The sequence below is a fragment of the Neopsephotus bourkii genome, unplaced genomic scaffold, assembly GCF_033783945.1.
Source record: "Neopsephotus bourkii isolate Nb327-2 ecotype Australia unplaced genomic scaffold, CSIRO-AGI_Nbou_v1 NB_1303, whole genome shotgun sequence".
Lineage (NCBI taxonomy): Eukaryota > Metazoa > Chordata > Aves > Psittaciformes > Psittacidae > Neopsephotus > Neopsephotus bourkii.
In genome coordinates, this window is record NW_026901785.1 from 1 (window position 1) to 72,089 (window position 72,089).

Consider the following 72,089-nt stretch of genomic DNA (forward strand, 5'->3'; position numbering starts at 1 on the left):
ATAACACAAACCACTGCTGCTACCACCTTATCCAATTCACCCTTTCAGATCTGGAGACTGGGTTTATGTTAAGAATTTTTCAGGAGATCCTCTACAGGAGAAGTGGAGCGGACCGTGCCAGATATTATTGACCACCTTTACAGCAGTGAAGATGAAAGAACAACCTGCTTGGATACATTATTCAAGAATTAAGAAAGCACCAGAGCCAGAGAAGACATGGCGGATCGAACCTTCAGGACCCTTACGTATGAAATTGCGTTGGTCATAATTTGGACTCATACGATAACTGGCGCACAAGCTCGGGACCAGAATTTATACCTGAAATTAGTGCAGAATGTTACTAATGTTTTTAATCGTAGTGACTGTTGGCTGTGTGCACAGCTGCCTAAATCAGGAGAAAGCCTGAATCTCCCATTAATTGGAGTTCCAATTCCTAACACTGTCTCATGGACAAATTTGTGGGTGAAAAGTAGTAATCTGTATTTAAAAGAAAGTTTAAAATTTGGAATAGTTAATCCTAATGTAGATAATAAATATTATACCTGTGCACAAAGATGTATTACACCAGAAACCAGGGTAAGAAATTTTGCTTGTTTAAATGCCACAGATGTAGGTCACCATTCAAATTGCAATCATACTATTACTATAGATGGTATCGTAGTTCAATGGTGGCCCGTTCCAAAAGGGAAAGGATGGTATTGGCTATGTGGAAAAAATGCTTATAAGACTCTACCCCCCAACTGGAAGGGGGCATGCACCTTAGGTGCTGTAATACCCAATTTTACTATTATTGACAAGTACCCTTCTGGGACCTGGGTTAGAAGTTTTGCTAAACGGATTAAACGGGGGTTTAACGCTATTATTGAACGGCACACCGCATCTCATGGTTTTGTAAGAGGGCTAATTCCATCTTTGGGAGTAAATGAATTAGAGAAGGCAATTGTAAATATCTCTGCAACCACAGAGGAAATGGAAAGCAAAAATATTGATATAATCCAGGCAGAACAACAAGAGATAACCAGCCTGTCGAATAGCATTACAAAACCGAATGGCTCTAGACATGTTATTGGCATCACAAGGAGGGGTTTGTTTCATAATCAATGAAAGCTGTTGTTCCTATATAGACCCAAGCGGCGGAATTGAAACAGATCTGAAGGAAATTTGGAAACAAACTAAGATATTTCATGAAATGGCCATGGATGACACCTCCTGGGGTTTTGAAGAAATATGGAAAAAGTTCACTTCATGGTTACCCAATCTCTCCTGGTTGAGGCAACTAGTTGTAGGAATATTGGTGTTAATTGCTTTTATATTGATTACTTGTGGTATGATACAGTGTTCCCTCTGGTGTTGTAAACGGTCTATGATAAATTATGAAGAGTGGAAAAGGAATGAAATTAAGCACCAAGTAGAAACGGGAAACTATTTCAAAAAGACTTTTGATGGTAATTGTAATATACAGAAAAGAAAAGAGAGTTGCAAAAGAATTTGCAAAAGGATAGAAAAAGGGGGGAAGTTGAGACAAGGGGGGGCACGAAATTACAAAATGGTATATAGAAATCTTTAGAAGTAGCTTTAAGTAGTGTTAAGTTTGATGGCTTTGTAACAGTAGCAATGGAAAATTACTGAGGTGCAGGGTACATAGAGAAAAATATATAAAGAGAGTGCAGCTAGAGAACATACTGAGAATTCTCACAAGATAAATCGTTATAGTTGACATAGCTTTAAGAAAAAACAGCCTAGAAAAACAGGACACAGGGATAAGGGGTATCTGGGAACTGCAGGTGTCCAGGATGGGCTACAGTTGAACTAACAGATAAGTAGGAGGATGGGAGGATTATTATGTCTCTGGTGCTAACGAACCAATTAAACTGGTATGAGCATCTACTGCGCGTGCTTCAAAGGCTGCCAGAAGTGATGAAGATCGTTGGAAGAAGTAAACGACCCTCAGAGACCACCACCACAATTCTGTACGCATGCGGGGAACTCTCTGGAAAATGATGTAATCCATATGTAGCCTCATGAATATGTATGTATGCCCAGGGGCTATAAAAGGACGGCTTGTGGGGCAATTAGAGAGATACACGCTAGGTGGAGTTATCCCCCGTGTCTCCCGGCGCCGTAATAAAGAATACCTGCTTGTCAGCTTGAAAACTTTGTTGGCAAGTTTGTTCCTGGAGTTTTCTCCGAATCACTATCGTAGCCTGAATGAAGTCACACCACCGAGTGATGCCGTACCGGACATGGTAGAACTTCAGTATGAATTAGAGTCAAAGGCAGCCAAGTGGTATGCCACGATTGATATTGCCAATGCATTTTTCTCAATGCCTTTGGCAGCAGAGTGCAGGCCACAGTTTGCTTTTACTTGGAGGGGTGTCCAGTTCACTTGGAACCAACTGTCCCAGGGCTGGAAACATAGCCCTACCATTTGCCATGGACTCATCCAGACTTCACTGGAACAGGGGCAAGCTCCAGTACACCTGCAGTACATTTGCCATGCTTTAAGCCCAGCTGGTAACTCAGAACCACACAGAACTCCAGTGGGTTGAGATAAGAAAAGTTCAGTAACTAAAATATAATACAAAACTACTACTGCCACCCCCAATAATAATAATGATAAGGGGAATAACAAGAAGAGAGAATACAACCTCTCACCCCCCACCAACCAATACCCAGCCCAACCCAGCCCTTCCAGGTAACTCAGTTACATCCTGGGCATGACGTGCTGTGGTATGGAATACCTCTTTGGTCAGTTTGGGTCAGGTGTCCTCTCTCTGATTCCTCCCAGCTTCCCTCCTCCCTGGCAGAGCCTGAGGCTCACAAAGTCCTTAGCCAGACTAAACGTTACTGACCAGTAACTAAAACCATCAGTGTTATCAGCACTGTTCCCAGGCTGAAAGTCAAAAGCACAGCACTGCACCAGCTACTAAGGAGAAAAAATGACTGCTACTGCTGAACCCAGGACACAGCATTAAACATTTATGTAAAAAAGCTGAAGTACTCTCATTCCAGGCAACTTCCTGAAGAGACAGGAAACAGAAAGTTGGGGGAGGAAACAAAAGGTTACTGATTTTGTTTCAGTGAGGGTACAGGCTTTTGGGTGCACTGTAGCAGATTGGTCTTGCTATTTGTTTTGAGGTGGGGAAGGGGCAAAGAGGGGGAGGAGCAATTCTTTAGGAGTTCAATACTGTTAGGTTGTTCTTTCATACCAGAAAGACAAAACTGTATGTACACAACAGTAGCATGTACAGAAAGCTGACCTTAATCAATTGTGAACTACAGATCAAAACACTTTTTAAGTCACTGTTCTGCAACTTAAAGTTTTCTCTACATACTACATGTGGCAAGATTGAGCAGCAGCTTACTACTGAATCTCCAATACACAGCATTTGGGAATCCCTGTTTGTAAAACAGGCTCAAACTGTAAGGTCAAGGTCTACTTTGTACTCATTACCATTCTGAATCTTAAGTAAGCTATCAAAACCAAGTAAGCTAATGCAAAACCACAGCAATATGGTTTCACACAGGATCATGTTCTGCTAACAACCGTGTTCATATATTTCCATACATGAAATCAAGTAGAGTTAATTTATTGGTGCACCTTTCAATTATTTTGATCACTTAAGAGGAAATTACCATCTTTGTTCCAGTGGCACAATGTTAAATGCACTGTTTACAGTGGGAATTAAGAAAGTACCTGGTATGTAATTGCTCTGTGGTTCAATTCCAGCTGGAAAGTTAGTGTTTTCAGGAATGGAATGGGTGTAGTCATCCAGAGGTGGAAGTTCTGTTAGAATCTCAGTGTGCCGCGGCACTAGTACGGGAGGCAAGACTGGAAAAGCAAAATCAAAGCCTTAGTGAGTCCCTTAAAATACACACTTTGTGAGCTAAAATGAAAAAAAACAACCTAAAACTCCTAACAATTTCTTCAGATGTTTTGAAATTTTCCGAATCTCAATAGCGCTAATACTACAGTTGTATTGCTAGTTACTGGAAAAGATTCATGAGGTCTCTCCTGAGTAAAACTATTCCCACATTATCAAAGGTAAGTCACCTCTATTCTCCTTTTCAGTCCTGATTGTATTTAGCTAGCTGGAAACTGCTAGCAGTAATGAAATTGTTTATCAGAGGTATGCAAAACATTTGCAAAGATTTTTCACTAAATTTACTATTACAAACTTTCAGGGGATGGTATTCTCGAAACCTGCATCTCTAAGAACCTTGTACTTCTGGCAAGAAAAAGCATCATCTTTCCCTATTTTTCATTTAAAACACGCTGAACAAGTATGTACAGATGCTGCTAGCAGAAGCAGCCTTCCTACCTGGTGTCTCCACTCTCTGATAGTGATAAGGGTTTACACATACTTCATCCTTCTTAAGATTAAAAGCATATTCACAGTTTTCAATTGCTTTAAGTTCATGGTGGCTGTGAAGATCTGGCCAGCGCCACAAGCGACAGTAAATAACATGCGGTAATCCTTTACGATGAGATACCTGCAGACGGCCATCAAGGGATCTATAGGGCAAAAATGTTGAGAAGTATTTAGAAACCACATACTGTCTCTTAATCGCTCGAAGCAACAGTGTACACACAAGATGGGCAGTTGCTTTATTCACAGAATTCAGTAGGTTGACATTGCTAGTGACATTTATACTTTTGTTAAAAGACTTCAAATGTGATAAAAATGATGGTATTGAGTGGAGTCCTAAGTTATTTTTGAGGTGCTCAAATTATTGCCAATGAGTTCATTAAAAGCCACTTGCTTTACCTCCAACCAAGTATTTAGTATAATTTCATTCTGTATTTTTTTTATTAAATGCAGAAGACTGTTGATTAAATAAATAAATAAATAAATAGATCACACACTTAACAGTCCCTTCCAGTGCTAAACCTCAAGGCTTTGATGTGGCATGGATGCTTTATAGCTATATATATATAGGTGTAAGAATTCTTACAGGACTGCAAATAAGCCTATAAGCTGTTAGCTGCCCAAGTGATCCACATGACAGTACAACACAAAAAGCATGAAAGCACATCTTGTAAGGGCTATGCAGTTTATCTTCTTGACTTCATCTGCCTTGCTACCAGCTGAAAGCGTTTTGCTAGTTTTAAGACAGACTGCATATGCTTACACAAATGCAGGTGTTTATGATTGTTATGGGATGGGAGACAAATCTCAATACACAAATCAAGTAATGTGACATGAAAAAAATAAAGACCCTGTTTAGAATTTTCCCACCATTAACTACTGAAGAACTTGCAAACAATTCTTTAGTAGCTCATATCTGAGCCAAAGAGCAAGATTTAACTGAAAGCTTTTGACATACAAAGGTGTTTAAAGACTTTGCAAGATTAGGTCTAAAGAACTAAGTTTCATGACTTTGTTGATATAAATACCAAATCACATTAAAGCTTACATTCAACAAATCTTTCCATTCTTCCAATAGCACTGGTGTGAAAAAGGAATACTGAGGAATTAGTTTCATTGGTCAAAACATCAGCTGAAAACATAGGGATTTCTACACTAGCAAGCAAATATGTTCAAATGCTGTACCACAAGATGCTTAAGAAGCATTTTAGTCTATTTTACAACTAAATCATCCCATTACAGACCCTCCAAAGTGAATCCCTCCCACAAGATCTCTATGATGCGAGAGAGGGCAGAATATTCACCTGGTTTGTTCACAGAAGCTGTAAAGGCCTGCTGTATCCCACTGATCTATCGTGTTTGGTGTACTCAGTCCCCAAATTTCAGGGCAAGTGCTGTGCATAAATTGAAAACAAAAAAAACTGATATGAATATGGAACATGGTTATTCAAAACACCATGATGTCAAACATGGAAAAATGTACAGAACACTTCCTTTCACATAGAAGACAGAGCATTGTTAGGCTTGCATTTAAGCTGACATCTCATGCTATATTTTCTACATGAAGGAAATGGAACATGTGATTCAAGGTAAATGATAATACTTTTAAAAGATGAACAAGTTATTTGGTTTAAAAGTAGTTGATACAGTTGTAATGTTCCTTAAAACAGGCAAAACTTCCTCAGCCTAACTCTTAACAAAATTCAATTTTAAAGGGTAGTTTTGTTTTTTGTTGTTTGGGTGTGCTTTGTTTTTTTTAAATAAGCTTCCCTAGATCTTCAAATAAAGGCCATGTATATCTGAAATTGAACATCATAATCTAACTTCCACGTACCACCAACTTAAGCATTAATCTCATTCTCTGCACACATACTAACTTGCTGCTCTTCCCAAAACAGAAAAATTTGGACTCCGAAGAAAAACCACATTGTAGCTGATACTTCTATTTTCTGTACTCCTCTTGATTAAAGAACTAAATATTCTTTTCCACAGTATACAAAACATATAATGTTTAACACTGTTCTACAGCACAGTGTTTTGAGACTTAACTATAGAATAATAATACTTCAGTTCCTAAATAAACTCAGAGGGAAGGACAACCAATTCTTTTCCAAACTGTTTGAATGACAAGATCACAGCAGGAAAGACAAAGGAGCCTTCAGCCATAGACACAAACTAAAATCAACAGGAGATTTAAGCAAAACAAGAAATCAATACGGACTTATAAATGGGCAGCAGACTTTGAGAAGCATAAATCAAGCTCATAAATTTGCTCTGTGACCACTAAAAATTGATAGTTTATTTTAAGTAACACACAACTAGACTTTGCACCTCAGAAAGAATTTGGTTCACAAGTAACTTATGTCTGTACTTTGTAATTACAATGCCTGAAGTTGGGCTGGCTGCTACATTACCTTTAAAATTAATACCCTCTGAAAAGCTGCAACAGAAAGAATCCAAGTTTGAAAAACTCCTGGTTTTAAATATAGGTGTTGTGATTTAAATTTCAACTACTAAACTTTGTTGATATGCACACAAATTTGTATTGAGTGCTTAAGGGAAAAGACATGAAGTAGGTCTTATTTCACCTCCCTACACAGGGGAAATGCCTTAGTGCTATGAAAGAAAAGACCAGACAGCACAGCACTGTACTTAAAACCACATTCAGAGCTGACAACCACCTCAATTCCACAGTGACTTTAATGAAACATAAGTGTGGGCCACTAAAGGGAACAAATGGTTATTGTCCCCTTCTTGCCTGTCCCACATGCCTCATTTCCTATGCCATCTGTGTCAGTGACAATAGATAATGGTTCATGGTGAAACACAAAAAATAGAAAAGTACTGTTTGGCACGGGTTGTGGAAGCATAACCTTGAAAATAGGGGAGTTAACACTGCTGTTATCAAAAGAGAATCTTATACCAGTTGCAAGACAGATGCTGTACGTCTATGATGGTAACTCTGTGTCCTGGGTTTAGCACTGGCGGTCATTTTTCTCCTTCTTGGTAGCTGGTGCAGTGCTGTGTTTTGACTTTCGGGCTGGGAACAAAGCTGATAAAAATGATGTTTTGGTTTGGCCAAGGACTTTGTGAGCCTCATGCTCTGCCAGGGAGGAGGGGAAGCCGGGAGGAAGCAGAGACAGGACACCTGACCCAAACTGACCAAAGAGGTATTCCATACCACAGCACGTCATGCCCAGGGGGGAACTGGGAGTGACCCAGAAGGACAGGGGGTCTGCCGGGTCAGACTCGTTGTTCGGTGGGTGGTATTGTACTCTTTTCCCTTGCTATTATCTCTTATCATTGTTGTTAGTGGTGGTAGCGGTGGTGATTTGTATTGTACATTGGTTACTAGACTGTTCTTATCTCAGCCCGTGGGAGTTGCATTCTTTCGATTCTCCTCCCCATCCCTCTGGGAGCAGGGAAGAGGTGGCAGCCCCGGGGGGGGGGGGTGTGTGTGTGTGAATGTGGGCCTCGATTGCTTCCAGCCTGGCACCACTCACTGGGAGTGAGTGCACGAGCTGTCTGGCTGGGGTTAAACCACAACAAATGTAAAGAAGCTCTTCCTCATGTTGAGGTGAAACATCTTGTGCTTCAGTTTATGGCCACTGCTCCTTGTCCTGTCACTGGGCACCACTAGAAAGAGCCTGGCACCATCCTCTTAGCACCTACCTTTGAGATATTTATATGCATTAATCAGATCCCCTCTCAGTCTGCTCTTCTCTGGACTAAACAGGCCCAGCTCCCGCAATCTCTCCTCATAAGAGAGATGCTCCAGAGCCCTGATAATTTTTGCAGTCCTCCACTGGAAACTCTCCAGTAGCTCCTTGTCTCTCTTGTACTGAGGAGCCCAGAACTGGACACAGTACTCCAGATGTGGCCTCACCAGGGTTGAGTAAAGGGGGAGGATCACCTCCCTCAACCTGCTGGCCACACTCCTCCCAATGCACCCCAGGATACAACTGGCCTTCCTGGCTGCAAATGCACACTGCTGGCTCATTCACCTTATTTACCAGTACTCCCAGGTCCTTGTCAGCTGAACTGCTGTCTAGTAAGTCACCCCTCAACCCGTACTGGTAATTGGGGTTCTTCCTCACCAAGTGGAGTACCCTAATACTAGCCCTTCTTGAACCTCATCAGGTTTCTCTCTTCCCAGTTCTACAGCCTATCAAGGTACTGCTGAATGGGAACACAGCCTTCAGGTGGATCAGCCACTGCCCCCAGCTTCATATCATCAGCAAATGTGCTGAAGGTGCACTCTAGCCCTTCATCCAGGTCACTGATAAACAAGTTCAATAAGACTGTAACCAGTACTGATCCCTGGGGAACACCACTGACTACAGGCCTCCAACTGGATGCTACTCCACTTATCACAGCCCTCCAAACTCTTCCATTCAGCCAGTTTTTGATTTATCTCACTGTCCATTCACCTAACCCACATTTCCTTAGCTTACCTATGAGGATGATAAGGCAGACATTGCCAAAAGCCTTGCTGAATAAAGGCAGATAACATCCATTGCTCTCCCCGCTTTGACTCATCTTGCCATATTATCATAGGAGACTATTAGATTGGTCAATGAGACAAGGGGGCACAAAGTCACAAAATAGAATATAGAAACCTGGCAAATTAGTTTTAAGTAACTGTCCTGGGTTCAGCAGTGGCAGCCATTTTTTCTCCTTCTTGGGAGCTGGTGCAGTGCTGTGTTTTAACTTTCGGGCTGAGAACAAAGTTGATAAAAATGATGTTTTGGTTTGGCCAGGGACTTTGTGAGCCTCATGCTCTGCCAGGGAGGAGGGGAAGCCGGGAGGAGGAAGAGACAGGACACCTGACCCAAACTGACCAAGGAGGTATTCCATACCACAGCACGTCATGCCCAGGGGGGAACTGGGAGTGGCCGGAAGGACGGGGGGTCTGTCGGGTCAGACTCGTGGTTTGGTGTGGGGTATTGTACTCCTTTCCCTTGCTATTTTCTCTTATCATTGTTGTCGTTGGTGGTAGCGGTGGTGATTTGTATTGTACATTAGTTGCTAGACTGTTCTTATCTCAGCCCATGGGAGTTGCATTCTTTCGATTCTCCTCCCCATCCCTCTGGAAGTGGGGAAGGGGGGGCAGCCCCTGGGGAAGGGGGTGGACTAATGTTGGCCTCGATTGCTTCCAGCCCGGCACCACTCACTGGGAGTAAGTGCGCAAGTTGTCTGGCTGGAGTTAAACCACGACAGTAATGTTAAGTTTGATGGCTTGGTAACAGTAGCAATGGAAAATTGCTGAGGTGCTGTCGTGGTTTAAACCCAGCCAGACAGCTTGTTACCCACTCCCCCCCCTTTCTTGCCCTCCCCCTACTCCTGGAGGGACGGAGAGGAGAATCAGAAAAAAATGCAACTCCCACGGGTTGAGATAAGAACAGTTTAGTAACTAAGGTATAACACAAATCACTAATGCTACCACCAATGATAGTAATGATAAAGGAAATAACAAGGGAAGAGAATACAACACCTCATCACCAGCCGACCGATAACTCGCCCCCTCAGCCCGACCAAGCACTGACCGATACCTCCTCCAACCCTCCAGTCCACCTAGCCCTTCCCAGTAACTCCCAGTTATCTCCTGGGCATGACGTGCTGTGGTATGGAATACCTCTTTGGTCAGTTTGGGTCAGGTGTCCTGTCTCTGCTTCCTCCTGGCTTCCCCTCCTCCCTGGCAGAGCAGGAGGCCCACAAAGTCCTTGGCCAAACCAAAACATCATTTTTATCAGCTATGTTCCCAGCCCAAAAGTCAAAACGCAGCACTGCAGCAGCTACCAAGAAAGAGAAAAATGACTGCTACTGCTAAACCCAGGACAGGTGCATGATACATAGAGGAAAAAAAAAAAAAAGAGTACAGCTAGAGAACGTACTGAGAATTCTCACAAGATAAATCATTATTGTTGACATAGCTTTAAGAAAAAACAGTCTAGAAGAACAGGACACAGGGATAAGGGGTATCTGGGAACTGCAGGTGTCCAGGATGGGCAACAGTTAAACTAACTGATAAGTAGGAGGATGGGAGGATTATTATGTCTCTGGTGCTAAGGAACCAATTAAACTGGTATGAGCATCTACTGCGTGTGCTTCAAAGGCTGCCAGAAGTGATGAAGATTGTTGGAAGAAGTAAACAACCCTCAGAGACCACCACCACAATTCTGTATACATGAGGGGAATGTGCAAGCGTGGTTAGCAGGCAAGGGTTACGTTCCCATGGCTGAACTTGGCCGGGGACCAGTTTTGTAAAAGTCAGTAAGAAACCCAGGTTGGTAAAACACCAGCTGTGCAAAAGGATAAACTGACCTTGTAGTTAACGAGTATCCTGAAGGGAGGAACAAGGATGTTAGAAAAAGGGATGTAACCACAGGAGTTTCCCAAGAATGTGTGTAGCAATCTAGCTCTATATATACCCTAGGCTTAAGCAGAATAAACGGATCACTTTTATCAATCATATTGGTTGTGCTGTGCTCCCTCTGCATCGCGACGACATAGAGTCTCCGACAGGGGAACTCTCTGGAAAATGATGTAATCCATACGTAGCCTCATGAATATGTATGTATGCCCAGGGACTATATAAGGATGGCTTGTATAGCAATACGGGGACACACGTTAGAAGGAGTTATCCCCTGTGTCTCCTGGCGCCGCAATAAAGAATACCTGCTTGTCAGCTTGAAAACTTTGTTGGCACGTTTGTTCCTGGAGTTTTCTCCAAATCATCAAGCAAGATTTACCCTTGGTGAACCCATGCTGACTACTCCTGATTAGATTTTTTTCCCTCTATATGCTTGGTGACAACCTCCAGAATGACCTGTTCCATCACCCTTCCAGGGGTGGAGGTGAGGCTGACTGGCCAGTAATTTCCTGGGTCCTCCTTGTTGGACTTTTTGAACATGGAAGCAACATTGGTCTTCTTCCAGTCATCGGGCACTTCTCCTGTTTTCCATGATTTTTCAAAGATGATGGAGAGCAGCAGAGCAGCAACATCTGCCAGCTCCCCCAGCACCGATGGGGGTGCATCCCATCAGGGCCCATGGATTTATGGGTGTTAAGCCCATCTAGCCTATCCCTAAACCAACCCCCTACCAACAGGAGAAGACTTCCTTTCTCTGGACTTCTCTTCCAAGGTCTGAGACTCATGAGAGTGATTCGGAGAAAACTCCCCGAACACTTGCCAACAAAGTTTAAGTTAACAAGCAGGTATTCTTTATTGTGGCACCGGGAGACACAGGGGATAGCTCCTCCAAGGGTGTTTCTCCCAGGTATCAACCAGGCTGTGATTATATTGTCCTTAAACGAACTATCATGGTTTAACCCCAGCCAGACAACTTGTGCACTCACTCCCAGTGAATGGTGCTGGGCTGGAAGCAATCGAGGCCCACGCCCCCCCCCCCCCAAGGGGCTGCCCCCCCTTCCCCGCTCTCAGAGGGATAGGGAGGAGAATCGAAAGAATGCAACTCCCATGGGCTGAGATAAGAACAGTCTAGCAACCAATGTACAACACAAATCACCACCCCTACCACCACTAATAACAATGATAAGAGATAATAGCAAGGGAAAAGAGTATAATACCACCCTTCGAACAACAAGTTCGACCCGGCAGACCCCCTGTCCTTCCGGGTCACTCCCAGTTTCCCCCTGGGCATGATGTGCTGTGGTACTGAATACCTCTTTGGTCAGTTTGGGTCAGGTGTCCTGTCTCTGCTTCCTCCCGGCTTCCCCTCCTCCCTGGCAGAGCATGAGGCTCACAAAGTCCTTGGCCATACCAAAACACCATTTTTATCAACTTTGTTCCCAGCCCGAAAGTCAAAACACAGCACTGCACCAGCTTCCAAGAAGGAGAAAAATGACTGCTACTGCTAAACCCAGGACACATACATATTCATTAGATTAGATACATAACATCATACTTCTTAGAGAATGCCTCCTGTATGCATACAAAGATGTGGTAGTGGGCTTTTGGACCCCTGATGGTTATTTCTTCATCACTTTGTTTTAGGATCACTGCTCTATCAGTAACCACCAGGTGGTTCTGGCAAAGGTTATCACAGTACCACAGTATCACAGTATGTTAGAGATTGGAAGGGACCTCAAAAGATCATCTAGTCCAATCCCCCTGCCGGAGCAGGAACACCTAGATAAGGTTACACAGGAACGTGTCCAGGTGGGTCTTGAATGTCTCCAAAGAAGGAGATTCCACAACCTCCCTGGGCAGCCTGTTCCAGTGTTCCGTCACCCTCACTGAGAAGAAGTTTCTTCTCAGGTTTAAGTGGAACCTCTTGTGTTCCAGTTTGTACCCATTACCCCTTGTCCTATCATTGTTTGCCACTGAGAAGAGCCTGGCTCCATCCTCGTGACACTCCCCCTTTATATATTTATATACACTAATAAGGTCACCCCTCAATCTCCTCTTCTCCAAACTATAGAGACCTAGCTCCCTCAGTCTTTCCTCATAAGGGAGATGCTCCACTCCCTTAATCATCTTAGTTGCCCTGCGCTGGACCCTCTCCAGCAGGTCCCTGTCCTTCTTAAACTGAGGGGCCCAGAACTGGACACAATATTCCAGATGAGGTCTCACCAGGGCAGAGTAGAGGGGAAGGAGGACCTCTCTCGACCTACTAACCACCCCCCTTCTAATACACCCCAGGATGCCATTGGCCTTCTTGGCCACAAGGGCACAGTGTCGGCTCATGGTCACCCTGTCGTCCACTAGGACCCCCAGGTCCCTCTCCCCTACACTGCTCTCTAACAGGTCGTTCCCCAACCTATACTGGAACCTGGGGTTGTTCCTGCCCAGATGTAGGACTCTACACTTTCCCTTGTTATATTTCATCAAGTTATTCCCCGCCCAACTCTCCAGCCTGTCCAGGTCTCGCCGGATGGCAGCACAGCCTTCTGGCGTGTCGGCCACCCCTCTCAGCTTAGTGTCATCAGCAAACTTGCTGATAGTACACTCAATTCCCTCATCTAAATCATTGATGAATATATTAAATAATACTGGTCCCAGTACCGACCCTTGAGGCACTCCACTATACAGGCCTCCAACTAGACTCCGCCCCATATACTACAACTCTCTGGCTTCTCTCCTTCAGCCAGTTCGCAGTCCACCTCACTACCCGATCATCCAGACCACACTTCCTCAATTTAGCTGCGAGGATGCTGTGGGAGACTGTGTCAAACGCTTTGCTGAAGTCAAGGTAGACCACATCCACCGCTCTGCCATCATCTTCGTAATTTTCCTTTTCTCTATAGTTGCTAACAAAGCCCAAGGTTCTTGAGGTTACTGATTTACAACCCTATTCTTCAATCAACCCCATTCTTCAATCAACCCCACTCAAGAGCCATCCTCAGCAGTAAACTCTGAGGCAAAGGTAGCATTCAGTAATCCCACCTTCTCCATGTCTTCTGTTACCAGGACACCCATCTGATTCAGCAGTGGCCCCACATTTTTCCTTATCTTCCTGATATACTTGTAGCAGCTCTTCTTGTCCTTTACCAGACTCAATTCTAAATGGGTCTTGGCCTTCCTTGTCACATCCCTGCATACCCTGGTAATACCCCTATAGTCCTCCCACTTTGCCCCTTTTTTCACATCCCATAAATTTCTCTTACACATGGGATTTTCTGGGAGCTCCCTGCTCATCCATGCAACTCTCCTGCCCCTTTTGTCAGACTACCTCATGGGGATACACTGGTCTTGGAGGAAGTAGTGTTTAAATATTGACTACCTCTCTTAAATTCCCTTCTCTTCTAGAGCCCTATACCATGAGATTCCTCTAAGTAGGTCTTTGAAGAGGCTGAAGTTAGCTCTTTGGAAGTTCAGGGTTCTAGTCCTACTTATTGCTTTGCTTCCACCACACAGGATCCTGAGTTCCACCATCTCAAGATTACTACAGCCAAGGCTGCCCCCAACCTTTATATCTTCAACCAGTCCTTCCTCGTTTCTTAGTACAAGGTCCTGCAACACACCTTTCCTCATCAGCTCCTCCACCATTTACATAAAAAAAAAAAGAACCAAAACTATCTTCAGTGATCTGCAGGAACTTCCTGGACTGTCTCCGTTACACTCCACTAATCATAGCTTTGAGAAAAGGATCAATTAGTTGATGGATGACAGATGAAAGAACAGAATCCTTCCTGTCATACCAGTTATCTTCTTCCTTATGCAACTAAGGTTGAAGAACAGCTAGGAGGGAGATACACCAAACGTTTGATACTAGCTCAGAGAGGGTGTTTTGAAGACAACAGTAATAGGGAAAACTGATTTGAAAGGCTTAGGTGTAAATATAAATGAAACAAAAAACAGCAGTTTAAGAAGTTCATCAGCTCACGTACAATATTGTATTTGGCACAGGTGACAGTTTGTACAAGATCTGCCTGATAATGGTTTCATTACATCTGGGTTTCAAATAAAAGCATGCATAGCTGCTTTTATATTCTGACTTGACAGTCCTTTCCATATACTACAAAGGTAAAAATACAGATATAAAGGTAGGCCTCTTCAGTGCACTTTATCCTCCTCCCTTCTCCCAAATCCTGGCATGCTAACCCAGGGCTGCCAAACAAAATAAAGAAGCTAACAACAGCGTTACCTTTATTCTTTCCCTTGATGCTAAGAGATGCTAGAAGGACAGCACCTCAATGTGCAAGAGCAATTTATCCTGGATGACATGGAAACCAAACAGAAATAATATTTTTCCTTTTTTGTCCATATGGTCTGTTCAGATGCAGATCCTATCAAGGAGTCTTTATTCTCTGTTCAAAGTCAGGTGGAGAGCAGCCTGCAGACTTTGTAAGATTCTAAGTGTTGAGGACAAGCAGCACAGAGATGGCGTTCAGGACTGCACAATAAAAGGCTTGCAGTACAGCTCAGCCTTGCTCAAGAGTCAGCAGGGAGCTGGCTACAGGTCTTAATGCTCAGAGACTTAAGACAGGGAGCATGCAAAAGTAGCCTAAGAAAATCATGAGCTAACAGCTTTCCTGGGAAACTTGTCCTACAATTCCCTACTCTCAACATAACATCACAGGTTTCAGCAGCTGCAATTTATATCTTGCAAACTTTGAAGCAGTCTTACTGGAGAGATGAAGAACCACAACACAGATTTACTCTCCCAATCACACACACAGAAAATAAAAGAAAAAAAAAAACAACAAAAAATAACCAAATCACCACCAAAAAAACCCAAAACATCAAAACTGGTGACTTCCATATGGCATGCATCTACTGAGAGTGACAAGCGCACAGTATTCATAATGGCAGCTCTCCAGGGGCTAGCTGGGTGGTAGTGGGGGAAACCCCAACCAACCAAAGAGGAAAAAAAAAACATCATGCAGGCCCATGAGCTCTGAGGGCGTGGATGTTTGTATTTAAGATGGCATTAATGAAATGATAACTTGGAATTCCTACACTGCTTTCATTTCTTAATTATATCCAATAACATTTGTCCAATTGCTATATTATTTTGCAGTTTCTCACAGTATCTTTAGAAATGTAAACACAACACTTCAACAAGGACAGAAGTTTGTAAGTTGGAAATGACCACAATGGAAAGTACTCCTTGGAATTAAAGCTAGCGAGAGGGGTCAAGGACAGCAGAAAGAGCTTTTTCAAATACATGGCAGATATAACTAACACCAGAGGCAATGTAGGCCCACTGATGAACAGGATGGGTGCCCTGGTGACAGAAGATACAGAGATGGCAGAGTTACTGAATGCCTTCTTTGTCTCTGTCTACTCTGCCGGAAGCAGTCCTGAAGAGCCCTGTACCGCTGAGACCTCAGATGAAGACAGGTCAACGGAGCGGTTTGCCTTAGTTGATGAGGAATGGGTTAAAGACCAGTTGAGCAATCTGGACATCCATAAATCCATGGGTCCAGATGGGATGCACCCGCGGGTGCTGAGGGAACTGGCGGAGGTCATTGCTAGACCACTCTCCATCATCTTTACCAAGTCTTGGGAAACGGGAGAGGTGCCTGAGGACTGGAGGAAAGCAAATGTCACTCCTGTCTTCAAAAAGGGCAAGAAGGAGGACCCGGGTAACTATAGACCAGTCAGCCTCACCTCCATTCCTGGGAAAGTGATGGAACACCTTATCCTTGGTGCCATCTTAAGGCATATCAAGGATAAGAGGGTTATGAGGGGCAGTCAACATGGCTTCACCAAGGGGAAGTCATGCTTGACCAATCTCGTAGCCTTTTATGAGGAAATAACACGGTGGATGGATGATGGCAGAGCGGTGGATGTGGTCTACCTTGACTTCAGCAAAGCGTTTGACACGGTCTCCCACAGCATCCTCGCAGCTAAATTGAGGAAGTGTGGTCTGGATGATCGGGTAGTGAGGTGGACTGTGAACTGGCTGAAGGAGAGAAGCCAGAGAGTTGTAGTCTATGGGGCGGAGTCTAGTTGGAGGCCTGTATCTAGTGGAGTGCCTCAAGGGTCGGTACTGGGACCAGTATTATTTAATATATTCATCAACGATTTAGATGAGGGAATTGAGTGTACTATCAGCAAGTTTGCTGATGACACTAAGCTGGGAGGGGTGGCCGACACGCCAGAAGGCTGTGCTGCCATCCAGAGAGACCTGGACAGGCTGGAGAGTTGGGCAGGGAATAACTTGATGAAATATAACAAGGGAAAGTGTAGAGTCCTGCATCTGGGCAGGAACAACCCCAGGTTCCAGTATAGGTTGGGGAACGACCTGTTAGAGAGCAGTGTAGGGGAGAGGGACCTGGGGGTCCTGGTGGACAACAGGGTGACCATGAGCCGACACTGTGCCCTTGTGGCCAAGAAGGCCAATGGCATCCTGGGTTGTATTAGAAGGGGGGTGGTTAGTAGGTTGAGAGAGGTCCTCCTTCCCCTCTACTCTGCCCTGGTGAGACCTCATCTGGAATATTGTGTCCAGTTCTGGGCCCCTCAGTTTAAGAAGGACAGGGACCTGCTGGAGAGAGTCCAGCGCAGGGCAACTAAGATGATTAGGGGAGTGGAGCATCTCCCTTATGAGGAAAGACTGAGGGAGCTGGGTCTCTATAGTTTGGAGAAGAGGAGATTGAGGGGTGACCTTATTAGTGTATATAAATATATAAAGGGGGAGTGTCACGAGGATGGAGCCAGGCTCTTCTCAGTGGCAAACAATGATAGGACAAGGGGCAATGGGTACAAACTGGAACACAAGAGGTTCCACTTAAACTTGAGAAGAAACTTCTTCTCAGTGAGGGTGACGGAACACTGGAACAGGCTGCCCAGGGAGGTTGTGGAGTCTCCTTCTCTGGAGACATTCAAGACCCGCCTGGACACGTTCCTGTGTAAGCTTATCTAGGTGTTCCTGCTCCGGCAGGGGGATTGGACTAGATGATCTTTTGAGGTCCCTTCCAATCTCTAACATACTGTGATACTGTGATACCATGGTCATTAGGTGCCATCAACAGTAGTTCACTCAGACAAGCTATATTTCATGAGAACACCATGCCAGAAAATGTCTTTGGACTTTCTGACAAAAGCTTTCCAGAAAAGACAACACCACCAGCTCCTGAAAGAAGTAAAGGATCAAAACTCTATTATCAGAATAAGGAAGTATAACCAGAAATACACACTCCAAAAACATCCATGTAGGAAAAGAAGCAGAGTTCCCTGTAGCTAGTGAGATGTTGTACCACGTCATGTAGCAGGCAGCTATGAAGCAATTATGTTCAGCAACTCAGTCTAGCTGGGAAATCACCATGTCCTCCACACTCATTATACCATGCCTATGAAAGGAGCTGATTAAGCAATTCCTTTCTGCTGTTTAAATTGCCACTGAAATATTCCTAGACACACAGATGACTAGCAGTATTCCAGACCAGGAGCAATACCTTTACTTACAAGTTACATAAGGAAGGGAGAATCTAACAGATTCATCTCAGTTTTTATCATACCACATGTGGTGCCCTTTTCTCTGTTTTGTACTAGTAAGCAATACCATGCAGTGGGTTAAGATGACATTCCAATGCAGTTTCACATATTAACACTCTATCATCCTTAACAGATCTCAACAGAATCACAAGTATCAAAGGACAAAGTATTGTTATAGGAAGACATATCCATCATAATACTGGCTGATCTATCCACAAGAAATTGGTTTATTAAAAGCAGATAGCAATCTCATAGAAGATCATACTTTCAAAAGAGAGCTTGACATACACATCAGAGAATAATCACCAGATAAATGTGTTTTTTTTAAAGTTACATTTACCTGAAGTTCTCTAACCACTATTAGTAGTAGTAGGCACGGTGAATGCTCTTCCCACAAGCTAACAAGTACAGCTAAGTAAAAAAATTTTTCTCAGTCTGTCACCCTCCAAGTGGGTGAATGGCTGATGCTATGGCATGAGTAGGCTGTTTTGCAACTAATAGCTGAAAAAAGCATGTGACATTTTGATTAGCCATCTCAAACTATTGAGTATCTGTGGTAGTGAGGGGGACAGATTAGCTCTGCAAGACATTTATCTTGTCCATGTTACTTGAAAAAGATGCTTACTTGGCAAAAAGACTACTCTCAGAACAACAGTTACAGGAACTTTTACCACATTGTTTCAAACTGAAACTTCCTCTGGACAGCTTCTCCTATGAATTGTACACCTCTCTCAAGAATCCCAGTAAGACACAGGATATATAAAGTCCTCAATGCAGGGACGCCTCTACATCCAGAATGGCCCCTCTGTTGTACCGTAAGCCATGCATACCCAGCAGAAAAAACAGCAAAACACACAACACATTGAACTTGATCCATATCCCAAACAAGAGACTATCTCTAAATATAAGGGATATGAAAATTCAAAGAAACATCAACTGTTACACAACTAAGACATGCAATGTTTCCTATATTTCAAATGAAGTTAGAGAAAAGAAAGGTATTTGTGCCATGCCTGTTATAACACTTTGCTAAATAAGTAAATACAAAAATTGAGACAGTCATTACCATAACTCACAATGTCTGTATTTTATGAGAAATAAAGAAAATTCACAACTAGCAAGGAAGCCATAAAAAGGCTTGAAGAGTTTCATTGCTCAGATATAAGAAAGCAATATTTTATTTTTTAAATTAACTTAGTGGGTTTCCAGAGATATTGTCTTATGTACTTACCAAAGGCAAAATCAAGAAAGCAACTTGATAGCCAAGGTGCCTAACTGGAGGCCTCTGCTCTCATTCAGGCCCTGAACAGAATACAGTACCCCATATTAGATACTATTGACAGAAAATGAATATGCAGGGGACACCCTTAGAATAAAAAAAAATATATATATAAAAAAAAAGTAAAATTCTGTTTCCTGAGCTTCGTTGTTTAGAGTGAAACAGAAAGGACATGTTAAGATTGCAGACAAGTCCTGGATATTCAGCATCTTGCTCATGATCCACATCCATACACACATCTGAAGGCAATGCCTCCAAGCATTCTTGCCTGACATGCAATTGTTTAACAGTTAAAGCAATTTCCCAGGACATCCAACAGCTTCTTTTCTTCACTCCACATAACAGGAGTCAACCCTGATCTACCATCATCTGCTGTCTGCTGAGGTGGCAGTTGCCCTTCTCTCCCTGTCCTACTGCAGCCAAAAAGATGAGTTTCAAAAGCTTAAGGAACATGAGGATTCAAGTAAAGAATTCTGTGGCTTCTCAGTGCAAGGTGAGCTGCATAAATCCTTCTTGGAACTGTTTATTGCTCAAAATATTGAGGGCTTCCCACATAATGAATGAGCATACTGACACTGGACTCCAGTAAAAAAGTCTTCCTATAATGGAGCAGACTATCACAGCATTTTTAAAATAGCTGCAACAGGCACAATCACTTTAGTGGGCCTTCTGTTTTCCTATTTGTTTAATTGAGACAGAGGACAGCAAAGCATTGATTTCTTTGGTTGCTAACTGTGCTTAAACAAGGCACTGGTCTGCAAAGTAGATATATAGGACAAGCAAAACATTAGACACTGAAAATTTAAATACAAACTAACTAAGAAGGTATTACCAGCTTTGTGGAATTCATTAGAATGGACACACATGAATTCTTTCCCTGATGTGTCTGTTCAGTTTATATTCAAGTTCCCCTCGCTATAAACAGAAGGGAAGATTTATTACAGAGAAACAGTATGGAACTTTCAATAAGTTTTGGCAATCAGAGGCTGCACTACTGTAGGGATACACAAACATAGCAAGGTTCATAAGGCACTCAGAAAAAACTTAGGTGAAGTTCATGAAATTAACATTTGAGTTATTAAAAATACCTTTTCAAACAAGTACTCAAGAGTCAAACACCATTTCAAATATCACTCTGCATGCCACAAAATGGCAGCATTCCACATCAGTTGACATCAACTTTTCTTTGTATTTAAAATTTCAGAACCACAGCATGAGTTAAAATTATGTTAAACATCAACAGAGGAACTTGAAGCTTTCCTCAGAACTAAGAGGAAGCAAGGACTAGTTCTGGGATACAACTTACCAATTCAATTAAGTTTGAAATTCTGTATTTAAGCAAAACTCAGTTTGCTTCTTTTGCATTAGGCTTTTCTCTAGCCAGTACCTAAGAAAACCCCAAGCATCTGAAGAAATGTTCAGTTTAGCTACAATTATGGGCAAAGACTCTAAAAACTTTCAGTTCTTGACTTAATAAAATGTGCCCTCACATTCTGGAATAGAAACACAATTTGGGGCATTTTTTTCTGAACAAACATTAAGGTTGGATTAGTGTGCAGTACCTGTTCAAGGGGATTTCCCTAATCTCATTGCTCTTCTGCAAATACTGAAGCACATGCAGTAAGATATGAACTCATTCCAGCTCCCAATTGTTCTCTTGTATACTGCCAGTCTGCTTCAAACAATGCAGCATGACGGAAGCCAATGCTTGTTCAATGACAAAACTATGGCATTGCATACTGTAAATTTTAGAAATTTTCCACCAATCAGCACTGCAACCAAGTCAGAGTGAACAGAAACAAGTAGTAAACAAGGCACAGGAGATTATTTAATACTATCTAAATTAATAAAAGTGAAGTAGGGAGTCCATTAACTAGCTATTTGTGTTCAAATCTGCAGTAGCAAATTGCAGTGTGTTAGCTTATCCTACAAGTTCTTCCTAGACTAACGGCCTGAGCTATAGAATTGGGAAGTTTTTCCTGTAAAATTGCTCTGGTTATCAGAAAAATATTCACAGTAATAAAAACAGCTCTCAGGTGTTTTATTACAGTACCAAGAAAACCAAATTGGATGACTTCTACAAAAGAAGAGGGGAATAATGAGAAGTTGTTTCACCACACTGAATAGCTGGTCTGATATAAAGATGCTAATTACCACAGTAAGCCAGGAAATAGTTTAGCATTGACTTAGGTTGACCAGAGCCCTGATTCCTTTATCGGAGAAAAAAATGAGTACTATGAGATAACTTGGGGCTCAATAGTGGCAATATAGCACAGTCAACATCTTTGACCAACATATTATCTTAATGGTAGCATGAAGTGTCAAATACAGGTATTATTCTTCCTACTTACAGCTTTGTACTTGGAACCACTAAGCAGTTTAAGTCACTAAAGTGACTTAATAACAAGTACCTATTTTTCATTTGCTTGAATTTAACAGCCCCAATAATTTTTAAAGCAGTAATAAAATTTACTTTCTCCACAGAAACTCAGGACCTCCCTATTAAAGCTAAGATTCAAGTGTTAAGTGTGGTTCCAGATACAGTATCAAAAGCAAGTTTATGTAGTAAGTACTACAATTAATGCCAACAAAAAATTCATCTGTTCAAGAATACAGTTTGTGAAGTTGTCTGATGCTGTACCAAACCCTTCCACAGCACTGAAATGAGCACACAAATACCTGGAAAACAAAAATAGAGGTATACTGCCATAGATGCATCTTTTTGCTTACCCCTTCCTCCCAACTAGAAATAGCCTTTGTCAGGGCACACAGAAAAGCTATATTCACTATTCAAAGATAAAACAAATGAAAGCTAGAAGTGCTGAGAGTGATGGGAGAAACCTGTCCTTTATCCTCACAGATATACTGGAAGAAAAAAAAGAAGGCAATACATCATGCAGACCATATCAGCTGAAGAACAGGGAAACTGCCAGCAAGATGATGAGGTACAGCAGTACTTTATGGTTCAAGAACAGGTAAGCAAAAGCACAATGCAAGATGGAATCTTCTAGGGAAGAGTGAATGAGTTGCTACATGCAACAAACAAGGACTACAGCTGTACATGGGGGGTACTGCATACAGGCAGGTCATCTCCATGACTCATCATGGCTTGACTTCGCGAACGAAGATTTGGGAAGGGCATTTACCCACGCTTACTACAAGCGCGCTGATGACTAAGAAGGCCAATGTGGGATAGGCAAATCCGGCTACAAAAAGCACAGCAGAAGGTCTCCTTGGGTGGAACAGGTGGGACACGATTCTTCCTGCGTTGTCTTTTCTCCTCGAGACTAGTTCTTCGTGAACTCTCAAAGGAGTCAGCGGCATTATGTATGGTGTGCCTCCAAGTCTCCCGATTGGAGGCCAAGGTGGACCACTGATGGTAGTCAATATGGCCAAGGCTAAGGTATTGTTTCAGGGAGTCCTTGTATCTCTTCTTTGGGGCACCTCTCTTGCGGCTACCGGTGGCAAGTTCACCGTAAAACACGATCTTGGGGAGGCGGTGATCCTTCATCCTAGAGACGTGCCCTGCCCAGCGCAGTTGCAGTTTCAGCAATGTGGCCTCGATGCTGGTGACCCCTGCCTGTTCGAGGACAGTGACATTAGACACATAGTCAGTCCAATGGATGTTTAGAATTGTACGAAGGCAGCGCTGATGAAAGCGTTCCAGGAGTCGCAGGTGATGACGATAGATGACCCATGATTCAGACCCATATAAAAGAGTAGACAATACAATGGCTCTGTAGACACTGATCTTTGTACTTTTCTTCAGGTGTTTATTACACCAGACTCTTTTATGGAGTTTTCCAAAGGCACTATATGCCTTTGCTATTCTGTTGTCTATCTCTCTGTCGATCGTGGCATCCGAGGAAATGATGCTTCCCAGATAGCTGAACTTCTGAACTGTCTTAAGCTCTGACTCGCCGATGGTAATATGGGGATGGCGATAATCTTCTTGGGGTGCAGGCTGGTAGAGGACTACTGTCTTCTTCAAGCTGACTTCCAGCCCAAAAACCTCAGCCGCCTCCGCAAAGCAAGATGTTAAACGCTGCAGAGCTGCTTCTGTGTGGGCAACAAGGGCGGCATCATCAGCAAAGAGCAGTTCACGGACAAGATGGTTTAGGGTCTTAGTGTGGGCCTTCAGTCGCCTTAGATTGAATAGGCTACCATCGGTACGATATCGAATATAAATGCCGTCTTGTTCGTCAAGGTCTGCTGTAGCCCTTTGGAGCATCATGCTGAAGAAGATTGTGAATAAGGTCGGTGCGAGAACGCAACCTTGTTTCACACCATTGGTTATTGGGAAAGGCTCAGAGAGTGCATCACCATACCTGACTTGGCCTTGCTGATCCTCATGTAACAGAATAATCATTTTCAGGAACTTGGGGGGACAACCTAATCGTTCTAAGATCAGCCACAAGCCTTTCCTGCTCACAGTGTCAAAAGCTTTTTTTTTTTAGAATACTATTGAACAGACTAGTACCTGCCATCGCAGAAGAACTTCTACCTGAAAGTCAGTGTGGTTTCAGGGCTAATAGAAGTACCACAGACATGGTATTTGTTCTCAGACAATTGCAAGAAAAGTGTAGAGAACAGAATAAGGGGTTATACGTAACTTTCGTTGACCTCACCAAAGCTTTTCTCCATGACTATGCATACTTCATATAAGATAAAGGTCTCGCATTACTCAAATGTTAGCATGGAAGTAGAATTCAATGTGAAATACAGATGTACCCAGTTACAGCTCAGTAATGACACAGTTCTATGTTATTTTTCAGTTATCACAGAATAGTTTGGGTTGGAAGGGACACCTTCTGCTAGACCAGACTGCTCCAAACCCTCACCACCCTCATAGTGAAGAGCTTCTTCCTAATACAGAATCCAAATCTCCCCTCTCTGTTAGGGGTCTCCCTTAACCCTTCTCCAGGCTAAACAAGCCCAAGTCTCTCAGCCTCTCTTCATAGAGATCCTCCAGCCCTCCAGAACATACATATGCTCTAGAGGAACACCACAAAGGAGTCCAAGCTCAATTGCTTCCCCTAGGTTCTTGTTTATTTTTGGGGGGGGAAGGGGTTTGTCACTTTTGGTAGGTTTTGTCATTGTCAGGTTGGGTTTTCTTTGGTTTTGGTGGGGTGCTTTTGTCAGTTTTGTTGTTGTTTTTTTTTTGTTATAATTATTATTCCACTTTGGTTTTGTTCATTTTTTTGTTTGGGGGAGGGGGGGCTAAGTTTAAGAATATATATATATATATATAAGGATATATATATATATATATATATATATAAAAGGAGCTACAACAATCTATGTTGTAGCTCAATGTTATCACAAACCTGCCCCAACTAGACACCATTATTAGTTGTATCATATCAGGCATTTTAGAAAAACAACACAAAGCCAAACAAAACCCTCCCCAGGTGGAACAATATTTGGAAAGTTAACCCAGCTGTCACATCAAAACTGCATCTCAGCACTTCAAACTTCCTGGCAACTAGGAACAAAAAAAATAAGTTTCAAATTCAGCATTTCATCATTTATCCCTGCTGATCTGCAGATCTTTAAGATATTCATTAAAGCAGGTCTTAAGCAGGAGCTTCATTATCTTACTAAATCCAAGTACAACAATCTCCAGAAGTAATTACAGTACTGAGTTGATATTTGTTTATTCTTGGTAACCCAGACTACTGCTGTCAAAGTGAAATAATATCAACAGTCCAAGAGCCAACTACTATACTCAAGAATTCTGTATAGTGCTGCTGACAACCCTGATATCACCTCACCCCTTAATACCAAAGCCATTTCTTTGTTTAAAATTAAACCAAGATCACCTGAAGAGCTAACTACTGGCTTACTCCTAAGGCAAGCAAGAAAAGTAAAGCCTAGATCCAGTCCTTTTTACAGCTGACTGAAGAACAGATGAGAAAAATCACAGCCCAGGAAGAACTGCTGCTCACAACACAAAGGCTATTCAGAGTATAATACAGAACTGCATTCTGTTTTAAAGACTTACTATACCAAATTTAACACAAAGGGTCATGGCAAGCAGGATTACATACTTAAAGTACACTAGGAAAACATTAGCATACTGTTTCTATCCTCTAACATCACCTTCAAAATTAGACAACTATTATTCTGAAGCAGCAGTATTTACTGCCCCATTACACCTACAATAGACCTCTATAAAGTTTCGTTAAGAGCTCGAAAAGAGCTCTAGAACTTAGATACACATTTATATCAAGTGAATCTCCATATGACATATTTAGCTTCTGTCATATGAAGTACCTTCAAATTAAGCATTTTGTCTTTGCCACAATAAAGATTTGCTAAATACAAAGTCATCTCAAGTCCAGAAATATACATCCTACAGGTTGCAATCTTAAATCCACTGATACACACTAAGACAAGAAAGCTCCAATATTTTATTTATGATCATTTTCCAGCTGACAAAGGAAGAAAGCAGAACAGAAACTCAGGGAATTTTGGAACTGCTCTAGGGAAGAAAATACAAGCAGAGTATTAGAAGCAAAAAGTGAATAGAAAAAGAGAAAGAACAGAATTAATCATGAATTCACAGCATACTCATGATGTTCCCAGAAAGCTGCATCAAATCTAAGAGAATGCTAAAAATATTATCAGATAAGAGCTATAACATTTGATATAGAAATCATTACCAACACCAGTCAAATCTAGCTTGCACTATGACCGATAAAAAGTTTAATACCTGGGGTGAATGTGCCAATACAGAAATTAAGGTCATAAGCCAGAGGCAGTTTCTCCCCCCTAGAAATTATTTTAAGGATCAAGGGGCCAGGATATTCCTGTGCCACCTCTTCATATAAAAGCAGACCTGTGAAGTGATTTGATACTTGTTGCAGATAATGAACTTACACAGGCAGCTTAATAGAATTTCTGTAGACAAATTGAAAGCAGACTGCATTATACTTACAAACATAACCCTTACATCTCACACAGCAGTTGCTATAAGTTGAGACAGTCAAAGGGGTAGAAAGCAAGTTGATCACCTAAATCTATATACATATCAGGAACAGAAGAGCAGTTCCAGAAATACTCCAAGTTATTACATAAAAAGCACTTTTATTAACCAATAACAAATAATAATTACAGTAAGTAAACTGGTCTTCAGACAACCTGCCTCCAAAGACAAAATTCTCCTTCAAAAGGGAGAATGGATGCAGCTTGTACAATTTAAAAGAAACGAGATATAACTGAAAATAATTAGATGACTGAAGTGTTGAGGAAGGAAAAAGTCTTCTACTTTAAAGAAAAAAAGAGTAGGTTCCATTATGCCCCTCTAATTATAGACAGGGTTATTAAATAAAAGCAGAAGGCAGTGCTACAAACTAAGAACTATGCTAGGCAGCAGCAGAGCATGTAAAAATTGGAATCTACATAGTAACAAAAATTGAAACACAAACACATTACTAGAAATTGTGACCTTACAAAGCATGCAATTGTTGTAAGCAAGCACTATATAAAACCAAAATAGGTTTTAAGGAATTTTTTAAGGAATGAAAAGCATGCAACTGATTTTTTTTTTTTTTTTAATAATTTGTTCACAGGATAGGCTAAACATCCATTTAGTAATTTCTTAAGTGGTTATAACTATTTTGAACACGACAGCACTTACCTTGGTATTGTCACACATTTTGTATTGCAATTCTGGGTGGTAATGGCCTTCTCCAGCTCATCCAGCTGTCCTGTTTTCTTGAGCTTCTTGACCAAGCTTTTCACTGCTTTTTCACACCACTTTTCCTCCTGACCATTCTGCTCACCACCACCAGCCCCTCCAGAGCTACCAGCAGATTTTTTCCACCCCAGAAGTCTTTTCACAACTGGTGGGGTGAATGGCAATATGGATGACATGACTTTTACCAGATGGAACTCCCAGCAAGAAGTAAACTGGAGATTCCTGTCTGATCCCTAAAAACACAAACCAAAACAGACACATTACCACTAAGGTTTCCAATGAAACAAATACCTTGCTTAGGACATTTCTGTCGGAGACTTTATGTCGTCGCGATGCGGAGGGAACACAGCACAACCAATATGATTGATAGAAGTGATCCGTTTATTCTGCTTAAGCCTGGGGTTTATATAGAGCTAGGCTGTTATTCACACATATTCTTGGGAAATTTCTGTGGTTTTATTATTTACAAGCACATCCCATTTTCTAACCTCCTTATTCCTCCCTTCAAGATACTCGTTAACTACAAGGTCAGTTTACCCCCCTGCACAGCTGGTGTTTTTTACGGAGCTGGGTTTCTTACTGACTTTTACAAAACTGGTCCCTGGCCAAGTTCAGCCATGGTAACGTAACCCTTGCCTGCCAACCACACTTCCACACATTTCATCACCAAACGGCATAGGACACTGCATCCAAAAAACAAAAGCCAGATAATAGTTCATAATTAGCCTGCATCATGATCAGGAACCTCATTAATAAAGTTCTGATTCGGAGAAAACTCCTCGAACACTTGCCAACAAAGTTTGAGTTGACAAGCAGGTATTCTTTATTGTGGCACCGGGAGACAGGGGGAATAGCTCCTCCAAGCGTGTTTCTCCCAGGCATCAACCAGGCTGTGATTATATTGTCCTTAAACATACATATTCATTAGATTACATACATTACATCATACTTCTTAGAGAATGACTCCTGTATGCATATAAAAATGTGGTTAGTGGGCTTTCAGACCCCTGGTGGTTATTTCTTCATCACTTTGTTTTAGGATCGTTGTCATATCAGTAACCACCAGGTGGTTCTGGCAAAGCTTATCTTGGTAATTTTGTTTTCTCTATAGTTGCTAACAAAGCCTAACGTTCTTGAGGTTACTGATTTACAACCCTATTCTTCAATCAACCCCACCCTTCAGTTCAAATGCAAGTTTCCTGCAGACTCTTCAACAGTTAGTGCACACTAAGGTTATTGTTGCATGAGACACTTAACTTTTCCTCAAGCCCTTCCTGGCTAAAGTCAATTCCAGACAATACAGAAGTTAATTAGAGTCTAGCTTAATTAGAGTCTGCCTATCTCCAAATTAATTTAACAAGCAAAATTGTGTTTGGAATGTCATTTAGTCATTACAGCTTGACTGAAGTCTTCCAACAGCCAGCCATTTCACAAGTCTTTTCTCATTTTCTTTGTCATGTTTTCAATAACTACCAATTTTTGTTCCACAGTGGACACATTTGAAATTCAATCAAACTTGGTAATAAGCCAACTCCTTCAATCTAGAGTTCAGTAGCCTACAGGATAATGAATCTTTTCAACTTGCAAGTCATCAAGACTTCCAAGATTCATTAAAAGATATTTAAAATCTTAGTTTACATGAACTCAAGCAGCAAAACCATCTGGTTTTAATTTTGCTAGTGTTTCATTTGCTATCAACAATCCAGTCAGGATGTTTATGCAAAATGAAAGATCAGAAGGGATGCTGAAACTCACAATGTTTGGCATTCACTGCAATTTGCACTTCAAATGGGTTTAAAGAGAGATGCATTTTTTTCCAAATAGGTATCATCTTAGGTTTCTTGCAGCTTCTGTTAGACTAGTTTTAGGTATTAAAACATAAATCTGAAACCAACCATTATTTCAGGCAGACAGCTATTAGAAAATGCTTGAGAACATAATAGTTCCATAGATAGAAGCACAGCACTTAAGTCGAAACCAACCTTATTTCCAAGCAGCAAATGGATATTTGAACTCCTGAAAGTTATGTTATTTTCAAGCTGCTTAAGTTAGTTCAGTCACCTGAAAATACCTTGGTTTAGCTAAGAATCAACAAATCAAGAAACACTACATTATATTTGGCAGATAACTTTAATCATAACTTTTCAACTTCCACAGAATAGAATGTTCAATAGGAATATTTCAGTTTCAACTAAATTATACCTCCCATAAAGGAGCTTCTGAGAGCACCTAAAAATACAACTGAAGAACTGTGGTTGGGAGGTGTGTGTCAGAGACAGGGGTTCCAATTAACAGACACTTGAGAACAGTTACATTCAAAATAATCTATCCTAAATCAGAGAATCATAGAAGGGTTTGGGTTGGAACAGACCTTTGAAAATCACCCAATTCCAACCCCTGCTATGGGCAGGGACACCTTCCACTAGGCCAGGTTTCCTCAAAGCCCTATATAACCAGACTATGAACACTTCCAGTGACAGGGCATCTACTTCTCTAGGCATCCTGTTCCAGTGCCTCACCAACCTCATCATAAAAAAAACCTTCTTCCTTACATCCAATCCAAACCTACTGTCTTTCAAATTAAAAACTGTTGCTCCCTGTCCTGTCAGTAGAGGCCTTGGTAAAAAAGTCAAAACATTCATGTTCACACAAGACTAATATAACAAACTTTTATTCTTTCAATAATGTTATAGAACTGTCCCCAATATTTCAGACTCACAGTTTTCCAGATCACAAAAGCATTGTGCTGGAGCTCTAGCTACAGCAAACATCAAAAAAATAAATTCAATATCCAACATTTTCAAATTAAACACTGACTAGGACATTCAGGGTACAGTTTCAAAGGAAGCCAAGCCAATACAATAGTTTTCCCCAAACAGAAAGCACAGGTGTCCTTCCTTTCTTTCCTGTGGCCACCACCACCACCTCGGCACCAGTGCTAATACCTTTCCACAAAGGCTCAGCAAGATAAAGTAAAAACTGAGCATGAGCAACTTCTCCCCTGCCCCCCCCCCCCCCCCCCCAGCTCCTTTTCAGGTTAAATTATAGCAGCTCACACATGGTACTGTAAGTCACCAGAACTGATGTCACAAAGGAAATTAACTCTATCCCAGCCAAAATCAGGACAGTGAGCACAGGAGTGCAGATGAAGGCCTTCAACCCCAGCCTTCAACAGTGGTGTTAGCATTGACTGCATCACTGGAAATGCAAGCCAGGCATGTGCTTTAATTTTAATCATTTATTTTTGTGGCAAAGCCAAATGAAGCTTCTTTTTCCACATGTTCTGCACTGTTTCCAGGCAAAGAACTGAAACCCATAGTACACCAAGTAGCTCAAGGGATCAAACAGAAGGCTTATGTGGCCTCTGCTGTTTTAAGGTTTCCAAAAGAGGGAATGACAGTCACTCTGAGCTTTATAAAAACACTTCAACCTTTGAGCAAGGCCAACATTAGACACTTCAGAAACAAACTCAAAAAATTAAGAAAAAACCAAGCCAAACAAGAAAGCCTCTTTTGCTTCAAAGCTCACATTTTAAACACTAGAAACCGATGCTATATCTGAACATTAAATTCAATGCTGACAGATGTAGGCAACCAAATACTACTATCATTCTTTATCCACACACCAATTCTCCTGTTTATGGAGCCCACTGACATGCAACACACATTACTTCCTGTTCTTCAGCTTCAGAGTTGACATCTTTCAATGCTGATAACGATCCCTTGATTGTTAGCCTTTTAAAAAAAAATGTACTTCAGTAGGGTCTCAATTACCATTTCAGGAAATTTCTTATTCTTTCAGGCCTGCTAAACATTCTCAATGCTTTAATCAAAATTTTCACCTTTACAATACTCCTTGTGATGAGGTATCCAATTCTGCAATATTCTATCCCTTAACACATAATCCTGATATATAAAGATTTCTGTATTCTCTGGTGTGTTTTGTTGGTTTTTTTTAAGCCAAGACACTTAAACTAAACTAACCTCTTCCTTCTAACTATTGTTCTGCCACATCAGGGATTTACCAGAAGTATCAATAAGAATTTCACCATGTTATCCTAGTACCAACCCTGTATCTTTTAAAGGGCAATCAGAGATTGCAACGCAAGTAGGACAGGAATTCATTCAGCTTAATACTTCAGCCAATTGTGATGAGTACTCACAACTGCAATCAGCAAATCCACTTGTATCTGCAAAGCAGTGACCTTCTTCTGCTTAGTATTATGGACATTGCAGCATTGCTTCTTAAAACTAAAAAGACCTTTACATCCCCACAAAAGCATTGAATAAGCACTCCAAACCACAGCAGTTTAAGCCCTTCTCACCTCATTTGCTTTGACTAAATTTTCTATGTATAGCAGGCAAATACTGGTTTCACTGTTTTACAAAATAAACAGTCCTGGAGTAAATTTGACAAGATATATACACAGAACTGATTATGAAGTATGTAGGTGCTGATGCGCGGATTGACTCCACAACTCGTTAAAGCTGTAAAGTAGGTATGCTTTTATTCAGCGCTGAGACGCACGGGGATAATTCCTCAAAGTCATGCCTACCTCAGTGTTGTTTCCCTCTACATTTATAAGTTTGCACCATACGCCTATACATATTCATATCTTATCCTCACTTCTTATTACAATGAGCTAGAAGGTCCTTTGCACCTGAGCAGTGTCCCCTCTGGTCATGGGCAGGGGTCTCAAGATGAAGCAAATGAGTCTTCCTCCTGTGGGTAGGGGTCTTCAAGAGGAAGTAAATGAGTCTTCCTCTTCTGGAACTTTTCACCTTTTAGTCTTCACGTATGGCCTTAGAGTTTGGTCCCTGTCCCAGCCATAAACCATCTGCTTCTCCCCCTTAACAGATTCAGGGGTCTGCTTTTCCCTATCAATAGGTGCTTATCGGTAGAATCAGGTGTCTGCTTTTCCTTGTCAATAGAACCAAGTGTCTGCTTTTCCTTATCAATAGTTAGTGCCTTTGTTCTGCTTAGTAGGCATGACAGGTACAGACAATACCTTTGTTTAAGCAAGTGAATTCCTCTAACTCCCCTGTACAACCCCCTGTACATTGGTCAACCCTCTGCATCAGTGCCTGTTTCAGTTTTTCTCCATATAGCTTAACAGCTTGTCCACTTTGTTAAACCAGAAAGAATTGCATTTAGCAATTAGTTAATGCAAATTAACTTTCAATACAAGCCTAATGTTCTTCAAACAGTCCAGCCCCACAGCCCCTTAATAAGGGAAGCTCACTCTGCACAAGAGTGGCTTAAATTGGGCTCCTATTACTCCAGCATAATTTAATCTAGTTTAAGCCCCAGACTAAACTGATAGGAGAGCAAGGAACTGCTCTCTCATAGTCACAGCGTCTTCTTGGCCTTACTTCACATTACGCCTGTCAGACACAAACTGTTATAAAATGTCATCTGCAATGAAACCTTGCTGCCTGCAACACAGATTCTCTGATGAAACCAGAGAACAATGTTTAGGAAGGTTTTCCAAGTAGCAAATTTCTTCTAGCCTAGGAAGTACTGAACACAGGGCTGCCTGTACACCCCACTCTATTACAAAAAACTAATCCTATCACATGATCTGCAGCAATTCAGTTCAACAAATCAACAATTACAAATATTTCATCAAAGTAAGCTTAGGTATTGTTTGCCTCTTGGCACAGTTTACAACTAGTTTATGGCTTTATAATTAAAAAAAACCCAACATTAACTCCAGTCTGAAAAGCAGAATTTATAGCTCACTTAGCAAGTCAGGCCCATAGATGGATGCTTATAATTACAGAGCATTCACATGCAATCAGTAACGGAGAATTGAATAAATTTGAAAACTCTACAATAGTTTTGATATTAAAACTTTTCATATTCTTCTTTACATAAAACTTAGGCATTTTCTTCAGTCTCAAGCAGAGGTCAGATTCATAGTTATCCAGAACCTACTATAAAGCCTGTTCTCCCAGTAATCTTGTGGGAAAAGGATTAGAGAGATGAAAACAAGTTTTGCTAGGATTTTTTTTATTATAACTTTGGTTTGGTTTTAAGTTACTCTTAGTAGCAGAGATTCTTTTGAGTTCAAATGTATCAACTGGTGAGCAACACTTCTAAAGGATCAGGGCCATCCCAAGAACTGTAAACTGGTCAGTCCTGTATGAGGTTGTCGTGGTTTAACCCAACCAAACAGCTTGTTCACTTACTCCCAGTGAGTGGTGCCAGGCTGGAAGCAATCGAGGCCCACGTTAGTCCGCCCCCCCCCCCTTCCCCAGGGGTTGCCGCCCCCTTTTCCCGCTCCCAGAGGGGTGGGGAGGAGAATCGAAGGAATGCAACTCCCACGGGCTGAGATAAGAACAGTCTAGCAACTAATGTACAATACGAATCACCACCGCTACCACCAACGACAACAATGATAAGAGAAAATAGCAAAGGAAAGGAGTACAATACCACACGCCGAACCACCAGTCCGACCCGGCCGACCCCCTCTCCTTCCGGGTACCTCCCCGTTCCCCCCTGGGCATGACGTGCTGTGGTATGGAATACCTCTTTGGTCAGTTTGGGTCAGGTGTCCTGTCTCTGCTTCCTCCCGGCCTCCCCTCCTCCCTGGCAGAGCATGAGACTCACAAAGTCCTTGGCCAAACCAAAACATCATTTTTATCAGCTTTGTTCCCAGCCCGAAAGTTAAAACACAGCACTGCACCAGCTACCAAGAAGGAGAAAAAATGACTGCTGCTGCTAAACCCAGGACATTATCCACCCCTTATTCCATACCATTCACGTCATGCTCAGATCCTACATTTTCAATATACCATCACTCCGATCTCAGTACACTTCTATCTTAGAGCAAAGACTAGTCCCTATAAAGCTGCTGATTCCATCTGGTCCATGATGTCAGGCGCCATCTCTTGTAACAGTCTTTCAGAACAGGAGAGGCCGCGTGCAGTATTGGGTCGTTGCCTGCTGATGCTGATCATTCCCTTACTGTAGAACTTGTCTGGTTCTGTCAAAGTTTGCTCTCTCTTGGGATGATGGTTGGAGGGAAGTCAGGGCTAGTCGCTGGTGGCCTGAAGACATCTGGTTGATGGGCTATTAAAGTATTACACAGCAGGCAACAACATACAATTAAGTTCATTGGCTGTTTTCCCCTAAAATTAAATCCCCTTGAGGTACACATCGGACTTCCCCATCATCCTGCATTACCCACCAAGTGTATCCAGGTCCCTGAGCAAAAGCAATCCCACGAGTGGGTTTGCCTTTACTTGAAGCAGGAATAACCCAGACTGTCTTCCACAGCAAATTCTTCATATGCACCACAGGAACTTTGTCCCCCTCTACAATATATAAAAGTTCTGATTGGGCTGGGCCAGCTCTGTTGGCAGATCCTCTAGTGTTGACCAACCAGGTGGCCTTTGGTAAGTGTGTATCCCAATGCTTGAAAGTTCCCCCACCCATTGCTCTCAGTGTAGTTTTTAACAGCCCATTGTACCTTTCGATTTTCCCAGAGGCTGGTGCATGGTAGGGGATGTGATATACCCACTCAATGCCATGCTCTTTGGCCCAAGAGTCTATAAGGTTATTCCGGAAATGAGTCCCGTTGTCTGACTCAATTCTCTCTGGGGTGCCGTGTCGCCACAAAATGTGTTTCTCAAGGCCCAGGATAGTGTTCCGGGCAGTGGCATGGGGCACAGCGTACGTTTCCAGCCATCCGGTGGTTGCTTCCACCATGGTAAGCACATGGCGCTTACCTTGGCGGGTTGGTGGCAGTGTGATACAGTCAATCTGCCAGGCCTCCCCATATTTATACTTCAGCCATGGTCCTCCAGACCAAAGAGGTTTTAACCGTTTGGCTTGTTTAATTGCAGCACATGTTTCACACTCATGGATAACCTGGGCAATAGTGTCCATTGTTAAGTCCACCCCTCGATCACGGGCCCATCTATATGTTGCATCTCTGCCCTGATGGCCTGAAGTGTCATGGGCCCACCGGGCCAAAAATAATTCACTTTTATGTTGCCAATCTAAGTCCATCTGAGCCACTTCAATCTTAGCAGCTTTATCCACTTGTTGGTTGTTCTGGTGTTCCTCAGTGGCCCGACTCTTGGGTACATGGGCATCTACATGACGTACCTTCACCACCAGGTTTTGCACCCGGGCAGCAATATCTTTCCACAGTGCAGCATCCCAGATAGGTTTACCTCTGCGTTGCCAGTTGCTCTGCTTCCATTGCTGCAACCACCCCCACAGGGCATTTGCCACCATCCATGAGTCAGTATAGAGATAAAGTACTGGCCACTTTTCTCGTTCAGCAATGTCCAGGGCCAGCTGGATGGCTTTCACCTCAGCAAACTGACTCGATTCACCCTCTCCTTCAGCAGTTTCTGCAACTTGTCGTCGAGGATTCCATACAGCTGCTTTCCATCTCCGATGTTTTCCCACAATACGGCAGGACCCATCAGTAAACAAGGCATACTGCTTTTCACTTTCTGACAGCTGATTATATGGTGGGGCCTCTTCAGCACGCATCACCTCCTCCTCTGGTGACATCCCAAAATCTTTGCCCTCTGGCCAGTCCATGATGACTTCTAGAATGCTTGGACGACTGGGATTTCCTATTCGAGCTCGTTGTGTAATTAGTGCAGCCCATTTACTCCATGTAGCATCAGTTGCATGATGCGTAGAGGAGACCCTGCCTTTGAACATCCAGCCTAGCACGGGCAACCGGGGTGCCAGGAGGAGCTGTGCTTCGGTGCCAATCACTTCCGAAGCAGCTCGAACCCCTTCATAGGCTGCCAGTATCTCTTTCTCAGTTGGGGTATAGCTTGCCTCAGATCCTTTGTATCCCCGAATCCAAAAACCAAGGGGTCGACCTCGAGTCTCTCCTGGAGCTTTCTGCCAGAGGCTCCAGGTAGGGCCATTCTCCCCAGCTGCGGTGTACAATACATTTTTTACATCTGGCCCACTCCGAACTGGTCCAAGGGCCACTGCATGAACTATCTCGCGTTTAATTTGCTCAAAGGCTTGTTATTGCTCAGGTCCCCATTTAAAATCATTCTTCTTACGGGTCACGTAATAGAGAGGGCTTACAATCAAACTGTAATTTGGGATGTGCAGTCTCCAGAACCCCACTGCACCCAAGAAAGCTTGTGTTTCTTTCTTATTAGTTGGTGGAGACATTGCTGTTATCTTGTTGATTACATCTGTGGGGATCTGTCTACGTCCATCTTGCCATTTTATTCCCAGAAATTGAATCTCCAGTGCAGGTCCCTTGACCTTACTTCGTTTTATGGCAAAACCGGCTTTCAGCAGGATTTGGATTATTTTCCTCCCTTTCTCAAAGACTTCTTCTGCTGTATCGCCCCACACTATAATGTCATCAATGTATTGCAGGTGTTCTGGGGCTTGCCCCTGTTCCAGTGCAGTCTGAATCAGTCCATGGCAAATGGTAGGGCTATGTTTCCAGCCCTGGGGCAGTCGGTTCCAAGTGAACTGGACACCCCTCCAAGTAAAAGCAAACTGTGGCCTGCACTCTGTTGCCAAAGGAATTGAGAAAAACGCATTGGCAATATCAATCGTGGCATACCACTTGGCTGCCTTTGACTCCAGTTCATACTGAACTTCTAGCATGTCTGGTACGGCAGCACTCAAGGGTGGTGTGACTTCATTCAGGCCACGATAGTCTATTGTTAGCCTCCACTCTCCATTAGACTTTCGCACTGGCCATATGGGGCTATTAAAGGGCGAGCGGGTCCTGCTGATCACTCCCTGACTCTCCAGTCTACGGATCAGCTGATGGATAGGAATCAGGGAGTCTCGGTTGGTGCGATATTGCCGCCGGTGCACTGTTGTGGTTGCAATTGGCACTTGTTGTTCTTCGACTTTCAGCAGCCCCACAACAGAAGGATCCTCTGAGAGACCAGGCAAGGTGGACAGCTGCTCAACTTCTTCAGTCTCCAAAGCAGCAATACCAAAAGCCCATCGGTACCCTTTTGGGTCTTTGAAGTACCCTCTCTTGAGGTAGTCTATGCCAAGGATGCATGGAGCCTCTGGGCCAGTCACAATACGGTGCTTTTGCCATTCTCTCCCAGTCAGGCTGATTTCAGCCTCCAGTACAGTCAACTCTTGGGATCCTCCTGTCACTCCAGAAATACAGATGGGTTCCACCCATTGACAGCTCGATGGCATCAGGGTACACTGTGCACCGGTATCTACTAAAGCCTTATACTTCTGCGGGACTGATGTGCCAGGCCATCTGATCCACACAGTCCAGTAAATCCGATTGTCCCCTACCTCCACCTGGCTGGAGGCAGGGCCCCTCTAATAGTCATCACAGGATTGGACGCTTAAGTCATGTTGAAAGGGATTATTCTTCTTTATCACAGGAGCTGGAGTAAGATCAGCTCTTCCACTCCACCTGGGAAACTGCTCACCAGAGACTGAAGCTGTAGCTCTCATGGGACGCTCAGTCTTGGCCTTTGCTCCTCTTTTCAATTCACTCACCCGTTCCTCCAAAACTGAAGTAGGTTTTCCATCCCACTTTGTCATGTCTTCTCCGTGATCCCGCAGGTAAAACCATAGGGTAGACCGTGGCGTATACCTCTTGTATCTCCTTTCTCGAACAGTGGGACGCCTTTTGCTAATAGCTGAAATGTGTGTTGGTACACGCGAGGAGTTGGATAAGTCAGATATATCGTCCCTCAATTGTTTGAGATCCTGGGACAGTTTTTCCACAGCTGAGATGATGGAAGGGGTGAGATTGTCTTCGAACTCGCGGAGTTTATGAACCATTTCATCCACTGTTAGTGGTACTATGTCATTCCAGGTTACTGTTGCCAATGAATGGGCGTATGATGATGGTGCATTCCGTGTAAGTTTTCGCCACATGGGTCGTGTACATTCGACTTCATCTGGATCTATGGGTATATTCCCGTTATTCGGCTTGATGTGATAGATCATCTCTAGGATGGCTGATTCTCTCAGAGACTGGATACCTTTGTCTATAGTAGTCCACTTGGCCGAACGACTCATAACATCGTCCTTGTATGGAAACCTTTCTTTGACAGCTGCCAAGAGCAGCCTCCAAAGACTGAGGGACTTTTTCTCTCTTGCAATTGCTTTGTCAATTCCCCCTTCTTTAGCAAGTGATCCCAACTGCTTGGCTTCTGTACCTTCTAGTTCGTGACCATCGGCCCCATTGTCCCAGCATCGGAGCAACCAGGTGATGATGTGCTCCCCTGGTTGACGGGTAAAATCTTTTCGCATATTCCGTAGCTCGGTTGAGGTCCGAAGTCGAGAAGTCACCTCTCCTTCTTCTTCTTCATCATGTGATGATGACTCCTGATCATGTTCTGGATCGAGTAGTGAACACATTGTTTCTTCATCTTGCTTTAACCTTCCTGCCTCCTTTTTTCTTTTTCTCTTGCGTACAGGGGCAACCGATATTGGCACGAATTGCTCCTCTGGTTTAGTTGCAGTTTTTATCACTGTGGTTTGAGTAGCGACTGTACTTGTTGCTGGGGGTGGTGGAGCTGCTGTACTTGGAGCTGGAGTATCTGTACTGGCTGTTGCTTTGCCCTCAGATCCAGCGACATTTTTTTCCTTTTGAAGGTGCTGGAAAGCATTGAACATGGCCCTGTAAGCGTAGGCCAAGCCCCAGCACGTTGCCATGATTTGTCCGTCTCTGGTATGGCCAGACTGACCACACACCTCATTTAAGTGTTTTACTAATTCTTCTAGATTTTGCAGTTGTTCGGTGGTGAAATTCCAAAGTACTGGAGGGGCCCACTGACCTAGATACTTGCCCATACTGTCCCACACACCCTGCCACTCATGGCTGTCCAGCCTCAGAGAAAATCTCTTGGTCCTCCTACTTCGTTGTTTAACCCCAGACAAGACCCAAACCTGACTCTGCTTAACTTTTGAAAACAGATGAAATAGTTGTGGCCAAAATACACTCTGTATTACGTGCCAGCATGCTGATCCCCATCACAATCAGCAGGCAGGTCCCAAGGATACCCAAAGGCCATCCAAAACCTTTAGAACCCTCAAACGATGCTGCTGTGCTTGTCACAGGTGCTGGTGTAGCTGTTGTGCTTGCCGGCTCTCTCACCGCCAGCTTCTCTTTTTCTGAGTCCAGCTCTTCCTCCTCTGCCTTGTTGGGAAATGCTGCGGGATCTCCTGCGTCCTCCTGAGGCTCGGAGGGCGGCTTCCAGGGCATGCTCTCGGCCGTCACGCGGCTCGACTCCTCTGCGGGGCTCGGCTCCTCCGCGGCGCTCGGCTCCCTCCGCCGCCTTCTCCCGCTGCTCGGCAGCCGCCTGCTCCCGCTCCTCGACCGCCCCGACCTCCTCCACCGGTAGCCGCTCCCTGCCGGCCTTCAGCCCCGCTCCCGCTTGGTGCCCGGAGCCGCTCTCCCGGGCCGCTTCAGCAGCCGCCGGCTCCCGGGGCCGTTCCCCCTCGGCTTCCCAGAGCCTCACGCAGACGGAGGCGAGGGCGAGGCCCAGGACGGTGAGGAGCAGCCGCACGGCCAGGGACCAGTCCACGGCCACATCCGTCCCGCCCTGCTGCTGGAGCCCCCCCATATTACAAGTCATTGCCATAAAGTACAGTGAGACAAGAACCTTAGCCCAAGACCCCACTTGATAAACACTAACACAGCAAATACCGGCTCCAAGTAAGTTACAACATTCTGAAGCTCTGAGATCAAGAGGAACAACTCTGAGATCCAATAAATCAGCATTGTGACGGTCAGATCTGTCATTATCTCAACCCCTCGTGCCCCACGTTGGGCGCCAAAAAGAACTGTTGTGGTTTCACTCAACCAAACAGCTTGTTCACTTACTCCCAGTGAGTGGTGCCAGGCATTAGTCCGCCCCCCCCCTTCCCCAGGGGCTGACGCCCCCTTTCCCCGCTCCCAGAGGGGTGGGGAGGAGAATCGAAGGAATGCAACTCCCACGGGCTGAGATAAGAACAGTCTAGCAACTAGTGTACAATACGAATCACCACTGCTACCACCAACGACAACAATGATAAGAGAAAACAGCAAAGGAAAGGAGTACAATACCACGCGCCGAACCACCAGTCCGACCCGGCCGACCCCCTCTCCTTCCGGGTTCCCCCCCAGTTCCCCCCTCGGCATGACGTGCTGTGGTATGGAATACCTCTTTGGTCAGTTTGGGTCAGGTGTCTTGTCTCTGCTTCCTCCCGGCCTCCCCTCCTCCCTGGCAGAGCATGAGACTCACAAAGTCCTTGGCCAAACCAAAACATCATTTTTATCAGCTTTGTTCCCAGCCCGAAAGTCAAAACACAGCACTGCACCAGCTACCAAGAAGGAGAAAAAATGACTGCTGCTGCTAAACCCAGGACAGAGGTAAAGCAAGGCCCCTTAAAATTGCCATCCAAATTCCTAGATCTATTGAGGGAAGCAATGTACCGCAATATACCACTAGATCTGGGCTCAGAGATGGGAATACAACAGTTGGTGTCTCTCTTTTTGAGACAATCCATGGGGGATATTAGGAGAAAACTTTAAAAATTGCAAACAATGGAGGGAAGAAATTTAGAAGTCCTCTTGGATGAAGCATGGTGAGTATTTAGTAATCAGAAGGAAAGTTATGAACAAGGAGTGTGGAGATTAGTGGTGGTAGCAGAAGGGGGAAGAAGGGAACAAAGACAAGGACCCCAACTAAGTAAAGACCAGTGTGCATTGCGCAAGAAATTTGGACACTGGAAGAGTGAATGTCTGGAAAATAAAAGAAACTGCCGTACAAACAAAATCAGAAAGGGGAGGGTGATTGCACATGTGAAAGAAGACTGACGAGAACCGGGGGAATCTTCCCTAGCAGATCCACTGGTTATAATGAAGCTAGGGGATAAAGAGAAGGAGGTAGAATTTTTGGTCAACACAGGTGCAACATATTTGGTTTTAAATAAAGCCCTGACACCCTTAGGGAATGAATATATTACTGTAAAAGGAGCAACTGGCCAAAGTGAAAAGGCGTATTTTTGCAAACCGTTAAAATACCAACTAGGAAAACAATGGGGTATTCACAAATTTTTATACATGCCCAACTCCCAAAAGGCTCTCTTGGGGAGGGATTTATCAGAACAGTTGGGAGCAGTCATCACCTTCAATGAAGGCAAGATCACCTTAAAGGTAAATGACCAACAATACATAGAGGTGCCAAGTTTAATTTTAATTACACATTGAACAGGGGAAAAGATTAGAGAGGATATATTAGACCAAGTATTTCCAGGAGTATGGGCTACAGATGTACCTGGAAAAGCCAAAAATGAACTCCTGATACAGGTCAAGGTCAAGGAAGGAAAACAGTCAAACAATAACCTTTGAAAAAGGAAGACAGAGAAGGAATCAGCCCAATACCTGAAAACTTCTTGTAGCTGGGACTACTAAAGGAATACCAGTCTGATTTCAACACCCCTATCTTACCAGTCTGTAAACCTGATGGGACATATTGGATAGTGCAGAACTTACAAGCTGTCAAAAAGTAACTGAGGATCTTTACCCAGTGGAAGCAAATCCATATACCCTGTTAACATGCTTAACACCAGAGCTAACTTGGTTTACCGTTCCAGATTTGAAGGATGCCTTCTTTTGCCTCCCTCTCCACGAAGCCAGCCAGAAAATCTTTGCATTTGAATGGGAAAGCCCTAAGAGTGGGTGCAAAACCCAGCTCACGTGGACGGTGTTGCCTCAAGGATTTAAGAACAGCCCCACTGTTTAGAGAACAACTTTCAAAAGACTTAGAGTCCTGGGAGGCTCCGCCAGAATAAGGGAAGCTACTGCAGTACATAGATGACATCTTAATTGCCACCCAGACAGAAGAGGCCTGTGTGGCTTAGACAGTAAGCCCCTTAAATTTCCTGGGACTCCAGGGATATAGGGTGTCTAAGAAAAAGGCCCAGGTAGTGAAACAGAAAGTGATTTACCTGGGCTATGAGGTTAGTGCTGGACAACGGACTTTAGGGCAAGATCGTAAGGAAGCAATATGTCAAACCCCAAAAGCCCAGACAATAAAAGAACTGCGGACCTTCCTGGGTATGATGGGGTGGTACAGGTTGTGGATTTGCAACTATGGGCTGCTTGTAAAGCCCCTATAGACACTCATTGTCAATGGAAATAGAAACCTCCAATGGACAAAGGAGGCCACGCAGGCCTTTGACCAGCTGAAGAATGCTCTCATGTCAGCTCCAGCTCTAGGACTTCCAGACGTGAGTAAAACATTCTTTTTATTTTCTCATGAGAGACAAGGGATTGCCCTGGGAATACTAGCACAAGACTTGGGTCCATACCGACGAGCAGTTGCTTATTTTTCTAAGCAGTTAGACGTAGCGGCCAGAGGATGGCCTGGGTGCCTCAGAGCCATTGCAGCAGTCGTGCTGAATATCCAAGAAGCACGCAAATTTACCTTGGGCCAGAAAATGACAGTGCTAGTGTCCCATGCAGTGTCTGCAGTGTTGGAAGTGAAAGGCGGGCTTTCCCCTCAGAGTTCCTGAAATACCAAGCCGTCATTGTGGAGCAAGTTGATAAAGAGATAGTGGTAACTAACATTGTCAACCCAGCTTCTCTCCTTAGTGGAGAGATTGCCTGGAAACCAATGAAGCCACATACTCCAGTCGCCCAGACCTGAAAGATACCCCTCTGGACAACACAGAAACCTGGTTTACTGATGAGAGCAGCTATATCACCAGTGGAAAGCAACATGCTGGATATGCAGTCACCACCTGCAGAGAAGTAATAGAATCTCGACCTTTGCCAATAAACACCGCCTCACAAAAGGCGGAACTGACCGCACTGACTAGAGCTCTGGAACTAGCAAAAGGGAAAAGGTTAAACATCTATACAGGTTCAAGATATGCATTTGGAGTTGTGCATGCACATGGTGCCATTTGGAAGGAGAGAGAGAGGACTGTTGAATTCGCATGGGAAAAACATCAAACATGCACAAGAAATACTGAGACTGTTGGAAGCGGTCCAACTACCTGAGAAGGTGTCAATTATGCACATCAAGGCACAGCAGAAGGTGAGCTTGATGCAGGAAGAAGGAAATGAGCTGGCAGACAGAGGCAAAAGAAGCAGCAAAAGGAGAGGTAATTATTGAAGGAGCCTTAATTTCTGATGGGAACATTGCTTTAGAATGTAAGCCAAATTACAATAAGGAAGATCAGAAATTAATCAAAGATCAGGATGGAATACTAAATCAGGAGGGGTGGGCTCACACACAGCAAGGGAAAATAATTGTTCCCTGCTCTTTGTTATGGGCCCTTATAAAAAATGAGCATCACAAAACACACTGGGGAGTGGATGCCTAACATAAATACTTAATAAACAAAATCACAGCTAGAAATTTGTATGCTACCATCCAACAAGTAACTCAGCAATGTGATCTTTGCCTTCAAACAAACCCCAAAATTACTCCCAAGCTTAAATTAGGCTAAATTGGCAGAGGTAATGGACCAGGCCAACAATGGCAGATTGACTTCATGGAACTGCCAAGAAAAAGGGGGTATAGACATTTGTTGGTACTAACAGACACCTTTTCAGGTTGGCCAGAAGCCTTTCCAACAAGAAGCGCACAAGCCAGGGAGGTAACAATGGTATTGTTACAGGAAATAATACCACGATATGGAGTTCCAGCCACTATATCTTCAGACAGAGGACCACATTTTGTTTCAAAAGTAGTACCACAAATTAACAAACATTTAGGTATTGATTGGCAACTTCATGTGCCCTACCACCCTCACTCAAGTGGTAAGGTGGAGAAAATGAACCATCTAATTAAACAACAAATTGTGAAATTGGGTCAGGAGGCCAGTCTACCTTGGCCCAAGACACTTCCATTAGCTCTGTTGAGAATTCAAACTAAACCAAGAACTCAAGAAGTGTTGAGTCCTTTTGGAAATTCTGTATGGATGACAGTGGAGCATCTCCCTTATGAGGAAAGACTGAGGGAGCTGGGTCTCTATAGTTTGGAGAAGAGGAGATTGAGGGGTGACCTTATTAGTGTATATAAATATATAAAGGGGGAGTGTCACGAGGATGGAGCCAGGCTCTTCTCAGTGGCAAACAATGAAAGGACAAGGGGTAATGGGTACAAATTGGAGCACAAGAGGTTCCACTAAACCTGAGAAGAAACTTCTTCTCAGTGAGGGTGATCAGATGGAACAGGCTGCCCAGGGAGGTTGTGGAATCTCCTTCTTTGGAGACATTCAAACCCGCCTGGACACGTTCCTGTGTAACCTTATCTAGGTGTTCCTGCTCCGGCAGGGGGATTGGACTAGATGATCTTTTGGGGTCCCTTCCAATCTCTAACCTACTGTGATACTGTGATACTGTGATATGGAGTCCAACAGGGAACATCTCTCCAAGTGGGAGAAGAGACTATGAATAACTATATAATAGAGTTAGGACAACAACTCAGGAAAATCGTAAAACATGTGACTGGAACTCGAAACAGAGGACTGGATAGTCCCATACATAATATACAACCTGGAGATTATGTGTATATAAAATCTTTCAGACCCACAGGGGAAGAAAACCTCGAACCAAGGTGGAAAGGGCCGTTCCAAGTACTACTCACAACTTTCACACGTATTAAAATTAGAGAACAAAACGTCTGGATTCATCATACTCGAGTCAAGAAGGCTCCAAAGGCACCCTGGAAAATCACATCAAGCGGTAATGACAGACTGAAATTAAAACTAACTTGCGAAAAATAGATTGATCCATGGGTGTCAACTCAATGTTGCAGTTGTAATCAGAATATAAATCTGGGTATCACTTACTACCTGGATATGAGATAAGGCTAGTGTAGTGCAAGTGCTGCACATATTGCATGAAGCTTGGCCCAATTATAATAGACATATATATTTAAGTAGCATAGTTAGTTAAAATGAAGCAGTTATTGATATTAATCCTTTATATCTATACCATGGTCCAAGCCATAGAAAAAGAAACTTCAGTACTGGGGTCGAATATGTCTGGCTCACATGGGCAAACAAGACTGGGGTTACTGATTTCTGTCTGACCTTGGCACAGGTGGGAAATCCTTTTCAAACGTGCCTAATTGGTATACCATACTTGAGCCCCTTTGATTTTCAGGGATGGGTAAGGAATGACTTGGTTCTAAATCTTACCACAGTGATCAAAATGGTCAAGAGAGCTCAAGGGACCGATTGGACAGTTGCATCAGACCAAATGGCTATAATAATAAAAAACTTAAATCATTCCACTATCCCAATGCAAGAACTCCATCTCCTGGGATCTGGCAAAACTAATCAGCGCTGTATAACTTTTAATACATGGTCAAGCAAAGTCCACGAGACCAAGGTAACTAGGGTTATGGTATCATAATATAACCGCTTACTGCTCAGGATCATCTCCAATGTTACGATACAATGATAAAATACCTAAAGCTCTACCCCCAGGATATTTCATGATTTGTGGAGACCGTGCATGGCCAGGAATTCCTTCCAAACCCTTTGGAGGACCATGTTATCGAGGTAAATTGTCCCTGTTTGCAGCCTCCAAAAGGCATTTAGTCCAGGACATGAAGGGCAGCCTCCGCAGAGACAAACGATCCATTGAGCAAGTAGGCCCAAATTGCGATTCCACTTTAAGAATCTGGAATCACACCTAAAGTATTTTGGCAGAATTATTTGCACCAAGTATAGCTGTGGGGAAAGCATTGGCGGATATACGTCATTTGGCATGTTGAGTCGCTAAGCAATTAAATATAACTTCAGATGTGATATCGTCACTTGCCACAGACTCAGATAGTATAAGACATGCATATTCGCAAAACCAAGCAGCAATTGACTTTTTATTATTGGCCCATGGATATGGTTGTGAGGATTTCGAAGGTATGTGCTGCATGAACTTATCTGACCATTCTGAATCGATTCACGCTAAGCTGTGAAAATTGCAGGAAAATATGCAAGAGCTTAGAATTGTTGGAGACAGATTGGATGAATGGCTAAATAACCGAGGAGTTACTGGATGGTTCAGGGAAATACTTAAACAAGGCCTTCTAATCTTAGCTATACGACTACTCATTTTAATGACTGTACCTTGCATAATACAATGTATATTGAAATCACTTCATAAATTGATAAAAGGACATGGATAGCTCTGTCATAAATAATAGAGTAAAATAATTTACTCACTTTATAGAAAAAGGGGGGATTGATGCAGAGGGTTGACCAATGTACAGGGGGGTTGTACAGGGGGGTTAGAGGAATTCACTTGCTTAAGCAAAGGTATTATCTGTACCTGTCATGCCTACTAAGCAGAACAAAGGCACTAACTATTGATAAGGAAAAGCAGACACTTGGTTCTATCAAAAGCAGACACCAGATCCTACTGATAAGCACCTATTGATAGGGAAAAGCAGACCCCTGAATCTACTGTTAAGGGGGAGAAGCAGATGGTTTATGGCTGGGACAGGGACCAAATCCTAAGGACATACGTGAAGACTAAAAGGTGAAAAGTTCCAGAAGAGGAAGACTCATTTACTTCCTCTTGAAGACCCCTACCCACAGGAGGAAGACTCATTTACTTCATCTTGAGACCCCTGCCCATGACCAGAGGGGACACTGCTCAGGTGCAAAGGACCTTCTAGCTCATTGTAATACGAAGCGGGGATAGGACATGAACATGTATAGGCGTATGGTGCAACCTTATAAATGTAGAGGGAAACAATACTGAGGCATGCATGACTTTGAGGAATTATCCCCGTGCGTCTCAGCGCTGAATAAAGCATACCTACTTTACAGCTTTAACGAGTTGTGGAGTCAATCCACGCATCATCAGGAAGATGGAAGAGGACCCAGGAGGGTCTTCCATTTGAAGATTTACTATGTAATTTAAGTTTGATTTTGTTTGTGAATCTAGCTTTTGGGTAGAAGAACAGATCACTTAAGAGCCCAAGTTTTTGTAATGCCATTTTTTCAGTTGTGTTAATCTTTTTATCAAACTACCTCAAGAAAGTTGATAAGTTCTTGTCCAGAACTATTACACACACAGCTTCACACATAAAGAAAACTGGATCTTCAACCAGTTTTCTTCGTTATTTCAGTGACTTCAGGTATAGCCCATGACATAAGCCATGTAACTGCAGAGCAGTCAACTACATCACATCTTTTCTCTTCCCTGCCATACAAAAAATTACAAAAAGGAACTTTATAACTCTGCAGTAACAACACTTGCATTTATTACAGCAGAGTTTCTAGTATATACTTATCTAGACAGATGAAATGCTTAACAGATAATGTGTTTATATCTTGCAATGCATAGATACATATGGCATTTAAAGTAGAGTCATGAAGAAAATTACGGATCTCAATTCGCATGTACATCTCATATAAGCAGCATTTATTCCACATGCATAGCTTTGGAGTAGGAGGGGAACAGACAAAAGGGTACCGGCTGAACCAAAGCCTCGCCATTTTAAACAGTTAACTCTTGGTTAAGTTAACTTAAGTTTCGCACACCTGGTCTTGAAAGGAAAAAAAAAAAAAACCAACAAAAAACCAACATACAAAAAATAAACTGTTTGTTGCCTTTTTTTCCACACACAAGCTACCCGGGGAGTACAAGCCGGACATTACCACCCCTCACAGCCCCTCGTTCAAGGCGTGTGGACGGCGGGGAAGTAAGACCCGGCCCCACCGGCCGACAAAAGCCGCTCCCCGCGGGATTCCTTCCCCTGAGATGCCCCTAAACCCAGAACCGCTGCGAAAGCCCATTCACCGTGGCCGCCTAGCCGCTCTCAGTGCCGGCCGCATTCCATCACAAGTAGGGGGGAAGGGCGCAGGAAGGCGTGTCTATCCCTCGTCGGAATCGATCCGACCTAAAAGCAGGCCCAGACAAACCAGACCTAACCATACCCGGCCCAGGTTCCCCAGACCATATTCAGCCCACGGAGTGTCCCTTCCCGAGGAGCGACCACACTGCGTACCCCGCCAGCAGCACCGCCAAAATACCCATCCAAACCACGAGGAAACCAACCTTTTTCTCACCAAGCTGCACAGCCACCCTCCCCACCTCAGTACTGCCTTCCCCTGCGGAGTCACCCACTCCTATTCGCTCCAACCGTCTCCCGGCCCCAGTGGTGGGCGGGGAAGAGGTGCATTGGTTCCGCTGCCTGTCACTTGACAAATACCGGGCGAGAATTGGACAGGGGGCACTAAGGGCCGGCCCGAGACGCCGATTGGTGAATTAAGACGTCAATGGGCTGCCCGAGCTGGAAAAAAAACAAGGAAAGACGAATTCAAAGAAAAAAAAGATTCGAGGACAATGAAGTCGCGTGTCCTACGCGACCACTAGGGGCGGTTGATCGGAAAAGGAGATGCGACAGAGCAGGTTTAACTGACCTACAGGCGTGCACCCGCATTGGCAGAGTGCGTACGTACCCCTTCCGGGTTCCGTAGCATTCCGTGCCAGGAGCGTCTCGGAGCTGAGAAAACTCCAGGAAGAAACTGGCAAGCAAAGTTTGCAAGTTGACAAACAGGCATTCTTTATTGTCGTCTTTATTAAGTCTGGTCGGCCCGAATACCCAGTGGTCAAGCAGTCGTGTGTTAGTGGTTCTGTTGGTTGTTCCTGCAAAAGGATGCTGGATTCACAACATTAGTGACCACAATTTCTGTATCACCTTTGTTATAAGAATTTCGCCTTGACCATGATCTGATTTAATTAATTTTTTATTACAATTGATTAATATCGAGAGGCAATAAGCAAGCAGTACTGGGTGCGCCAGGGAGTCTCCGCTCCACCCAAGACGCACAACGAGAGTTCTGGGGTACAGTCTCTTATACTCCTCGGTCTTGGGTTTCATCCAATTCTGTCGTCTCCTTCACTCAAATACCGACGTGATTCTTTTTTCATTGTTCTCCTCCTGTTGCTGGGATCTTATCTTTGGGTGATGAAACTGCTTAAAAAGTCATTGAATTCCTTGGCAATACATTAACAGGGAATGTCTGTCACAAGCTTAACCACCATCTTAGCCCACTCAATTCCATTTCTTATATAGTTACATATTGAATATACAAGTTTCACCTCATCCTGTAACAGAATGTAGCCCTTGATTACCTAACCCCCTTAAGGTATTCAAGCAGTTAAACAAAACACCCTCTGTAGTTAGCAAAGCATTTGAGACATTCAAGTAGTTAAACAAAATACCCCTTAAAGTAACAAATACTTTTATTAGGAAGGATTATTCCTTTGTTCCTTCTTTTAATCACTGTATTTACAGGAACTCCCATCTTAATCTGATCATTCGTATACATTCTACACATAATTTTCGATTCCTCCCAAAGTGCAATGATGACAAGGACTCCTAAGTTTCTGACAGGAATCATTCCTATATACCTCACAACCTTGTTCCACAAAGGTAGCCTGGTATTTTAAGGAACGTGCAGGAGATAACCAGTAGGCTCCTTTCTGCTCCAGGACTGCTGATACCAAATGGGACAGTGTTGTCAAATATGAGCTGACTCCTCTAAACAAGATAACAAGGTTTTATTGAGGGACAAAGTCAATAAAGCAAAAGCAACAGCACTGGGTGCATGACCATAGGCAGAGGCACAAGTGATGATCATTTGTTACAGGTTTATATACTTTCACTATTGCATAAGTCACATACATATTCATAATTCCCGCATATAGGCAGGGAATATTATAACTAGCTTCAGGAGCTTATTACCATAAGTCCCCTCCTCTTGGTGTCTGCACACTGCTCTCCAGTGATTGTAGGCAGGGGCCTTGAGGATGAAGTAAGCAGTCTTCCTCATGTGAGTAGGGGTCTTCAAGATGAAGTAAGCAGTCTTCCTCACAGTATACTTTTCACCTTTGGCACAGTTGGATGCCCCAGTAATCACAAAACCAGGTGAAACCAGCCATATCTGTAATTCTTCTGATAACTAGCAAAGATTTAAAACAGTGTGACCTTCCTGCAAAATGTATTGCAAGATAGGCAGACAAGAAGTATCCCAAGCTAGCAGATGTTTGGGAGGCTCTGTCTCTAAACTAACTGATAAGTAGACAGATGGTGTGAAATAACTCATTCATGTTTAGTGGGGCCAACTAAATCCTGTTATCTCACCACAGACTTACAACATAAACATTGTTCTTTATCTTCAACCTAAGTTAGGCTAAAAGTACTTTAACCCTATATATTCCAGGCACCAGCTTTTCTCATATCAAGTGTGTGTCGTCCCCCCCATTTCTTTTACCTTTACAAATACTTTTGCTATGTGACTCCATTTTGCTCAAGAGTTCTGGCCATTTTCAACTTGTTTAATCTTGTGTCTTTAGCGAGCTTTGCGAACTCATACAGTTATATCCACATAGCTGATAGCGGAATAGACACCACAACTTCGTTAAAGTTGTAAAGTAGGTATGCTTTATTCAGCTGAAGACACACGAGGGATTGGTCCTCCAAAAAGTATGCGTCCCTTAGTGCCATTTTTCTTCTACATTTATCCTGTAAAGTCATACATATTCATATTCTATCCCCGCTTCGTATTATAATGAGCTAAAAGGCTCTCCACTCATGCGCAGTGCCTCCTGGTGATCTTGGGCAGGGGTCTTCAGATGAAGTAAGTAGTCTTCCTCTTGTGGGTAGAGGTCTTCAAGATGAAGTAAACTAGTCTTCCTCAGGCTTGAACTTTTTACCTCTGGTCCTCACGCATGCTCTTTAGGAGCTGGATGGGTCTGGTCTATGTCTAACTGGTTTAATGAGCTATTCCCTTCATTAGGAGTTAGGGAGCTTTATCTTAGTACTGCCTGATAAGGCATCTGCTGAAGTCTGTCAAGCCAGCTATGACTTAAGCAGTACTCCTTGTACAAACCCCCCCTATTCCCTCATTAGGAGGTTCTGTTTTGGTACTGCCTGATAAGACATCTGCTGAGCTCGTTAAACCAGCTATGACTTAATCAGATCCCCCTGTACATTTTGTCTAGCCCCCTTGTACAACCCCCTGTACATTCTGTCTAACCCCCCTGTACACAATAGGCCACATCAGTTTCAATTCCCCCCTTTTCTATAACATAAGTAAATTCTTTTACTTAAGAGATACCCAGGTACCTTCAATGGATTTGCGAATATTCGATACACATTGGATTAAGCATGGAATTGTCATTAAGACTAAAAGAACTACAGCCAGAATCCAAATCCCTTGTTTGATTAACTCCTTAATCCACCCTGTAATCCCAAACCCATTCAAACAGCCAACCCTCCATCAACTTGCAATTACTTAATGTTTTCCTGTAGCTCTTGTAATTTGGCATAGATAGATTTTGAATGGTCTGTCATCTGACCAAGAATTGAATGTTATACAGCTCTGATTACTTTGGTCAGACCCCAGGAATTTCACCACTGAGCTTATCAATAGCTGAGTCAAGGCAACAGTGGGCAAGATTTTAATCCCATCTCCAAAACCAGACTTCAGGGGAGCCTTTCCAAGACCTACACGTATACTGTCAACACGGCGCTTCATTCTGATTCCATCAGTTTAAATATTTCAACAGATATCACAGACACCAAACAGGGCCAAGAAAGACTTAAAAGGGGTTAGAAATGAACCAAAATGGGTTCACAATGGCCAAAATGGTTCAAACCAAATCAGGAAAGGGCGAAAATGGGCTAGAAATGGCAAGAAATCGGTGAGAACTGGAAAAAAAGGGTTTGGAAATGGCCAAAATTGCTTAAAGAGAGTTCGAATCAGGCAAAACAAGGGTTACAAATAGCCCAAACCTGTTTAGAAATAGCTAAGAAAAGCTTAAAACAGGCTAGAAATAGCAAGAAACTGATCAGAAATAGCTAAAAATGGCTTACAGCTAGGAAGAAACGGGCAAAAATAAGACAGAGTGGGCCATCAGCTGTTTAGAAATGCCAAAAAAAGATTTAAAATGGGCTAGCAATGGGAAAGCATGGGTTAGAAACAGCCAAAATAATCTTAAAACTGGCAAGAAATGGGCAAAAATGGTTTAGTACGAGCCAAAAAAGGCTTAAAACTGATCACAAATGGGTAAAAATAAGACAGAAACGGCCAGAAATTGTTTAGCCCCTTCCCCTACACATGCAGGTACAGTGTGAATTAAGAACCTCCGGGTAACACCCCCCTCCCCCCCCATGTCTTTACTACCCCCAGAACCGAGCACCAGGCGCTGTGAGGCTTCCCGTGCCGGGCGCCCAGCAGGCAGGAGACGCCGATCTGCGCCTGCCCAAGGCCTCCCCGCTCGCCCTGGACCACTGGTGGCTCGGATCTCACTGCTACCTGCTACCTGCTGATAGCGGAATAGACTCCACAACTTCATTAAAGTTGTAAAGTAGGTATGCTTTATTCAGCTGAAGACGCACGGGGGATTGGTCCTCCAAAAGGCATGTGTGCCTCAGTGCCGTTTTCCTTTTACATTTATCCTGTAAAGTCATACATATGTATTAGGTCTCACAATACGCCTATACATATTCATATTCTATCCCCGCTTCGTATTATAATGAGCTAAAAGGCTCTCCACTCATGTGCAGTGCCTCCTCGTGGTCTTGGGCAGGGGTCTTCAGATGAAGTAAGTAGTCTTCCTCTTGTGGGTAGAGGTCTTCAAGATGAAGTAAACTAGTCTTCCTCAGGCTTGAACTTTTTACCTCTGGTCCTCACGCATGCTCTTTAGGAGCTGGATGGGTCTGGTCTATGTCTAACTGGTTTAATGAGCTATTCCCTTCGTTAGGAAGTTTTATCTTAGTACTGCCTGATAAGGCATCTGCTGAGCTTGTCAAGCCAGCTATGACTTAAGCAGTACTCCTTGTACACCCCCCCCTGTACATTCTGTCTAACCCCCCTGTACACAATAGGCCACATCAGTTTCAATTCCCCCCTTTTCTATAACATAAGTAAATTCTTTTACTTAAGAGATACCCATGTGCCTTCAATGGATTTGTGAAACATACTCGATACACATTGGATTAAGCATGGAATTGTCATTAAGACTAAAAGAACTACAGCCAGAATCCAAATCCCTTGTTTGATTAACTCCTTAGTCTACCCTGTAATCCCAAACCCATTCAACCAATCAGCCAACCCTCCATCAACTTGCAATTTCTTAATGTTTTCCTGTAGCTCTTGTAATTTGGCTTAGATAGATTTTGAATGGTCTGTTAAGTTCACACAACACATACCTTCAAAATCTTCGCATCCATGACCATGGGCTAGTAAGAGAAAGTCTATAGCTGCCCTATTTTGTAAGGAGGCGTGTCGTACACTATCTACATCTGTAGCAAGTGAATAGATTATATTTGAGGTAATATTTAGCTGTTGTGCTGTCCAACATGCGAGGCGATGAATATCTGCCAATGCTTTTCCAGCTGCTACATTTGGTAAAAGCAGTGTAGTAAGGAATCGCTTTGTATGGCCCCAAATCTTTAATGTGGGGTCACATTTAGGGCCTAATTGGTTAACAGATCTTTTATTCTTATGAAGGTCTTCTCGTAGGGCTTGGATTACATGTTTTTTAGAAGCTGCAAACAAGGACCATTTTCCTAAATAGCATGGTCCCCCATGAGGCTTAGAGGGTATTCCTGGCCATGCACGGTCTCCGCATATCAAGAAGTAACCTGGGGATAGTGCCTTAGGGGTGATAACATCATATGGGAGTGAAGGAGAAGATCCAAGACAATATGAGGTAACATTATGATATCAATCTTTCCTACTAGTCACTTTAGTTTCTGGAGTTTCATCTGACCAAGAATTGAATGTTATACAGCTCTGATTACTTTGGTCAGACCCCAGAAGTCGGAGTTCCTGAATTGGGATGGTTGAACGATTTAGTCCTTTTATAATTCCTCCTGTCTGAACAGATGCAATTGTCCAATCGCCTGAAGTTCTCTTAACTACTCTAGTTACTATTGTAAGGTTCAAGACTGAATCATTTCTCACCCATCCATACTTAGATAAGGAACTCCGATTAAACACGTTTTATTTGCCCAAGTAAGCTAAACATTTGTCTCTACCTAATAATGGTAACATTTTGTCAAGACTTTGTGTGACCCCTAGAATCACAATTAATCCTCTAATTATTTTCATCATTCTTCGACCTTTCGCTGGTTATAATTGCAAACAAGAGAAAAGTATTAAAGCTTTAAACAAGAAGGTTAAAAATATCATCAATACAGTCTTATCAATTTGCAGTGTTACTTGTTACGAATTAGCTTTAGTTTCAGTTCATTTTCAGTTTGGATTGCTCTCCAGGGTGTCTTCCGGGATTTCTTAACTCGAGTATGATGAATCCAGGCGTTCTGTTCCTTAATCTTGATAGCTGTGAATGTAGTTAATAACACCTGGAATGGCCCTTTCCACCTTGGCTCAAGATCATCATCTCCTGTAGGTTTGAAAAATCTTACATACACATAATCTACAGGCTGTATATTGTGTACCGAGCTGTCCAACCCTCTGCTTCGAGTTCACAGTATCACAGTATCACAGTATGTTAGAGATTGGAAGGGACCTCAAAAGATCATCTAGTCCAATCCCCCTGCCGGAGCAGGAACACCTAGATAAGGTTACACAGGAACGTGTCCAGGTGGGTTTTGAATGTCTCCAAAGAAGGAGATTCCACAACCTCCCTGGGCAGCCTGTTCCAGTGTTCCGTCACCCTCACTGAGAAGAAGTTTCTTCTCAGGTTTAAGTGGAACCTCTTGTGCTCCAATTTGTACCCATTACCCCTTGTCCTTTCATTGCTTGCCACTGAGAAGAGCCTGGCTCCATCCTCGTGACACTCCCCCTTTATATATTTATATACACTAATAAGGTCACCCCTTAATCTCCTCTTCTCCAAACTGTAGAGACCCAGCTCCCTCAGTCTTTCCTCATAAGGGAGATGCTCCACTCCCTTAATCATCTTAGTTGCCCTGCGCTGGACTCTCTCCAGCAGGTCCCTGTCCTTTTTAAACTGAGGGGCCCAGAACTGGACACAGTATTCCAGATGAGGTCTCACCAGGGCAGAGTAGAGGGGAAGGAGGACCTCTCTCGACCTACTAACCACCCCCCTTCTAATACAACCCAGGATGCCATTGGGCTTCTTGGCCACAAGGGCACAGTGTCGGCTCATGGTCACCCTGTTGTCCACCAGGACCCCCAGGTCCCTCTCCCCTACACTGCTCTCTAACAGGTCGTTCCCCAGCCTATACTGGAACCTGGGGTTGTTCCTGCCCAGATGCAGGACTCTACACTTTCCCTTGTTATATTTCATCAAGTTATTCCCCGCCCAGCTCTCCAGCCTGTCCAGGTCTCTCTGGATGGCAGCACAGCCCTCTGGCGTGTCGGCCACCCCTCCCAGCTTAGTGTCATCAGCAAACTTGCTGATAGTACACTCAATTCCCTCATCTAAATCATTGATGAATATATTAAATAATACTGGTCCCAGTACCGACCCTTGAGGCACTCCACTAGATACAGGCCTCCGACTAGACTCCGCCCCATAGACTACAACTCTCTGGCTTCTCTCCTTCAGCCAGTTCACAGTCCACCTCACTACCCGATCATCCAGACCACACTTCCTCAATTTAGCCGCAAGGATGCTGTGGGAGACCGTGTCAAACGCTTTGCTGAAGTCGAGGTAGACCACATCCACCGCTCTGCCATCGTCCATCCACCGTGTTATTTTCTCATAAAAGGCTACGAGATTGGTCAAGCACGACTTCCCCTTAGTGAAGCCATGTTGACTGCCCCTCATAACCCTCTTATCCTTGATATGCCTTAAGATGGCACCAAGGATAAGGTGTTCCATCACTTTCCCAGGAATGGAGGTGAGGCTAACCGGTCTATAGTTACCCGGGTCCTCCTTCTTGCCCTTTTTGAAGACAGGAGTGACATTTGCTTTCCTCCAGTCCTCAGGCACCTCTCCCGTTTCCCAAGACTTGGTAAAGATGATGGAGAGCGGTTTAGCAATGACCTCAGCCAGTTCCCTCAGCACCCGCGGGTGCATCCCATCTGGACCCATGGATTTATGGATATCCAGATTGCTCAACTGGTCTTTAACCCATTCCTCATCGACTAAGGCAGACCGCTCCGTTGACCTATCTTCATCTGAGGTCTCAGCGGTACAGGGCTCTTCAGGACTGCCTCCAGCAGAGTAGACAGAGACAAAGAAGTCATTCAGTAACTCTGCCATCTCTGTATCTTCTGTCACCAGGGCACCCGTCCCATTCATCAGCGGGCCTACATTGTCTCTGGTGTTAGTTTTACCTGCCATGTATTTGAAAAAGCTCTTTCTGCTGTCCTTGACCCCTCTCGCCAGCTTTAATTCCAAGGAGGCCTTAGCCATCCTAGCAGCTTTCCTACATCCTCTAGCAGCCAGCCACATGTTTTTCAATTCTAGTAAGCTGCTTTCCTAACTCTATTATATAGGTGTTCATGGCTTCTTCTCCCACTTGGGGAGACATTCCCTGTCGAACCCTATATGGCCTTCCATATAAAATTTCGAAAGGACTCAGTCCTTTTCGTGCTCTTGGTTTAGTTCAAATTCTCAACAAGGCCAATGGAAGGGTTTGGGGCCAAGGTAGCCTGGCCTCCTGGCCCAATTTCACAATTTGTTGTTTGATTAAATGATTTATCTTTTCTACTTGTCCACTTGATTGTGGATGATAAGGGATATGAAGTTGCCAATCAATTCCAAGATATTTGCTTACTTGCTGTACCACATTTGAAATAAAATGTGTCCCTCTGTCTGAAGATATTATGGCTGGAACTCCAAAGCGTGGTATTATCTCCTGTAACAGTATTTTGGTCACTTCTCGTGCCTTTGCACTCCTAGTTGGAAAGGCTTCTGGCCAACCTGAAAAGGTGTCTGTTAATACTAACAAGTATCTGTACCCCCCTTTTCTCGGCAGTTCCATGAAATCGATTTGCCATTGCTGTCCTGGTCCATTACCCTTTCCAATTTGACCTATTTTTAGCTTGGGTATAATTTTGGGATTTGTATAAAGGCACTGGCGAGTTACCTGTTGAATGGTGGCATATAATTTTCTAGCCATAATGTTGCCTATTAAATGTTTATGTAAGGTTTTGGCTCCTCAGTGTGTTTTCTGATGTTCATTCTTTACTAAAGACCATAACATTGATAAGGGAACAATTACCCTTCCTTGTGGTGTATTGGCCCACCCTTCTTCATTGAATATTCCATTTGGATCTGCAATCAATTTTTGATCTTCCTTATTATAATTTGGCTTACCTTCTAAGGAAACTTTCCCATCAGGGATCAATGCTCCTTCAGCTGGTACCTCACCTTTTGCTGCTTCTTTTGCCTCTCTGTCCGCCAGCTCATTTCCTTCTTCTAATTCAGAGCTCACCTTCTGGTGTGCCTTGATGTGCACAACTGCCACCTTCTCAGGCAATTGGACTGCTTTCAATAATCTCAATATTTTCTGTGCATGTTTGATGTTTTTCCCTTGTGAATTTAACAGTCCTCTCTCCTTCCGAATAGCACCATGCGCATGTACGACTCCGACTGCATATTTTGAGTCTGTGTAGATGTTCAGGGCTCTCTGGTCAGAGCAATCAATTCTGCTTTCTGTGCGGAAGTGTTTATAGGCAAAGGTCCAGATTCTATTACCTCTTTGCAGGTGGTAACTGCATATCCAGGCTGATGACATGACTGCTCCCGTCAGTGAATCAGGTTTCTGTGTTATCCAAAAGGATACTCCTCAAATCTGGACGACTAGGATAGGCAGCCTCAATGGTTTCCAGGCAATCATGGTGTACAGGTTCTCCTTCATTACCATTGAGGAAAGAGGCTGGATTGATAATGTTAGTTACCACAATTTCAACATTATCCTGCTCTATCATGATGGCTTGATACTCTAGAAATTTCTGAGGAGAAAGTCAGTGTCCACCTTTTACTTCCAGTACGGCAGACACTGTATGAGATATCCCTGGAGTCCCAAGAAATTTAAGAGGCTTACCGTCCAAGCCACACAAGTTTCCGGGTGGCAATTAGGATGTCGTCCACGTACTGCAGTATTCTTCCTTCCTCTGGTGGGGCTTCCCAAGATTCTAAGTCTTTGGCAAGTTGTTCTCCAAACAAAGTGGGACTGTTTTTAAATCCCTGAGGCAGCACCGTCCATGTGAGCTGAGTTTTGCACCCACTTTTAGGGTTTTCCCTTTCAAATGCAAAAATTTTCTGACTGGCTTCATGGAGAGGGAGGCAAAAGAAGGCATCCTTTAGATCTAAAACAGTAAACCAGGTTAGTTCTGGAATTAAGCAAGTCAGTAGTGTGTATGGATTTGATGCCACCGGGTAAAGATCTTCAGTGATCTTGCTGACAGCTCTCAAATCCTGTACCACCCGCTATGATCCATCAGGCTTACGGACTGGTAAGACAGGGGTATTAAAATCAGATTGACATTCTTTTAATAATCCTAACTGTAAAAAGTTTTCAATTATTGGACAAATTCCCTCCCTATCTTCTTTTCTTAGAGGGTATTGTTTAATCCTAACTGGTTCTTTTCCCTCCTTGAGCTTAATCTGTATCGGGGGTGCATTTCTGGCTTTCCCGGGTATGTTTGTAGCCCATACTCCCGGGAATACTTGATCAAATATATCTTCCCTAACCTTCTCTTCTGTCTGGTGTGTGATCAGTTCTAAGCTTAACATTTCTATGTATTGCTGATCATTTACTTTCAAGGTGATCTCGCCTTCTTTGAAGGTAATAGTGGCCCCCAGTTGTTCCAACAAATCTCTCCCCAGGAGAGCCTTTGGGGCATTAGGCATATATAAAAATTTATGAATGTCCCATTGCTTTCCCAATTGATATTTCAGTGGCTTACAAAAATATGCCTTTTCACTTTGGCCAGTTGCCCCTTTTACAGTAACATAGTCTCCCCCTACAGGTATCAATGCCTTATTCAGAGCCGAATATGTTGCCCCAGTGTCTACTAAAAATTCCACTTTATTTCCTCTAGTCCATAGTTTTAATGTAACCAGTGGATCTGCTAGGGAGGATTCCCCAGGTCCCTTTTCAGTCTAGTTCCAATTCAGCCACCGGAGCCACCCCATGCCACTCCCTCCCCCGCAGGGCAGTCTCACTTCCAACGTTTAAAACTCCCCACAGCACACACACACCGATCCGTTCCTATAGGAGAAGAATCCACTTCCCCCACCTTTGCCCGACATTCCTCCTCCATCAGTTTCAAAGCACTTCTGTCCACATTTATTCAACAACCCCTCAGTCCCGTCTGTCAACATGTCTGTTCCCACTTGTTTGCCTGCCCCAGCACCCATCCCGTGCTCAAACAACACAGGAGCTGCGCGAGCTCCCCTCCTTTCAGGTTTCAGATGCCTGCCGCTGCAACAGCACTTCTGGTTTAACCCTTTCTTAACTCTGAATGTGAATGTGCTGCTTGTCGCAGGTGACAGCAATCTCCTCCTCCTTATCAATATCTGATAGGACAGATACAGAGGGTGCTTCTCTCAGAGGTATGTGATACATAATTTTCCTATTTATAACTTTCAAACATCATTCCCCAATATCCCAGGCCAAACAACATCTCTCCAGCTTAGCTTCCAGTTTTTCCTTGTCCTTTTCCAGAGCCAGAATTAGGGATCTGGCAGAGCTATATTAATTTCACATTCTGCCTGCCACTCCGGGTGATCTCCCACAGTGAAAAACATATCTGTATACAGCACTTAATCCCATTTTCCTGGCAACCTCAAAACCAACATTCATTGTAACAACGTATTATAATTCAGAGTTCCATTTTTAGGCCATTTCTCCTGATCTTCCAAAGTATATAAAGGCCACCATTGGTTACAATATTTTATCAATGTTTTCTTGTTTACCGAGCCCCCAGAAGACCCTCCCAGTTCTTTCCAGTGTGCCAAAATGTAACCCAATGGGCTTTTCTTCAGAATTCCCTTGTTTTGACCGGCTCCCATTTCAAACAATCTTTTACAAATCTCTATAGCTTCTCTTTCCCAGTGCTCTGCAAATGCACTTAAAAAATATGAGAGCACCTACACACGAATTTTATGATATTCTCAGGGGGTTCAGTAAAATGATACCTTTGGGCTCTGCAGATCAACACCCCTGTTGTTAGATCACAGTTTCGGTTCCATCAAAATTTACACTGTCCTAGTGTCCACAGCAGGTTCCACTATTCAAAAGTTATTATGCACCCATATGTGAGGCTACAAGCCTCTGGTACCGAGTGCAAAGTTCAGGTCTCAAGAGTAGGATTACAGACATTAGAGGTTATACTTCTGTTATACAGCCACTGGGGCGCAGAGGGAACTCTTCTTAACACCCCCCACCAGTAGCAGCAGTTTACTTTTGTCTACTGCTCCCCCACCGCTTAAGCACTGTAATCTTTAACAGCAACGACAGACATATTAGCACACAAAACATTTAGACACAACACAAAAGACACTTTGTCCGTCTCCGGCCGCTCTCCTCGCGGAGAACACGGAACCGCGGATCGGGACTCTGCACTCGCTTCGTAGCTACGCTACGTCTCAGTCACACAAACACAACCACTTGCATTCGGGATTCCCCACACTTACATCGGTTTACTCACCACCAGATGCCGCTTGCACCCTTCAGTGAAACCTGGAGCTCGATTCAGCCGCTCTATCGGCGGGCTCCCTTAGCCCGGAGCTCCTTTCGGATTCGTCCCATACAAACTGCTGCTCTATCAGCAGACGAATCCCTAGACTCACCCGACCCACCACCAGGGTCGCTAGCGGCCGCTCTATCGGTCGGTGAGTCCCCTGCTTGCAAGCCCTACCTACCAAGGGGAACAACGCTGTGCGCCAGACGTCTCTGAGCGCCTTACCAGCAGCCCCGGCCACGCGTACGCCTTACAGGCCTTTTACAAGTCCTAGGACAATTACAAACCTAAATTCCAAGCATACCGTTTCTCCGCAGCCGACACAGGTTGTTGTCTGTCCCTGCAGTGAGCGGACGAGGAGTGGAGCCCCTCCAGGCAAGTGGCCTGGGGCGCCTAGGAGGTCCGCCCCTCCGCCGATCCTGCAGCCGAACAGAGATCTCCTGCCTGGCTCGCCAAATTGATAGCAGAATAGACTCCACAACTTGGTTAAAGTTGTAAAGTAGGTATGCTTTATTCAGCTGAAGACGCATGGGGGATTGGGCCTCCAAAAGGCATGCGTGCCTCAGTGCCGTTTTCCTTTTACATTTATCCTGTAAAGATTAGGTCGCACAATACGCCTATACATTTTCATATTCTATCCCCGCTTCGTATTATAATGAGCTAAAAGGCTCTCCACGCATGCGCAGTGCCTCCTGCTGGTCTTGGGCAGGGGTCTTCGGATGAAGTAAGTAGTCTTCCTCTTGTGGGTAGGGGTCTTCAAGATGAAGTAAACGAGTCTGCCTCAGGCTTGAACTTTTTACCTCTGGTCCTCACGCATGCTCTTTAGGAGCTGGATGGGTCTGGTCTATGTCCAACTGGTTTAATGAGCTATTCCCTTCGTTAGGAAGCTTTATCTTAGTACTGCCTGATAAGTCATCTGCTGAGCTTGTCAAGCCAGCTATGACTTAAGCAGTACTCCCTGTACAACCCCCCCCATTCTCCTCATTAGGAGGTTCTGTTCTGGTACTGCCTGATAAGACATCTGCTGCTAACCCCCTTGTACAACCCCCCTGTACATTTTGTCTAACCCCCTTGTATAACCCTCCTGTACACAATAGGCCACATCAGTTTCATAGCAACACCTCTGATTTGCGAAAGCTAATACATTTATGTGTTTATCACAGTGCTATACCTCCTATAGGACTGATGGCACTTACGGTTCCTATGCACACTATGGGACCCACAGAGTAATGCAAGCAATGGGGCCTATGGAGACAATCAGGGCTATAAGGCCTATGGAGGCTATGAGGATTATGGAGCCTATGAGAGCTATGCGTACACAGCCCCTCGCAGCAAGAGGAACACGCACCGCCGCGGGACATAACATCAGTCGAACTCATCCTCCTGCTGCAATAGCTGTACATAAAGCTCCCACAATGCCTTGCACTCCGACCGCCATTACGCTGCGGCGCATGATCAGACTTGTAATCCTGCCACTGCTACCATAAATACTGTGCCTATAACTCCCACAATGCACAGCCCGCAGGCTGCCATTACCCTGCTGACCATTATAGCACTTCGACACCTAGCACTTGCCTTCCTTGTTACGCCTACAGCTCCCACAATACCCGGCAATCCCGCCGCGGAGCATGATGGCAGTTGAAGGCCTCCTACTGCCACCCGCAACTCTGCGCCTACAACTCCCATAATGCCATTACCCCCCAGGGCATAATGGGAATTGTAGTCCCTCCTAGAGCTAACAACAATCCTGCGCCTACAGCTCCCACAACGTATACCGCTCCGCCGCCATTGCGCCTCGGGGCATAATGGGACTTGAAGTCCTAGCGCTGCCATCATTGTTACGCCTACAGCTCCGACAATGCCCTGTGATGCCGCCGCCATTGCACCGCAGGGCATGATGGCAGCTGGAGTCCTCGTAATGCTAATGGCAAAGCTCCGCCTACAGCTAACAATGCACTGCGCGCCGCCGCCATTGCGCCACGGGGCATGCGGGGAGTCGTAGTCCTTCCACTGCACACAGCAGGGCTGGGCCTACAGCTCCCACAATGCCTTGCGCGCAGGCGGCCGGCGTGGAGAGCCGCGGGGCATGGTGGGAGTGGTGGTACTGGCTATCGCTATGGGGCTGATGCTGATGCTATGGGGCTGATGCTATGGGGCTGATGCTATGGGGCTGATGCTGATGCTATGGGGCTGATGCTATGGGGCTGATGCTATGGGGCTGATGCTGATGCTATGGGGCTGATGCTATGGGGCTGATGCTATGGGGCTGATGCTGATGCTATGGGGCTGATGCTATGGGGCTGATGCTATGGGGCTGATGCTGATGCTATGGGGCTGATGCTATGGGGCTGATGCTGATGCTATGGGGCTGATGCTATGGGATCGATGAGAAAATGAACATGAGCCGGCTTCAGTGTGCGCTTGCAGCCCAGAAAGCCAACCGTATCCTGGGCTGCATCAAAAGGAGCGTGACCAGCAGGTCGAAGGACGTGATCCTGCCCCTTTATTCTGCTCTCGTGAGACCTCACTTGGAGTATTGTGTACAGTTCTGGTGTCCTCAACATAAAAAGGACATGGATCTGTTGGAACAAGTCCAGAGGAGAGGCACGAGGATGATCAGGGGACTGGAGCACCTCCCCTATGAAGATCAGCTGAGAAAGTTGGGGCTGTTCAGCCTGGAGAAGAGAAGACTGCGTGGAGACCACATAGCAGCCTTCCAGTATCTGAAGGGGGCATATAAGGATGCTGGGGAGGCACTCTTCATTAGGGACTGTAGTGACAGGACAAGGGGTAATGGGTTAAAACTTAAACAGGGGAAGTTTAGATTGGATATAAGGAGGAAATTCTTTCCTGTTAGGGTGGTGAGGCACTGGAATAAGTTATCCAGGGAGGTTGTGAATGCTTCATCCGTGGCAGTGTTCAAGGCCAGGTTGGACGAGGCCTTGGGTAATATGGTTTAGAGCGAGGTGTCCCTGCCCATGGCAGGGGGGTTGGAACTTGATGATCTTAAGGTCCTTTCCAACCCTAACTATTCTATGATTCTATGATTTTGCCACAAAGTATTTCATTTCAGCAAAACTAAAGAAGTGTGGTCTCAGCATCTGACTAAGAGTTAAAGGACAAATGAATATAAAACTTCTTAATTTTGTTTTTTACTCCATGCCTACGCCTTCAGTTCTTTGTGTGTGTCTTTTTCCCACCTGTATGGAAAGGTAAAATGCATATTCTAATTAAGAAACACTCTTGAAAATCCAGAGAGAAGTGCTACAGAATCTCTCTCCAAAGGAGAGTTGGTTACCTTACAGCATCCTAGCTGTTGAACAACAGCTTCTTGAGCTTATCTGCACAAATTAAACAAATTAGCCATTAGAAAATGTTTAAAATATTATTCCTGCTAGGTAGAAAGCGTGCTGAGACCTCCCTATGGTGACAGAACTTTTTTAAGTGGTAACTTCTGCTTAATATTGGTTTTAATGAGGAAATTGGATTTTTCACCTTTCAAGTGTGTATATTTCTGCTCATCTTCACTTTCATTCTCCAATAGACTTGAAATTGCCAGCAGTGTGAAGGGCAAGTTTGATTATAAGCAGCTGAGGCTCTAAGCAACACACGTTGAGGTAGCAGGTAGAGGATGTATTTTTGAGGTGTACTTTGGTTGGTACACAAACTGTTTTTTAAGGAGTTAATCTGAGGTACTGTAACTCTGGCCTTTTGTGGGCAAGAAGGAGATAGGAAAAGCTTCACTGCCTGCATACACATTTTCATCTTACTTTGTCTCCGTTTAGATAGCTATTCTGGGAACAAGCTGCTGAAGCAAGCTGGCTGTTTTGAAGTTTAAGTTTTTAATGAGGAAAGACTCTGCAAAGATTAATAACTTTTCATCTCTTGGATTATGTTTCTAGCTCACGTGATGCTTTTTTTGTCTCCTACCACCCTGCTGATATCATCTAGTCCTAAAAAGCAAAGTTACATGGTGTAAATCGTCCACGTAAATGATTCACCAGTTACTTCTTGTCATAGCCGGCAATCTTGCTGATGATGGACAGAATCCTTTTTGGTCTTTGACAGAGGCTGTGGCTCCACAAGGGGAAAAAATGGCACTTCAGTTTTGTCAGAAGTTCAGCGAGACTTGCAAAAGTACAAGGGTGAGCTTTGTGGAATGACAGTATGCCTTCTGGGCCACTTGTGGTTTGTGACTGCAGTTGTAGTTTTATTTCCTCCTCCACAAGCAAGGGCAAAACTGGTTGTAGATTTGGGCCGCTGCCTGCCAGTCTGTGAGAAGTCTCAGGGAAATGTAATGATTATAATGATTAGTGAGGGAGGGAAGGTCAATAGAGGGTGGCAGGAGCCCAGAATAAAATCTGCCGTTATCATGGTTCTTCCATTCACTGCGTATAAAACTCTGGCTGTACCCCAGCACTCATCTAATGGAGAGCATGATGGGTAAATATCTTATTTCTCCCTAGATACCGACTGGAGGTGCTGGCAGTGGTGTCTTAAATGCATTTGTTGTGGTTTGAACCCAACCAGACAGCTTTCACTCACTCCCCCCCCACTTCTTGCCCTCCCCCTACTCTCGGAGGGACGGAGAGGAGAATCAGAAAGAATGCAACTCCCCCGGGTTGAGATAAGAACAGTTTAGTAACTAAGGTATAACACAAATCACTACTGCTACCACCAATAATAGTAATGATAAAGGAAATAACAAGAGAAGAGAATACAACACCTCATCACCAGGCAACCGATAACTCGCCCCCCCAGCCCGACCAAGCACCGACCGATACTTCCTCCAACCCTGCAGTCCACTCTAGCCCCTTCCGGGTCCCTCCCCAGTTACATCCTGGACATGACATGCTGTGGTATGGAATACCTCTTTGGTCAGTTTGGGTCAGGTGTCCTGTCTCTGCTTCCTCCCAGCTTCCCTCCTCCCTGTCAGAGCATGAGGCCCACAAAGTCCTTGGCCAAACCAAAACATCATTTTTATCAGCTCTGTTCCCAGCTGAAAGTTAAAACACAGCACTGCACCAGCTACCAAGGAGAAAAATGACTGCTACTGCTAAACCCAGGACAGCATTGTTCAGAGAAGTTCTGCTGGCCAGGGTGATTAGCCAGAAGGCTTACGGTCTTCTCCCTTGCAATGTTGTGCAGTGCTCTCCTGCATTTGAGCTGTACCAAAAAAGCCATAAACCTACCAGGTGATCAGAAATCATTGCCATGGCAGGGGAGCTGCAACTAGGTGATCTTAAGGTCATTTCCAACCCTAACTATTCTGATTTTATGTATACACTCAGGGAAGCTCCAGGAAAGCTGGTGGAAGAAAGGAAAGGTGTAAAATTCCACTAAGACAAAACTGTTGAGGCTCCCAGAAACTCCTGATGTCACTAAGTGTCTACAAGGGAGATGCCAGTCTCTTTACCTAGTTGAATTTGCTTCTGACTCTTCTGATGAGACAGCCCTGTCCAAGACTCCATACTCTAAATTCCCCTTGAAGCCAAAAGTGCCAGTAAGTAAAATGTTGGCACCTGAAAAATAAAACTACATATATTTCAGTCGGTGGAAATGCGCTGGTTTTTTCACCAGTAGGGAATTGCTGATTTCCTCATGGTAACTTTGGATATTTGGGGGTCTTGCCTGTCTTGAGTCGGAGCAAGTTACTGATCTTAAAAGAAATCACATGTAAGCCCCAAATTTGGGTCAGGCCAATCCGTTTTGATTTGTACTGTAATACTAGTGCAAAATCACTCTGTCCAAATTTCCAAACTGTTGAGACGCTTGAGTGTAGCTCCCAAATATGAGATGGAAACTTCATTTACACTATGGGTATTTCAATGAATGTGCATTTTCACATCTGTTTTTTTGATTGAGAAATTCCTGGTTGGTGTATTCTCCAGCAGCAGGTAAGCTTGAATGAAAGGACATCTCTGGCTTTTTAGGTTATTGGTACTTATGAAATAGTTAGATGTCGAAGTAGAACAACATTTTGTGTCACGTTTAGATGTTGATGGAAACAGCCCTACTGTGCAGCAATATGTTTTTCATCACCTCTAGAATGACTTTAATTCTTTCACGGACGCACTGACTTCCAGACTAACCACTTTAGAATGTTCATTAGGTGCACTTGAATTACCTGCACATTCTGGAATTGCTTAGCCTCATCCTATTTCTCACATCTTGCATCATCTTAAACAATTATTTTCTCTTGGGTTTATGATTTTGAAATACTTGACACCCTGCAGCTTGCACTAACATTCTTTTTCAGTCTGAAACACAGGAATCTTCAACCCCGATTTGTACTTGTCCTCTCTGTTGCTTTAATGTATGTATAGTGCCTCTCCCATCATGTGTGCTGTCACTGATACACTGATATCTTGAATTGCTGAACCCTACCTGTGTAGTTAGGTGTACATATTTGACAGCTACAATCATGGTCTGATCAACGTTGATCTCTCTAGCCTATTAGTCAACTCTGCTAGATGCTAGTTCTAATTTTAAAATCCTTTCCTGACAGTGAGGTTCAGGTTATTGATCTCAAACTTCATTTGGTGACTCAAGTAGGCACCGATGGCCATGAGCTACAGTACTGCTAAAAACCAGACTTAGCATCCCACACTAAAAGGAGCATCCGCATGTCTATCACGTGCAGGAGAATTACTGCTGCATTCCTTTATAATTAGTGACAGTAACTAGTTATGATATTAAAACTGTCTTGATGTCTAGCCATTCAATTCTACTCACTGGGGGGCTTAATTTTCAGGAATGGTACATTTCTTCTGGGCTCCTAGTGCATGTAGAAACAGTTTCCTTCTTCTTCAAAGACAAAAAATGGTTTACTTCTAGGTTCTCACGCAGGGTTTACATTGTGGTGCTGTACAGACACTCCTTGCTTTACAAAACCTTTACCATGATGTAATTAGAAGTATCTATGAATTAGAGAAGCCTCTAGTTCTAATTAGAGAAGCCTCTAATTCTAATTAGAGGTTGGTGTATGTGGGTGAGCAGTAATGATTTATATTCCCCTTGTTTCTTCTCTTAACACTTGAGTCTGAAATATCTATGGTACCTTGTGCCAATTTTTCTTCTCTTAAACACGTTGCTCTTCAGCCCAAGGCTGTCCTCTCTATTTACAGTTGCTGTACTGCATGTATGGTGCTTCCTCTAACACATGTACTACCACCATGATATATTAAATTGCATGGTGTCGTGGTTTAACCCAACCAAACAGCTTGTTCACTTACTCCCAGTGAGTGGTGCCAGGCTGGAAGCAATCGAGGCCCACGTTAGTCCGCCCCCCCCCTTCCCCAGGGGCTGCCGCCCCCTTTCCCCGCTCCCAGAGGGGTGGGGAGGAGAATCGAAGGAATGCAACTCCCACGGGCTGAGATAAGAACAGTCTAGCAACTAGTGTACAATACGAATCACCACCGCTACCACCAACGACAACAATGATAAGAGAAAATAGCAAAGGAAAGGAGTACAATACCACGCGCCGAACCACCAGTCCGACCCGGCCGACCCCCTCTCCTTCCGGGTACCTCCCAGTTCCCCCCCTGGGCATGACGTGCTGTGGTATGGAATACCTCTTTGGTCGGTTTGGGTCAGGTGTCCTGTCTCTGCTTCCTCCCGGTTTCCCCTCCTCCCTGGCAGAGCATGAGACTCACAAAGTCCTTGGCCAAACCAAAACATCATTTTTATCAGCTTTGTTCCCAGCCCGAAAGTCAAAACACAGCACTGCACCAGCTACCAAGAAGGAGAAAAAATGACTGCTGCTGCTAAACCCAGGACACATGGTAAGAGTCCATTGCCTGTTCTGGGGCTATCTTTGGTTCAATGTCCCCTTGAAAAGGCAGCTATGTGTGTTTGTCTACTTACTTTTAGTTTGTACTGTGATATTTTCCCTTTTCCTGTTCTGCTTCTGAATCTAAATCAGCCTAGTCTCCTTGAATTTCGTACCTCTCTATGAATTTTTGTCTGAGCACTTTGACCTTCTGTTGCTTGGCTCTACCAGTTCCATCGTTAAACCTAGGCTTCCCTCAGATGTACAAGTATAATCCTTTATTGTGGAAGATATTTTGGCTTCCAAAGATGAATACATACTTGAATGCCAAAATGTCAACTTTGAATTCTTTGTATTAAACCTTTAAACTTTGACCCTGATTCAGTCCGACTGTGCAGGCTTTGTAGCTGTTAACTTCTGTGTAGATCAACTGTTTTGTTTCCTTATCTTCTGTTTTTCCATGTTGAAATGTGTTGCAACTGTTCTGTTTCATTGAAGTGTATCACATACCTAGGGCAGGTTCTTACCTGAGGGATGCTGAAGTGGAAAGTCTTGTATTAGCAGTCTCCCAAGGCAGTTGCTAGCTGCAGCGTGTTTTCTCTGTGACTGGTTTGCAGTTCTTTCCATCTGACCAGTTCTAAAATCCTTTATGCTAGAAATAGCAGAAGAAAGACTTATTTTCTGCTTACAACATCTGAAAAGAGGGAAGAACATTTGCATCTGTGAGGGTTTTAGAAATTCCTCATACACTGTAGGTATAGTTCAAAGGATAATGTTGACTAAATATTCCAACACAAATTTAAAAGAAGAATAAGAACTTTCTTCCAGACTGTTTCCATCTGTCTGCCCCCCTCCACAAGGTAGTAACTGTTGCAGAAAAGTGAATATATAATATCTTTCTTGCATACATAATTGTTCAAGGAGCGTTAACGGGACATCCTAAGATCCCTGTTCAGGAGGGGAAGAAAAGGGTAAACAAATTCTGAGAAATCATGTTTTCCCACTGCCCATGTCAGAGCAACTCCACATTACGACTCAGCACACACCATTCACACCTAAAAGCCAGTGTTCTGAGGTTCTACGGTTTTCATCCAATGCCCAGACAGAGTATTGTAACCCTCTGCAAGCTTGCACTCAGTAGGCTGGCAGGGGTCCAAATGCTAGGAGCAGCAGTCGCACAAGCACAAAGTGTTAGCTTTCTCTTCTCTTTATTTTCTGCCAGACACAATTCAGCAGCATGCCAGATGACACACCTTCTGTTAAGTAAGGGGAAAGGAGTGATGAATGCATTCAGAAGGGAAATCACAAGGAGGTGGCATCAGTTCAGCACAGTCTTCCTCTCTTGTTAGTTCTAGCCCCGCCTAGATCTACTTAGCTGCCCGATTTTTGATCAAAGATGACTGAGCCCATCCTGTTTGCTCATAGCCACAATGCCTTTTAAAATAAACCCCAAGCCACTCCAGTGATACAAGTGCAACTCGCCGTTAACAGACGAAACCAAATATGGGGTGCATCCTCACAAAATGCATGCTTAAATTGCTCCAGGTGGTACTGCAATTTACATGGTCCCTCAAGTGATTGGATCAATTCAAAAGTCTGTTCAGGTTTTTTTAACTGCCAAAGCCCTGGGCAGCCCAGGAGGGTTGTTGCATGGAGGGGAAGAGTGCCACTGCAGAAGCATCACTGCTTGCTCGATCAGTTCCCAAGGCTCCGCTGTTTCTGCAGGTGGACAGAAAATACTGGGCCAGATGGAACTTTGGTCTGTGTGCTCTTCTCACAAAGCCTTGTATCAGACTGTGGGGGCATTTGGGTCGTGTGTTGTTTTGGAGGAGAGGAAGCAGCAGAGGCAAATGCCTTCTGTGCTCAAAGTCTGTCCTGTCATTTGCTAATTGATTTTTTTTAGTTTATTTTTTTCAGTGACTTACTAGATATGTGCTATCCTTTTTCTTTTATATAACACATTTATTTTGATGCTCTTTAGATGGCCATAAACTGGTTTAAGAAAAGGCTTAATTTTTTGCAGATGTTTTGCTTATTCTCTCTATGTGTAAATACATATGCGGGTATGTTTACACATGTATGTGTATTTATGTTAACTTCAAAAATCACTTTTTTTTTAACCACTCTGCTACGATGGGAGCAACATCAGGTATGCTTGCATATGCTGAAAGGTGGCGAGTTAAAACGTTGACAACTTGATCCTTGTTTTTTATTAGACAAGTTATTCTGAACATCCTGGGAATTTCACAATACGCACTATTCAGGCTTTGCATGAGCTGCTGCTGTGTTTGCAAAGGAAGGGCAAGTATCTCAAACGTACCTACCCTCAAAAGCAGGTTAATAATGATTGCAAAGGAAGTAGGGATGAAGAATGCGGAAGTTAATGTAAGAATCAACCTGACAGATGGTCTAGGACAAGCTTTCTACATTTCTGTGGTTTCACAGTGAATCTGGTTGTCTACATGTACCTTCAGGGCGTAGGAACGTAGGAGTGTAGAAGGCCTGGATAATTAAGTCCATTCTTCTATTGCAGGCAACAGCATCAATTAATCATATCTTAAATGTATTAAAACCACATTTCCTCTGGCTTCACACTATCTAGCAAAGCTGCTTTATATTCTCTCGAGTAGCCGAGCTGCATTTGTTGCCTGCCAGTTGCCTGCACTTGAGAGAGAGAGAGAGAGGATTTGTAGCAAGTGATCAAGAAAATCTTCATCATTATTAAAGAATAAAATCACAGTTCGCTAGGGAGAAAAACAAAACACCATAGAAAAGGGAAACAGGTGAGGTGTGCTAGTAAGTTGAAAGCCAATACTGAGATCAACATTTCAAACATTCTCTGATTAAGAGTAGAGGCAGCTTTCAAAGGACAGTTGAGGAAAGCACAGGGACTTCATTTGTCTGGTCTTTGTATCACGTACTGCAACTTGTATTCAAGCGCTATGAGTGGATTTTAGTGCCTGGCTTTGCATATTCACATTTGAAGATTGTACTTTGTTCACAAACTCATTGCTTTAAGAGCTAACAGTAGGAATGTAACAAATTATTTTTTTTGCTTGCATTAGACCGTGAATAGAAAAGGTTAAAAGACCTGGGGGGGGGGGGGGAAGATGTATTTTGTAGTTGTGTGATTTACAACAGTAGCCTGTCTCATCTGTATCATCACTATATGATGAAAGAGAAAAATGTGAGAAGCAACAAGAATAGATCACCATAACAACAGCAACAATGTTCTCTGTCATTTTGGACTTGTCACTCTTGGAATGATTAGATGCTTGCCCAATATGGAGTAGGTGCTATGTTTCCAAAATGAGTTAATGAAATTGATGTTTTGGAATACAAGCAGGCATTTGAAAATATGTTCTATGAGGGCTTTTTCAGTTTTGATAAATGACCTGACAGCTATTAGATTTTTCTTAGTCCACATTTCTTTTTCTGCTGATGTCAGTGACTTTATTGACCTG

At 43.7% G+C, this 72,089-nt stretch overlaps 1 protein-coding gene across 1 annotated transcript; it reads right to left on the minus strand.

Moving 5' to 3' along the window:
- Window positions 1-3,636: 3,636 nt before the first annotated feature.
- Window positions 3,637-48,330, minus strand: LOC133219077 (mothers against decapentaplegic homolog 2-like; the record flags this gene model as incomplete). The annotated part of the gene is made up of 5 exons (XM_061366124.1): window positions 48,268-48,330; window positions 27,198-27,490; window positions 5,675-5,764; window positions 4,323-4,516; window positions 3,637-3,832 (listed from the first exon to the last, which is right to left on the minus strand). Coding segments are annotated over exons 2-5 (716 nt in total), but the record flags the coding sequence as incomplete, so codon positions are not given.
- Between the last annotated feature and the right edge of the window lie 23,759 nt (window positions 48,331-72,089).